Genomic DNA, 72,089 nt, shown 5'->3' with positions numbered 1-72,089 from the left:
TGGGTATATTTCCCTGTATTGTTTGCAAAGGCTGCATATGTCAGAAAATTCCTCTCTGTTAAGCTTTCAAGGATAATGTTGTATGTTACTTCTTGTTTTCTTTTAGTTCATTTAAACATGTTGTTTAATTCATTATATTTAACTTATAAGAAATTTATAAATATGTAGATATTGCAATACAGATTTATGCTTATGAATATATATTGAAAAGCTTCATTTACAATATTATTACCTGCCATTGATATAATTTTTCATACATTTCATTCATTAAGGTTTTTTTGTTGCAGCCTTCCACATTATTATTTGGGAAAAGGTCTCTCAATGAATCTTATTACAGCTAGAAAAGCTGTTCATAAAATCACTATGCCCCATATGTCTGCCCTGTAATACTGTGGTTAAGCATACAACACTGTACACCTGTTTTTTACTTGGGAGCAATAGACTTAACTTAGGCTTTCATGCTTTTGTGGAAGAAATTTTACTCACTGATCCATCTGCCAATCCCAGCTTTACATTTTTAAAAACCACAATGTTTTCATTGATTTTATCCTATATAATCTCTTTGGTAACCCAGAGGAATTAGGCATATTTTTTCCTTAAAAATTTAAATGACATGAAACCAACTGTTGCAACAGTTTCAGGGTATTCCTCAAGAGTCAGAAACCTAGTAAATGTTCCAATCAATCTAAATTTCAGATCTTGAATTCCAAATTAAGAATTTTGTTTTTGTTGTGCTTTGTTTCTCGGTGAGCACAATGAAAACAGTGTGTGTGTGTGTGTGTGTGTGTGTGTGTGTGTGTGTGTGTGTGTGTGTGGTTGAGGGGTAGTCTCTATGAACTGTCACAAGAAGGAAAACAAGAACCTGGTAGCGCATCCTTGAGAGAGGGCTCCTCTACTAAGGCAGTGAACTGATCTTCTTCCAGTGGACCCTAGCTTAGTTACTGGTCCCCATTTTCAGGTTATTCACAACGGTTTGCAGGTCTAGCTAAAAGAGGTGTGATGACCTCTTCTGGCTTCATGGAACACTGCACTCACAGTCACAAACCCACATCCAACTAAAGATTTTTAGGAAAAGATCCTCAAAATTTGCAAAGTGACAGTTCCTGTAAGGTGCTGACAGAAAGCATCCCCCTCATAGTGAGAAATACACAGGACAGAAGAACAGTTTATATCCATAGCCACTTCTCAGCCACTTGTTGTCAGAAAGAATGAATCAAAAAGCACTCAGCTGTATGGAAGAGGAGAGGCAGACTGTGGAAACATTTATTAGCTATGAGTTCTTGCTGGTTTTACTTCCACCCTGACACATAAATTCCTCTTTTGTACTTTCTATAAAGTGAATATATAGAAAAATTTTCTTTATTTGCTTCCTTTGTTACAATCTGAATTTCCTCCTCTTTGTCATTCTCCTTCCTCCTCTTGTTTTCTAAATGATCTCTCATATTTTATCAGTCCAGCTCACTGGGGAGAAAGAGCACTTGTTACAGAGTGGGAAGGGACAGAACATCAGTCACAGTTCTGGTCTTTTTCTCTGTTACTCTCCATACAGTCGAGGCAGTGAACCGTGAACCCTCAGGATTAGTGGCTGAGAATACAATCCAGATACATAAAGTGACCCCAGAAATGTTGCTTTCCTTCATGGATTCTTGGTTGATTGTCCTTCAAATGAAAATATTTGTTTTCCTTAATGGATGGAAATATTAAAAGCCGTTTAGTTGATGAAGGTTAACCAAAATGGCTTTATGAAATAAGTCTAATGGAAAGGAAATTATTATTTGACAATAAATCACCAATCACATAGGCTGATTTTTAGGTTCCAGCTTGCCATCTCCAGCATACGATGGAAGAGGAAGCAAATAGTTACTGTACATTGGTGTATATGAGAAGTGCTTCCCTTTGAAAAAGCCACTGGGATTTTTGCAAAAACACACTGACAGACAATATGCATTCTAGATTTATACTATTTAATAGTATGAGTTTTGGTTTCAACTGTAACATACCTTACTATTAACTTTTTTCTGACTTAATCTGTATAGATTCTTGCCACTAATAAGAAAAAGTTCAAACTAAAACAAAACAAAGAAGTGAGAAATATTAGTAGGAAAAAATTTAATGTTAAGAAGTAGAAAGTCATATATGATATAAAAATCAATACTGATTTAAAAGTTCAAATGCTGTGAACCATGGCTAAATAAAAGGAAATAAAAAATTATGAATTGAAATGATATATTGAAATAATAAAATGTTTTCAGCTATGAATTTTTCAGACTTCTTGTATCTCTTTGAGATATAAGATTAAGGAGCTAAATGGTGGTCTTCAAAAAGAGGTATTCATGTTTATGATGAGGTTGGAATTCAGTGAATATCACATATGCCTACCATGCACAGAAAGGCCTGAGTTTAAACTTCAGCAAAGGCAGAGGTAGATGGAGAAGTGGTAGGAGGGGGGGGAGGGGATAACCATTATCCAGTAAATATGCATTAAATGATACCCTACAAGTAGACATTGTATACTGCAAATGTATAGAATATGTTGAAAGATGTTTAAGAAAATTTAAGGACACGCACCATATCTACAGTGTCTATAATAAAGTGAGTTTGTGGAGAAGCCTAATGGCAAAGAAAGACCAAGTCGAGTTTTGAGATGCCAGAGAAAGTGTCTTGCAAATACCTCACCACCTGAGATTTATCTGATCATTTCCTGATAAATTTGTTGTCTTACTCTTGACCTTTGTTTTCTTAACTTTCCTATGTTGAGATTTTTCCCTCAAGTGTAACAAGTACTAAATGTTCTCTAGGTTTAATTTATGACATAAAACTCACAAACTTGTCTAGCCACAGTTATGGAACCCCAGGGTTTTGAGAAATATTGGGAGTTTTATGGGCAAAGTAAGCCTGGACATGTTTTATTGGTCTTTTTCTTCTTCCTGTACTCAATGCCTCTCTTCCCCTGCACATGACTGGCTCTTTATTGACATTAGGCCTTTTTTTTTTTTTTTTTTTTGCTCTGGTTTATAAACCATAAACTAGCACACATGTTTCATATGGGGCATTTCATTTGGGATGTGTTACAGAATAGAGTTAGCAGACTGTAAGCATCAGGGAGAGACGAACTTTACAAAAATGGGCTTATGTTGTGGCCAAGTTGGGCTCAATATCTCTTATAAAGCTCAATAGAGTGACCCTTCCAATCATCTACTCAAATGAGGAGAACAGGGCGGGTCATCTATCTTAAGAATGTTGTTATTGGCCAATCATTCCTTGTGGGCATGGACTTTTTGTCCTAAGTTAATTCAGATGTGAAAGCTTAAAGTGTACTTCAGTTGTAACTTTAGAGAATCCTTGGGCAGAATGCTTGATATGAAAAATCAGCAAGGAACCATCAGTGAACAGCTCTACAGAGCTTATAGTGACTGACAGACAGGGAGGATGAAGAGTGGGGCTCAAAGGAGGTCCATACAATGCTATTACTTCATTAGCATGGCTTTCTTCACCTTCCCAACAGTGGCACTTTGAATGAGAAATTTTCCCCATAGGCTCATGCATTTGAACATTTGATCGCCAGTTGGTGATACTATTGGCAAGTCCATGGAATATTTAGGGTTATAACTCTGCTGGAGGAGTATCTCAGGGAACATTATGAGATTTCATAGCTATGCCTTACTCTTCTCTCTCATTGCTTCCTGTGTACGGATGAAAATGTGACCATCCAGCTTTTTGTCCCTATTACTTATTGTCATGTCTCCCTGCCATGATGCACTCTGTAATCTGGAACCACAAGCCAACACAAACTCTCTTCCTGAAATTGCTTTGGGCTATGATATTTTATCTCAGAAGCAACAGGCAAACAATACACAAACCCAAAATATCATCATTCACCCAAGTGTTCTTATTGCAAATACTCTCTCTGTAATTCTATTAATTTCTTGTTTGTTTACTTATTTTCTTCCTGTTTTGTATGGAAAGTAGTTCAGTCCTATCATCTCCACAACTTGACCATTTGACAATGTGTAGCCTACAGAGTACAAAGTTATCTATCTACAGAATAAATGTTCATGCCAAGACTGACCCTTCTACGAGTCTGGAAGACATCATCCAGCAATGCCACTTTATATGTAGCCTCTCATAATAAGAGACAATGAATTCAATATTATCTAGGGGCTGATGGCTTCAGGGAAGCATGGGAATCCACTGGGAAATCTATTTTCACTGCCATAGCTAAACAAATCATATCTCTGCCCTACCCAAATTTAGAGCTTATGTTATGTCCTACTATATTATATTCCCATGTATTTCTCCATCCCACAATATTTTGAAACCGTTTTTCCCAATAACTAATTAGCCTCACTCCCTTTGTCACATAAGATATGATTTGAGAGTTATTTCATCTTCACTGCAAGTGTATGTGATGTTGACCTCCAGAGATGTTTAAAGGATTAAATAAGTAGTATAAAAGTGGCCAGCTTGAGACTTTTCTGTTCCACGGGAGAAATTCCAGGCAATCTAGGGCTACACAGTAAGTCAATCCAAAGGGAGGAAGGGAGAGAGAGAAAGAGCAATGGGAGTAGGAGGAATAAGAGGGGGAGAAAGAATACTATATTTTATTTCTATAATTTAACATGAAGTTGCATTTCCATTGTCAAAATGCTTAGGTGTGAAAGTGTGTGGGTAATTTCCAGGAGTTTCTAGAATACTTGCAAATAAAAAAATAGGCATATTAGAACTGAGGTCAAAATTCAAAGGTCAATTTTTGTTTTATACACACCTAACATGTGCACCTAGGCAATCATTTTATATAACATATTCAGTGCATAATAGTGTTCTATCTGTAAATGGTTATAATTCCAGGTGTTGTATTTCTCCACTTCTGGTATTATGTCAATATTCAAAAAGTTCTGGATTGTGGAGCATCATAGATGCCAAGATACTGACAGTAAGAGCCATCATTAGAAGCTTTAAACTGTATTGCACAGTCGGAAACTTGTCACATTATTTAATTTATTTCTGATTAGGGACAGCCAACCTGTGAAATGTATAAGGGAATTAATTAACTCCCTGCTTTTGATCTTGAAAAATATTAGGATGCCTTGTGTTTTATACTTGATTTTCCTTTGTTTCTGTTTTCAAGTGTGTTATAAAACACACACACACGCACACCTACACAGAGATAGAATAGTGGTCAGATGTTAAGGGATTGTGTTTCTCTTATATATGTAAGACTATATATATTCTTAAATACTATGTAATAGTCAAAACAAAATGTTTGCAGTTACCTTAAATCCTCCTTTCTTTGCCTTTCCTTTTACAACCTCCCTGCACCAAGTTATTATCCTGAATTCCATCATCTGAAATTAGGTTTTCTTTTCCTTGTACATCACATAAATGGAATCATAAATTTTTGTTTGTTGATGGCTGCCTTCTTTGTTCAATATTCAGTTTGCTGATTTACCCATGTTCATACCTGTAGCAATCACTTCTTTCTGTTGTTGCTGGCTGTTATTTTGCTTTGTGAATAGATCACAATTTATTCATCTATTCTATCTCTGATGCATTCTTTCCAGTTTGGTTCTATTATAAATAAGGCTTCTTTGGAATTCTTGTCCAAGCTTTGCAGGAGCATATGCATTCATTGCTCTTGGGTGTATATCTAAGAATGCACTTGCTGTGCCAGAGGGCAGATATATATGTTCAGATTTAGCACTTTATGCCACTTCCCACAAGTGAAGCTAACACATTTCATCCCCTTTGGCAATGTTAGAGAATCCCAGGGGCTCCAGTTCTTGAGAGCAAGGGATTTGCATTCTATTTTTGATGTAATTCATCATGCATCCCATATGCTTTCCTTAGCAGGTGCTCACTAAATATTTGTGGAAGAGCTCATAGGTCTCCCCTTTTTGTAAAAAAAAAAAAGTATTTAACTAAGTGGAAAAACCTAGTTTTCACTTCATCCAGAGGAGCCTTGGAGTGCCACTTATGTGAAAGACTTTTAATGACAGACAGTCTAGTTTCAAGTTGTATTCAGAATGTTTCCCTTGTCATAAATTATCATTACTCCAACAATGCATCCTATCCTGAATAATTAAAATGATTAAATCAATAAACACATACATTCCCTGTTCTTTCAGGAATGCACAGTGCCCTGTAGCAGCAGCCATTATTGAAAGATAAATCCTGACTCTTCATTCACAGGTTTACTTTTTTTTTTTACCCAGGAAGACAAAAGCATCCCAGGAAACATGACTCTACACTTCCCAAAGGATTACCACTGTCCACAGTGCCCTGTGAATGATGAGGTGATGTTTGTGCAGGGAAGGATGGAAAAACGACATCCAAGTTTAAAAAAATGCATTGAGGTTTGAATACAGCTTGTGCAATATGTAAACCTTGTGAGGGTTTTAAGACCACAGCCTTACACAGGTAAACTAAGCACAATGTTTACTTATTAGTGGTTTTTGAAAATTATATGAAATTTTGAAACATAAGCAGATGCCAAACCACTAGTGGTGATGACAGCAATAGAACCTGATGACCTAAAAATGCACAGTTGGAGGCCCATCACTTTATGTCAGTTGATTCTTTTGAAAACAAAAGTAGCAGAGTCAGGCCATGTAGTCAACTGAGAGAAAGACACTTTGACTAAAGAGGATGGACATTGTGGTTATTTGTCTTTTACTGAGCATCTTGGTTAATATTCCTAATCTCCTGTTGGAACTCACAAAAGACTTGGATGAAAGCCTTGACTGTTACACAATGGTACCACCTGTGTCTAATATTTATTGCACAGCTGAAATATGGATAAGCAAGCATAGAAGAGTGACTATTATGTACCAAGTAGCTTGATAAAATGGCCCTGCCTTCGAGTGACAAGTAACTACAATGTAAAATAGCTCTTTCTAGAAAAAAAAATGGGCTTTGAGGAATGAGCAGATACATTTTAAGTAGGAACAACCATTTCTTTAAAATGAGATATGCAGAGACTTACCTCATCCTGGTAATTTTATCAAGGAAACAAAGGTGCAGGAATGGATGGAGAGTGCCAGGTTCAGAGGTTCAGAGCAAACAAGGAGCTTGAGGATAACCCAATTAGGCCTCACAGGAAAAGCCTTGCAGTTCTAAGAGTCAAATTCCCATTCACTCATAGGTGGTTTGTTTCGCAGAGAAGGCTGAAATCAGTGCATACCCTGCTTTTTCAGATGGTGAAATACAAATTGAGCATTGCTGTTATTCATCAGATTGTTCAGTGTGGGTCCCACCTGATTTGTGTGGGGACAGGATGGATGCGGTGTTTAGACAGTAAGGCTTTAATTCTCTGCACACAGTTAGCATGGGAGATTGCTCCCTCTGACATTATTATGAGCCATGAAGTTCTCAGATTTTACTGCTTCAAGTGAATCAAGCCATTTTGCAAAATGAATTATGGATCATAAACCCTTGGGGTGGCTATAGTGTTGCATTTTTGTGAAATCCATATTCAGGGTGGACATTTATTGAGCACATAACTATTATGAAGTGTTAGCCACAAAGTAAGCCTGGCTCATGTTTGACTCAGCAGCACAGGAGTTTAACATGTTCCTGCCTGAGAGTTGGCTTTCCATCTACTTTCAAATCTGATCAGCAGGGACTATTATTTTAACCAGCACTCTAGGATGTGATCAAGGCCCAGTTAGTGGTTCTTTGTATAATCCCTGGGCTGAAAGCTTATTTCAGATGCTTCAGATTTAATTACATGGGTTTTAAAATATACTGAAAGAAATATATTTTTACTCTCTCTCTCTCTCTCTCTCTCTCTCTCTCTGTGTGTGTGTGTGTATGTGTATGTGTGTGTATGTGTGTGTGTGTGTGTGTGTGTGTGTGTGTGTGTGTGTGTGTGTGTGTACATACTCTGATGAGGGTTAAAGTGATAATATGAATAGGGACCAAGAGAAAAGGAAGGAAAGAGTTGGAGATAAAAGTGGCTGAGGCTCTTACATATGAATAGACAATGCATGATCTATTCAGCCTAAGACTCCCAGCATATCCTTCCAATTTCCCCAATGCCACTAAAGTTTTCAGCCATGTTGGTTTCCATATCTGCTTTGGTGTCCAATGTCAGTGACTGCATTTGAACTTATAGCCTCCTACCCAGCTCTAACTCAGATAGACTTCCTCTTCAAAGGCAGGTACCTGATTTGTGACATTTATTTGCTCTTTCAGAATACTGACTGGTAATGATTACCAAGTACTGTAGATTACATTAACACACAGAGCAGAGTATATGCAGTCTAGGCTGTTCTGAGAAAAACCTGGATCAGAGAGGACAAAAGCCAACAAGACAGAATGATTTCTGAAAGATACTGCATAGATGAGAACAGTCCTTTGTTACAACATAAAGTATGAATCTTTCTAAGAATGAGTCAGCAATGGCTTCTGCATAGAATAATGTCTTAAAAAATAACAGGAAAACAAAAATGAGAATGTGAGTGGAGAATACCAAAACCAGTAGGATACATGGAAGAAACTCAGCTCCAGAAAGCTCAGGGTATTGAGCTATTCAAAAAAACACTTCTTTTAAAATAATTTTTAAATGGTGTTGTTAGACCCTGAGAAAACTCAGGTATCTGGGGTCCCAGTCCACAACCGTAGTCACCCCAATCACCAGGCAGATTGAGAGCTTGCTGCAAACTTCATGAGGCTTTATTGTAATTTAACGAGCTAACCCCATGTTAGCTCCAGTCTTTTGTCCACCTACCATGGCGGATGGCTACAAAAGACAGTTTGAACCGGCTGCCGAGAGATCTTGTAGGGCAGCGTAAGTGGAGTGTCTAGGGGTATGCACAGGCTCACAATTGGTGTGCCTCCAGGCTTGGAGGGCTTGCCCTGTGTTGATTGGTCAACTGGTTGTTATGGCCCATAGGCCCTCCCAGGGTGGTTGCTATGCTCTGTGTGTCATTGCTGTGTGCTTGTCCATAAAGTACACCCAGGGTCATAAAGCATAGCGCCACCAGCTAACTTCTGATTGGTTCCTTGTCATAAGGCAGGCACCTAACCTCTAGTGACTAAGACAAGGTCATAGCGAGCACGTGCTACTGTCATGGCTGCTGAAATGGGGAGCTGGTCCTTTCAGTGTGTTTCAGTGTGTCTGTGTTTGAGTACCAACATATGCTCTGAGGAATTTACACAGTCTAAAAGAAGACATGTGATACCCTGGATCTGGAGCTACAGGCTTTATGAGTGCCTGGTGTGTGTACTATAAACTAACTGTTGTCCTCTTTGAGAGTGTACTGGTTCTTAACTGCTAAGCCATTTCTCCAAGCCTGCCACTAAATTCATGAGCATCAAATTTAGACAAGGAGAGAGGATCATAAGAGAGAAGCTGATGCTTTAAGCTGCTTGAGAAATAACCAGAGAACAGGGAATAGGAGCAGTCTCTGGATACCGTGAAAGTTCCTCCAAATCAAGCTGTCTCCTACTTACCCATCTTAGACCCTTTCTCTCCAAAAGTGAACACATGAACTATTTTCAAAACTAAGTTAAGGATGTAAAAGTGTATTTATGTGTGTGAATATCCAGGGATGTACATGCATGTGTATATTCATGATTGTGGTATGTGTGTTCAAGTGTGTATCTATGTGCTTATTTGTGTGTGTGTGTGTGTGTGTGTGTGTGCTTGTGTGTTTGTATTGTGTCAGTGTTATATGTAGTGAGTGTGAATTTCTTAAGAAGAAGCAGTAAATTTATACACACTTAACTTCAGCTCTAAGCTACATGCCAGAAAACCCTTCCTGCTCTCATGTGATTTATAGCACACTCTACAAATGTGTTGACCATTGTGACTTTTTCCAAATAAAATATAAACTACAAAATACCAGGGCCCATATTATATTGAAAGACCCTCGGACCGAGGAGTCTCCACAAATCGGACTATCCCCCCCCCCAAAACACTCAATGTCCAGTCCAGCTGATGCAAAAACAAGAGGTAAGTTTATTATGGGACGTTTGCGCAAACGGGCCTCCCAGTCCGACAGACAAAGGAAAAGCCTTGTTCCTCTAAAGCAGGCTTCTTTTATAGGAGAAAAACCATAGGCTTTTAGGGGTTTGGGTACGTGACCAGAGTCACAGATACTTTGGAGATTTCTTATCTTTGGGACTGGATGGTCTCCTGACTCAGTGGGATAGTCTGTTCTTATCTTCATGACCCTAGGGCAGGGTGGCCCTCTAGGAATTCTTGGTATTTAGTTAGGTTGTCTTATGGCCTTGTAAGGGAGTTATTTCTGCCAGCTAAGAAATTCCAGGGGCTCGGGTCATTGTGACCTTGGTTAGGTTTCTAAGTCAGGTCTCCCTGTTCTTAGGGTGAGAGGTTTGTTTTTCTTCTAAGTTATTTCTTTGTTAATTCTAAAGTCCTTCAATATTATTCATATAGATATTTCTAGTGTGTTGTGGCCCAGCATGTCTCAGCCCCATGCCACAGTAGCCATCAGGTTCAGCCTGAGTGGGAGAGTGTGGACTTGGAAACTTCTAGCAACCCAATGGTGATAAAGACCAAACACAGGCATCTTGTCATCTTTACAGAGCCTTCGGTTCCATGTTGCAAAACTGGAGTCTCTTCTTTATTTAGCATCTTCCTGGCTGTTTACTAAACATTCTTCCCTGACGCTGAGGCCATTTTCCTCTCCTGCTGTGGACTCCTCTGCCAGCTAGCTCCTAACTCTTTTTGTCCTCACTTGTCCTGTACACCTAGCCCTCCACCCTGTGCAGGCCTATTCAAATGCTTAGTTTTGTAGAGATGCAAACTAGGAGGCATTCTCCACTAAGGCTATGCCATTCAATAGCAGATTAGCTAGCATCTGCAATAGAATGCAGGCCAGAGATCCCAGTTACTGGAAATGGAGGTTTAGTCCTCCAGAAATTCCCTAATGGAATTTTCCTGGCTCCTGACAATTCCTCTCTCTTAAATTAATAAAAAGAAACCCGTGCTTCTGCAATGGGACAGATGAGGGTGCCTGGCTTAGGTGGCTCACTTCAACCTACCAGGGGGACCCATCATGGAACCAAACATTCTGTCATGTGTTCTGTGTTAGCATTCCCTGAAGGCAAGGAAAACCATACCCATCTCTGGCTGGAATCAGTCTCTGTAAAACAAATAAGGTTAATGGGGAATGGGCATGGTCCAGCTCCAAGAGTTCCTGAATCAGAAAAAAAAAATCCACTGGGATGTAGCACCTGAGCTCTTGCAGCCTCAGACATTCTCCTGTGGGATGGAGACCTTATAAAGGTTAGAATGGGCTTTCACAATCTGCATGGGAATGCCTCCAGTACCTCTTATACAGACACTACTTAAGTTTGCTTTCTTAAACATACTTCTATCCTAAGGCTTGTAAATTACACATTACATTCCTGTTAGAATGAACTCTGACTTCTAGTTTCCAATAACATTTGCATAACACATATAGCAAGGTTACAGAATTAACAATTTCATCATGAACATACATTAGGGTGGGTTACAATACAATCAAAAGACAATAAGATATTCTTACGATCTGTGGGGTATGAACAATTTCACAATTCTAAACTGTTTTCCTTTATTCCCTGTCCAGAGCTCAATGCCCTTCAAAACGTCCAATTTCTTGCTTAAAGTCCAAAGTTCTGAAATCTATAAAGTTCTGAAATCAGGTCTGTAATATCATACATAGTCTTTGAATATTAACTGAAAAGTCTTTTGTCTATGTCTCGATTAAGCATTGTGAAGGGGCTTCTGCAACTCATTCTGGTTTATGCCAGTATCCAACTGTCATAAATGGGTCCTTTTCCCAATGGAAAAACTGGCAAAACAGTTTTGTGTATCTAGATGTGGCAAGAAGGCAAGCTGTTTGTTGTCCACTTCTTAGTCTGCTCCGGAATGAGCACTCACAGATTCAGAGAGGTGGATGTAGTACGTCTGTAGGGAAGCTGGGGCTCTGGAAAGCATCATGAAACTGGAACTGAGTGTCTCCTATCCTCCTTTGACTGTAGGTCAGATGTCCTCAAGTTTCAAGAACATGGGTTCAGTGTTTCAATCCAGCTGGTTCAGACAGTCTCCCAAGGCCTCATGTCCAATTCCTCTCTGCTCCATGAATCTCACCAACTGCTCTAGCAGCCAGCACGCCTCATTCTCCACCTTCAAGAAAACACAGACATAGTGCCTGTGCATGTAAGTGATTTAAATATTGAAAAAAATAAGATAAATCAAAAGTACCTGGTAGATATACAGGTTGGAACATTTGACAGTATGTGAGGGGGTGGGGCACTTCATAACCAAATCATAACATGTCCAAGGGCAATAAAGTTAATCTCTGACATTTTTACTGAGGCATTTTTCAGAATAGCCACAACATATGGACTACATGTAAGATTAGTGCAAGCACCCAGACATAGAGAGGTCACCCCCCCTCAACCCACCCCATGCCATCTGGAATTAGAATGTGGGACTTAGCTTGAAGGCTTCAAAGCCTATGTTCTTTTCTGTGTGCAACACTTATACAATGAAGGTCATATAGGCAGGGCAGCCACATAAAATAGCACAGTGAGCCATTAAAATACATTAGTAATCAAGCAATGTGAGAAGGTTTATTGGATGAATGAGAGATATTTGGAGTATGACTTACAGATGTAAATGATCATAAACCTAAATTTGGGACAATTGTTAATAAGCTATCAAATCCCTAGTTTAATTAGCTAAAACTACAAGAGGAATATCATGAAATGTGCTCAATTCCCCCATGCATTGAAAGCATGCCTTTAGGATTGAAATGGTTTAATATATGGACCACTGATTTTGACAAGACAGCAATAATTCAAAACTCCATCGTCTCAGGGTAGGGGGGGATAAGATTTTGAAAATTCTGTCTTTCCAGCAGTGGCATTCTAGAGGTGGGCCTTTCCTTTCAAATGCTAAGAGGAACATGGAATATAAATGGCTGAGTACAGATAGTACATCACTGAACTCTAGAGAAATGTTTTGGGGATGGAGTGGATATAGGACATGTCTTTAGTTGGGGAAGTCCATCTCGATATAGGAAAAATGACTGAATGAGTGAGTGAACTAACACTGGATAGTCCTCAGTCCCTGAGCATGAGCCTCATGTCTTACACAGGAGTGCTTTGCGAATGTGACAGACAGGAGAGCTGGAGCAACTTTGATTCTATCTTCTGTTCAGCACAGCATCTTGACTTTGGATTTAACTGTACCACCTGGGGCGAGGAAAAAGCTTTCTCCCGGTTAATTGCCACATGTTAACTCTGAAGCAGGAACCTTTGAAGGGCCCTCCTTCCACTGCTCAGTGCAGTCATTACTCCCAATATCACCATCATCATAGCCTCCCTCCCTGCCCTTCTGCCGCTAAGCTTGGATTTAGGGTCTCAATTGCTTTGGATAAAATTTAATGTGGCACAGAATGCCACAGGAGAAAAATGACACTATAAAATGCATTTTAGGTCATGAGTCATTTTAGTTCTGGGCAGTATTTCCTTGGAGACAGCTCATTAACAGCTTCCTTCACCTGGGCTCTTGTTCTGCAGATAGTAGCTCAGTAGGGAAATGTTGGCATGGAATGTAAAGATCATCAGGATATGCCAAGAAGTAGTTGCCTTAGACCTATGTATTTACTAATCATCCACTGAGTATACAATATATCTGGAGTGAATTCTCAAGCAAATTCATCTATAAATGGGAAGTGATTACATTGCACGTTTTAGCTTTGCAGGTGGACTGAGGATTTTAATGATGAAAGCAATAGTGATGACAAAACAAATAGCAGCATGTTGTTCATTGAATGCTCACTCTGTGCTAGACACTGTGCTGAGAGTTTCACAACCAAATGTTAGTGTGTCACCTTAGCTCTACAGTGTTGTGGGTTTGTAATCTTACTTTTCCCTCCCAGTTCCTGGAGTTGAACATGGGACTTTATAAATGCTTGGCAAATATTCTACCACTGAGATATTGTAAGCCCTACAAAACTAGGGTCCAAGTTAGGTTTCTATTGTAAGATAAAGACCATGGCCAAAAGCAATCTGTGGAAGGAAATGCTTATTTCAGCTTACACATGTAGTTCACCATGATGGGAAATTGGAGCAAGAACTCAAAGGAAGAACTTGGGGGCAAGAATTGATCCAGAGGCCATGGAGTACTGTTACTTACTTTAAATTGCTTCCTATGACTTGTTCACTTTGCTTTCTTATATCACCCAGAACCATGTACCCAGGAATGCTGCTATCCACAATGGGTTGGGATCTTCCACTGCAATCCTCAATTGAGAAAAACATTCTATAGTTTTGCCTAAAGGCCAATCGATAGAGGCATTGTCTCTCCCCAGATGTCCCTAGCTTGTTTCAAAAACAAACAAACAAACAAACAAAGAAAACTGAGAAAAACAACAACAAGAAGAAAACAACACAATTGATTCATTTCTTATAGGGGATCAACTTTGCCTTCCTCATGGACTGAACTGGGACAGTAAGATGAATCTAGAGTGTCATTAAAGTTATGATAGTGGTTAATGGCATGGGCTAGAAGAACATATGAATGTGATTCTTTTGCTAAAAGAGATACCATTCAACTTTGTCTTAAAGTCTCAATGCAAAGAAGCTATCACACTTATTCTGACACAGTCTTGGCTGTGCTCCTTATGCCTTCCATGGTTTCATCACAATCTGGGCTCTCTTCAGCTTCATTTCTCAGCATAGCCTTATTTGTATTCTTAGATTTCTGTCCCAAGTTGCATTTTCTAACAGAGACTTGGGTGGTTTAATAGAATGACAGATGTTTCTTTACTTAACCAACAATACTTAGACAGTGTAGAAAAAGACTTTGTGAATTTCTCAATTACATGCCCTACATGTTAATTCACACTAAAATATATTTTTTAATTTGATCTATATAACTTTTTCCTTTATATTTTTGCATATTCTTTCTTTTGTATTGGTCAGCACATCTATGTAAGATACTGGAACTAAAGTCAGTTTAATAAAACAACCACTTTATTATCTTCATGGATTCTGAGGGCCAGAAATTGAAATGCAGATTGAAGTGCAATCTGCTCTTTTCTTCATGGTGACTATGATCTCATTTAGAGAAGTTCATTGTCAATGTGTGCTTGGGGAAAGAGAAGGTGGTAAAATAGCAGGTAGGGCTAGAATCTTTTGGAGGTGTTTTCAATTATATCTACTGACAGTTGATTCCAGTTGCATTTTTAAGCTCCAGCTGATCTGTCAACTAGAAGATCTTTGCATGGATTCTGTATAGGATCTCTTTAAGTAGAGAAACTGGACTTCCCCTGTCTTATAGCATTTGAATAACAAGAGTTACCATACAAGGAGGCCCAAGTGACAACCCTGTTACTTATATAGTCATGCCCATCTTACCCAGCACATATTCCAGTTCAAAATAAAAGTACCCATAGCACATCTTTTCAGGGGAAGCAATTCCTATTGTTATCAGAAGATCATCACACCACATTAGAGATATCCATGGCATTGTATTCAGGAAATACAGCTTATTCATCTTAACCTCTCCTTTCTATAACTATCTCCACTTCAGTTGCGTAAAGCAACACAAGTAAGCAAATATCTAAGAGGTTAAAACACCTTCCAGGAAAGTATGAAGACCAGGAGTTCAGAGTGCCAGAACCCTTGTAAACTCAGGTAGAGGTAATAGCCCATCTGTTACTCAAACATCCAAAAGGCAGAAACAGAAGATAGATTCTAAGAGCAAGCTGGCTAATAGACAACTCAAGTAGGTGAGTTCAGCATTCAGTTTAAAACCATTACCTTAATGATTAAGCTAAGGAGTAATCCAGGAAGATACACAGTATCAACCTTTGACCTCTTCATATACATGGAAATACATGTCTGTAGGCTGCATGCAAATGCTTTTCTACACACACACACACACACACACACACACACACACACACACAGTGTAAGGGAGAAGAACAAAGTATGCTATCTCATTCTTGAGGCCTTTGAAACTTTGAAGTATGTCATTCAGAAATAAAATCAAGGTGTCACATAAATACTCTTATTCTGAGAACAAGGGAAAAGCATGCATTCATTTCCCAATCATAGGAATGTCCACATTCCTGGGAATATGGCACTGTATCAATGTGGGCTCTGCTTCTGTTGTCAAGTCTCCTATGAATCTGATACCACTGCTTTGATTTTATGCAGACCTTTGTAAGTTCTGTATCTTCTTACCTGAAATAACCCTAGATAAATTCCTTGTAAAGGTTCTTAGTTGCTTAAATAAAGCCCTATTTTCAGTTTAAGCATTTTCTTTTCATGAATTCTAGGGATTCGATATGGGTATATATTAGAAACCATTATTCTGCTCAATTAAGTGTCAAGACTTATAAATCTCATCTGCTGGGTGCCATTTTTTTTTGTTTTGGCCAGCAAACATCACAATGACTCATTAATTCACTCATTCATTCATCTATTCAATAGCTAGTAACTCATGCTTTGGAGTTGGACAGTACTCTTGGTTTTGGTCTGTCTGTGCTGCTCCCAATCTAACACTGAAATTACAAGTGTGTTCCTTGTATCTAGATTTGTGTGTGAGTGCTTGTGATCTGAACACAGACCTTCAATTTTGCTGGGTAACCTCTTTACTAACTGAGACATCTCCCACAGCATTCTGATTAATTTTCCTTTGAGTATATGGTCAGAGAGTCTCAGTTCCTTGGTGAAATCAAGGCAGATCACATAAATTTTCTTCTCATGTAGACCTAGAAAGCAACCAATTTATCCCTTAATTGTAAATATTTCCACAGAGTTCCTTCATTATTATGTTGTCTCATCTGCATACATTGGATGTATGAAAACATGAGTAGACATTGATTTCTGTCTGTGCAGTTTACTAATGAATGCAAATGTACACATAGCAGCCATTTAATAAAAACACATTATAACAGTTTTCAAATATTTGGGGAAAGCCTACTGGAATAAACTAGACTAAGTTAAGAGTGCAAGATGACTTTTACTAAGTGAATCTGAATTCTGTTTTAAGGTTTGTATAATTTCCCCAAACCCTGGCATCAATATTGTTATTCTCAATAGAAATATGACATACAGAAAATTAAAGCAAATCAAAAGTTATTGCTTTACTTGCATGCATGTATGGAGGTTAGAAATAGTCACCTTATCAAGAAAAATATGAAAAGAGTTTTTAATTCATTAGCAATCAATTTTAGCTTACCAGAATGCACTGACAATTCAACAGTAAATAAAACAGGTGAAAAAACAAGAAACAAAGAAATGAAAATAAGTTTTAGGTAAGATCATTGTGGACTATATTCTCTTTGAGTTATAGATGTAAACTTCAACAAATTAATTTAAAGAGAATATAGCTCACAACTTTGAATCATCTAAATTCAAATTTCAGATGCATGCTTAATAAAAACGTCATGAAAGAACATTTAAAAAATCTCTAATACCTATAGGGAGGAAGTGTGATTGCCTAAGATGGGACAGAGAGATCTTTAGGGTAGATAGGGCATGTCTGACATAAAATATTATTTCCTTATATAACATAGGCATTGAACACATAGATAATAGAGGTTGACTAAAGATCCCATGTCCTGCTCAAAATCAAGTCAGTCAATCCAAATCTGAGCAAAGTCAAAAAGACAGTCCCACATAGTACCAAACCTAGCTGAGACTCTATAGACAATTGATGGTTTCTGAGAGAGTCAGTTTTCTTCATGGATGTGGTTTATGAGTGGCTATCCATGCTCAAATAGATGGTCTCACACCTGTACACATATGAGAGAAAGAGAGAGAGAGAGAGAGCAGTTGACATGAAAGTAAAGAGGGTGGTAGGATAGGCACTGGAATGAGGAGACCAGGGTGAATTATACTAAAATGCATATGCATTATAAAATTATCAACTATAATTTTATCTTAAATATATTTATTCAATAGTTATTAAATACCCAGTATTAGCAAATGTTCATCCTAGAGAGTATTTAAGTTCCTGGAGAAATGAGAAATCCAATTTGTGTAATCTTATACTAACTGAAGGTATCCATATGTGGTAGGATATATGAGTGCAAAATTATAACTGGACACAGAGGACTGTGTTGGAATAGGAAGGGAAAGCCCATTTCTGGGGTCAATGGACGTACATTTTCAGGTTTCTTGTTTACCCCTTTTATCCTTTGACCTAACCAAGTCAGCATCAACAGCTTCCTAGTCTACTGAGACTCACAAAACATATAATATGTCACATAGTAGTTTACCATTCAAGAGTAGGGCACTTTGACACATAGGATAGGCCTCCACAATTGAATTACACTAGTGTTACGATGAATCTTTCTGCCGAAAGCCACCGGAGCCCTACCACCACATGGGCAGTCTCTGCCAGCCACCTGAGTTTTGCCCACCACATGGATGGACAAAATAATACAGAGACTCATATTAGGTACAAATGCTGCTTGGCCAATGACTAGGATTTCTCATCTGTTAGCTCAGTCTTAATTATCATAAATCCATATATTTTATAAGATTTATCTTATTGGACACTTTCCATTGGTGTCCCTCCAATGGATCACATCATGCCTCTGCAGGAAGAGCAGAGGGGAAAAATGGCCACTTCCTGTTTGTCCTTTCTTAAATATGAGTCCCCCTGCTATGTCACTTCCTGCCTGGATCACCATTTCTCTACTACATTTCCCAGAATCCTCTTTGACTCCTAGTCCCGTCTAACTTGCTGCCTCATTAGCCAAACAGTACTTTATTCAACAATCACTAAGATGAACATACACAGAAGTACATTCTCCATCATACCAGAATACTGCATAAGCAATGGCTAGTGAGAGGAAATTAGGGACAGAGTGTGACTTTGAAAACAAAACAAAACAAAAACATATCTTTGCATAACAGAGAAGACAGGAAAATGAATATCCAGGCTTGGAGCAGGATGGGGAAGGGAACAGGGGGATTGACATATCAGTGCTGATATGATAGGTCTCAAAGCAAGGAGAATAGAACCATTAGCTGATTACCTTTAAATACCCAACTCAACTCACTGGGATAAGATATACATTATTGAGACTTTTCAGGTTTTAAAAGACTTAGAGTATAAACAGACATTCAATTCACCAGAGTTCCAAAACTGCCCCAAAGTTAGTGTGTCCTCCATTTCTTCTTATAAACATAAAACACTGCTTTGATGATTACTGATGACTTCATTATCTCTAAACTTTCAAAACAGCATCAGTGAATGATGGATAGGAAGTTTAAAGTCACAGAGAAGATATATTTGAATTTTGGTTTCAAAAATAGATCAAAGTTGTCAAGGAAGAGAGTAACCCTAAGATGAACAACTAGGTATTGGGTAAACAATGCACTTGGATTTTTTTTTCACTCTGTTATGATAAAACACGTGGGGAATCTTGGTGGATTCCATGGCAGGCAAGGGTGACCTTGGTGGAGGACAAATATGCCAGGCAGACAGATCTTAGGGAGAAGTTTTATTAGATAGGGGAGGGAGAAGGAAAGAGAAAAGATATAAAAAGATACAGTGACAGAGAGAAGAGGAAGACAGGAAAAGTCCTGTCTTCCCTACAGGAACAGCAGGAAAGAGAGTATAAGTGGGTGGGTGGGGGTCATTTGCACTTGTGTGAAGACTAGTAGCCATGGAACTCAGGGTTGACCAGAGTACTGCCTGAATGAATTCTTCAAGCTGATGGGCAGGCCAGAATAATGCCTAAATCCTTACACACTCTATTAACAATACCATGCTTTGAGCCTACTTTGATCAAGAGAGAATAGAGTTGGAAGAAAATTTGATACAAATTTCTATTGAAATTTGTAAGCCTATCTAAATACAAACTAAAACAAATTATTATTACTATTAATTGGCTTTCTTTTGCTATTTAGCTACTTAAGATCAAATCATTGTAATTTAATATAATTAACACTCAAGAAGTTTATTGAAGTAGAATCTTATAACTTGTGTAATTTCAGTAGTGATATTAATAAATATAGTAACTAATTATTTTTATCCTGCTTTGGTTTGTGGGAGTCACATTAATAATGTATTAGGACCCTTGGTTATGGTTCTACACATGTTGTTCTGGGTACATGTTTTCCTTCTATTTCTTGTCTGCAATCAGTTCAAAGAGTTTACCATGGTTGGGTACTTCCATGCACTTCTACATAAACTCTTCTCCTTCCAAAATCCCATCCCACATACTACCTGCTTTGCTTGTAGTGCCTTAGACAATCACACTCAGTTCAGAAGCCATCTCTCTGAACTTTCTATTTCCCCCAACATTCTGTTTATTGGCATGCTCCTAGGAGAACTTGAGCCTGATTTTTAAGGATATGTGAGAAATACAAGCCCCATTACAACAAGTATGGACAGACCTTTGACTCATAATGAAGCTTCTTTCATGGCAATAATGGTTGATGCATATTCTCAGACTAAGATGACCAGGAATATCTTTTGAGCTTTTCAAATTGGAGCTTAATAAATTCATCCATTTTACCTCTTATAAGATGGTAATAGAGAAGTTGGAGAAAGGTAAAATAATCCTGAAAAGAAATGGGCCTAATTTGGGCTGGAGAGAAATGTCTGGACATGATGACTCTGCATCAAGTTGCATCTGAAGACACACTCATCTCTGCTCTTTAGTATGAACTATGCATACAACAAACTGACAAGCAAAGCACTCCATGTCAATCATTTGTCTCTCTCACCATCTGGAAGGCAGAGTAGTTGGAGACAATGCCTATTTATATCTGCATCTCAACAATTGACACAACATCATTGTAGAAGTTCAATAAATATTTGTCAAACAAGAGAATAGAGACCAATTTTCTTTCTCAGGAAGATAGCTGTAGAGAGTACTCTATGGTGTCTATTGTAATAGTTCCAGGTGACTGACAGTTTGTAAACATAGCAGGAGATTGATTCTTTCACTTTTAAAATAATTTCTCTGGTTGTCCTCCACTGTTCTGTCTAGACCTTCTACACACACACACACACACACACACACACACACACACACACACACACACTTCTACTCACAATGTTTCCTCTATCAGATGCTCCCTCCTTGGTCCCTTGGGGAAGGTTTATGTTAAGCTCTGTTCAAATATAGCAGTGGGATCAAGACCTGTCCTTAATGCATGAGCTGACTCTTTGGAATCTATTCCCTGTGGTGGGATGCCTTTCCCAGCCTTGATGAAAGGGTGGGGGAGCTTGATGCTGCCTCAACTTGATATGCCATGCTTCATTGACTCCCATGGGAGGCCTTACATTTTCTGAATGGAGACAGAGAAGGAGTGGACAGGATGATGGGTGGAGAGTAGAAGAAAGGCAGGGGGAGGGAATGGAATGGGTGGAGGAATTAGAAAATGTGGTAGGTATGTAAAATAAATAAATAATACTAGGAAAAAATGTTATCCTTGTAAATTCAGGAAAAAAAAACTACAAACTAAATGTGAAATGAGAGTGAAAAAATCATAAACATTTGCCAACTACTTCAGGATGCAACTCAATTTAGACCTTGAAAGATATCCCTTTATCTCAACTATAAGAGTAGATTATACTTTGTTTATTTCATTATGTAGGGATTATTTATTTTCAAATCCATCTGTGGCATACCCAGAGTTTTTCTATTAAAGGGATACCTACTTCATTTAGTTACATGTTCTCAGCTTCTGAAATACCCATGGGCATACCATTAATACTCAACATGCACTTGAAAAGAAATCATTCTAGAAATAGTTTTTACCCAAGTCAAAATTTAATACAGTGCACAATACAATACGTATTATTCTATTGCTTTTATAGGTGAAATGTGGTATTATTTTTATTTGTGAGAAAATAATTTTCATAACTAGAGTAGTGTATCCTTAAACCTTAGCACATTTCTTGGGAAAAAAAACATAAAAGCTTCTACATAAACACAGATCAATAAGTCATACTGATTTCAATTTATTATGTTGTGATGTCTCATCTCATGAAGCAATCCCAACACTTCACACACTGGCCATATTTAAACTTGGAATCTTCATAAGAATAGAAGACAGTGTCTTTTGAACTCTGCATTCTACACGTTTCAGGTGAATATTTTCAATGAGTGAGTAATTGTGTTAGGGACTTTGGTAATTTGTACTGTAAACCTCAACACCATTATATGAAATGTACTCTAGAACCATGGGTGTATCTCACGGATAGAACACTTGCCTAGAATACACAAGTGTGTGGGTTGGATTCCAGGACATGTTAAATAAACAAACAAACAATGTTTGGACACAAAAGAACACATTGTAAAATGTAGTCCCTAACTTCTAAATTTTTAAACTGAGTGAAATTCAATTTAAAAATTTGTGACTATATAGACAGTCTCAACCTGCAGTAGAAAAAATTTCAGAGCAATAAAAATGGATAAGGGTTAAACAAGGTCTGTGTTCAAATAAGCAAAGCTTTTGAGAGAGTCAGGCAAAGTAATGACCTTCCTTAATTGGCTCTGCCAATTCCTGTCAATACTCTACAGCAAGGACTTAAAGGAGCTACTTAAATACCAATTATTCAGAAATAGAAAACAAACAAGAGGAACAAGGCAAATGTCCAGCTTAACTTACCATAGCACCAGAGAAGCATCTGTCAATGGGAGACAGAGATTGGAACTGCCTCTTTGGGCCAAACATGGCTGCCAAGCTAACCAGTTGAATGTACACACTTGACACTGCTGTATTGATTTCAGTTTTTTTGATATGAATATTCTATTTGGCTCTTCCTTTCATTTCATTTCTTATAAGTCTGAGATTTCACTGCATTGAATGTATTTAATTATTTCTGAATTTGCATCTCCTCTTTACTCTTCCAGTGGAGTTTGTTCTTTCTTATGATCTCATGATTCTGTTGATTATTTTTCTTGATGTGAGACCCTTAAAGCATCATGTATAATAAAATAAAAATAAAAAACAAACAGGTAAACCAAGAGAAAATATAGTAACTGATAGGAATCCAAGGAGAATGCAGAACCAAATAAAAACTAAAATAAACGCAAATATTAAAATTGAAAGATGAACTGAGGGTGGTATAGAAATCTCCAACTCCTCCTATCTTTTTTGCTTGGAGCCCAAGTAAACACACTTGATTACAGACTGTGTGGCTTGTGCTAGACTGACTGTGACTTTTAAAGTTGCAACAAGCCGAGTATAGGGGTAGTCTTGAATTCTGCTGCCTATTGTTCATATTCCCCTCACCAGTAGAGCTACAGAAGTTACAAACAGATACAGGTTGAGCAATTTGTTTCTCACCAAATGATTTGAGGTAGAATTATGGGGAAGCTTGTGTTTTCATCCTTTCTTTCTTTCTTTCTTTCTTTCTTTCTTTCTTTCTTGTTTTTCAAGACAGGGTTACTCTGTGTAGCTTTGGAGCCTGAAACTTGTATTTTCTCTGCAGATTTTTTTACTCTGAACTTAAGGAGTTTAGCAAATGCTAGCAGTCCTGTGTGTTCTTCAGTTGTGTAGACACTCCATGCCTTTTTCATTCTGTGTGGTTTCCAGTCTGTGTGCCCAGGTTTAAAGAGGATGGCAAAGACATGGAGATGGGTGGATGATCTGGAGCATGGGATAGAAGTCAGTTACCACATACTCTGGCAGAATAGGGCATAAAGGAACTCAGAATTCCACTTCCCTTCCTCCTGATACCTTCAGAGTCTACGAAATAAAATGTGACTGGTGTTACTCAAAGCCATAGAGACCTTATTTGATGAACTGCTGAAACTGAGGGCTATGCCCTCTATTCAACCTACTGTTTCTAATTATCCGGAATTCTCTATGAGTTTGAATCATACACATTTCCAGGGGTTAAAATTGTCTTCTGTGACTAGTCAAAGTTTCAGGGCATATGCATCGACTCTGTGATATACTTATGCTGAGTATCTGAATCCTAGGTCATCAGGATCTCAGACAATATGACACTTCTCACATTCTCTTCAGACTGTAGCATTCATAGTTTTTTCACAGAGATACCATTAACTATATTGGGATAACTTGTTATCCCTACTCCATGTTAATGTTTTCAAGTCAGTGGGTAGCAGCCTTCTGTCATTGCTGGGACTCTCTCAAGTTTCATCTTTTGAAGAATGATTCCTGTTCCCTAGGACAAGATGCCAAATACCAACTTTTGGAATATTCCATTTCTTACTTGCTTTATAATTCACCCAAATCTCTGCATTTTATGAGGTTTATTTTCCAGTGTTTATACACACCTACCTCCATACACACTAAGTATACATTGCTTTTTTATATATACACTTCATGGAAGAGCAGACTGATGCTATGTGACTATTCTACAATTTTCTCATCTCTTGGAATTGTCTTTAAGCTTATTTTTTCCAAGTGGATCTCATGGAAAATATGCACCCCAAGAACAGGATTAAACCTTATCCTGCTACCCAGTTCAAGGCTGTTCTTATGAAGTGCTGGTGAGCTAGAATCCATGTCATAAAGGCCATAGAGGCTTTCAATACAGAACCAATCTAAGGCAAGTGTGTCCTCACTGAAGTTAACTGAGGGCAGCAACACTAAAATTCACATCATGCATTCAAACAAATTTTTAAGAAATTCTCAGTAATTCCCATTATGACCTTTCCCCACATGTCATTCCCTGTGTCTGACTACCACTCATACCGGATGATGATGTATCTAAAAGGAAACAACAATCTAATCGATTTCCCCCTTGTTTTCTTTTTCCTGTTCTGAAGCTTGAGATACAGTGTTGAATGTATACATAGGAAATCTAATAAAATTACTGGAGTTTACTTCATGCTCATAGTCTGATCTGGTAAGATCAGAAAAAGACATACTTTCATTAGTGATCAAATATAAATTGCATGGTTTTGATGATTCCACATACAAGTTAAATGTTCTGATTTTCACATAAAATTCTAATTTCACAGTATAAATGTGAACACTGTCATCTATGCTATTAATTAATTTTTTCTTTACTTAAAATTATGCTAAGTCTCAAATAAAAACTACCATAACAAGAGATATATAGAAGGGACTGAAAGAAGAATTTTATTTTTCTGACTCTAAGAGTTCTCTGTGTTCTTTTTTTACTGTGTGGCACAACTGTGGAGCCAGGGTTGTTAGATGGCAAACTGCATAGGCCTTGTTTTCTAAGCTGTGAATGGTCCCATTGAGTGATAAATGCATCGAGGCATCATTCTAGCTCAGCATGGTAAGCTCAGCTGAGTCTGCTTTTAGAGAAAATGATTCAGACACTAATTTCAACCAGAGACTCAGGAAAACTTTAGGAAGCAGATAGTATAGTTTCAGCCTTCTACTGTGGGTGGGATTTTAAGATGCAAGACCAAAAAAATGGTGATAATTGGATATGGGGAAGAGAGAGTGAAAAGAAAAAATAAAGAAAAAAAGCATGTAAATATATTTATTACAGTATCCAGGGCATGATGAGGAGGAAAGACATTTGTAGTAAATAGCACAACAAATTCACTTTTATTCTAAACAGGACATCTGTTATTTCTAGAGTAAAGGAAGTCCTCTGGTGTTGTGAGTTGTGTCAGAGCCTCTCATCCTTGGCAGTTGGCCTTATTTCTGACTCCAACTGAACTAGGTAATAGTTGCTTATAGGAGGGGCCATAGGAAGCACCTCACTGCTCATTACCCGTTTGGCCTTTCAACCATCCTAAAGGTCTTTCCTTTTTACCAGGGAGTCTTCCACTACTCTGGAGTCAATGGGAAGGCAGCAACTCCATTCCAATTGACCTGGGAAACAGATTGCAAATCTCATCATCAGGAGCATCAGAAGAGCATCTTGCATAATATCTCCTTTGCTGTGTCCTTTCATGGACTCCCTGATTCCTGCCTGCCGGCACATAACAGAACATTCATGGTAAGAGCTCCAAGTTCAATTTCTTTGAGAACTGTCATAGCCATCTGTCGTAGCCCCATGTTTCGGGGGCCAATTTGTTGTGGCCTGTCGTTGAAGGGCTTCATTTGGATATAGCTGACTTGCCTGGTTGATACCTGCAAGGGGGAGTATGGATTGAGAAATGGTAGATAAGGATGCTAAGAAAAAGACAGAGACACAGGATAGAGTTGGGAGGGCAACCCAGTGAATATTGAATGCTCCAAGTTTATTCTTGACAATTCTTAAGTAGCCCAATCAAAAGGAAGACATGGCAAAATACTTTTTTTATCATGTATAAGGAACAAACAGACTTGCTTTCCTCAATCTTCCAAACATTTGGTAATGTTAGACTCAATTTCCCCATTATCCAGCCTTGAGGGTCAAGAGTAATTACATCTCAGACCAAGTCTGTTGTTAATTTAGATAAGACATCCTATACCAATATCCATACATCCTACAGTAGCCATACCTTAGACCTTTAGGACTTATGATATACTAAGGACAATTTTGAACTCTCTGACCTCGAGCCAAGGTGAAGCAGAGCCATCTTTATGGGTCCTGACAGAGAACACATGAAGTGTCTATTCATCAATAAAATTTGGCTGGTGCTTTGATCTTCTAGTATGGATCCAAGTCTTAGTATGGTGTCTATTGTCTATAATCTTGCTTTGCAAGGGATAGCTTTGCTTTTTTCCTCCATTTTTATAAGCCAAACCTCTCTTATATCTCTCTTCCTCTTTCTCCTCTGTATTATGCATTATTTTATTTTTGAGTTTTGAAGATAACTTTAGAATTCTTCCAGCTTTCTACACCAAAAAATTGCGTAATTTTGACACCACTTCTTTTGTTCTAAACACCTGAAAACCATTGTTCATTATTGTTTTGGTAGTTGCCCTTAAAAATCTCTCATAAGACCAGACTCATTCACTTGTAACATGGTAGAAACTTCTGCTTTGTAGTTCAGGAGACACTCTGGAGCCATTGGGTGTCTATAGTCTTTGTGCTGACCCAATTTCCACAGCCCCATTTTGCATAAAATTTTATTGGTGGTAACCAGATTCAAGAAAATTCCAAGAACAATTGTATCAAGCAGACTTCTTCTCTGTATACAGGATTCTCATCATGAAGGCCTTACTGTATTATATGCCCATTCATAAATTCTCCCACATAGGCACTGCTATATTTCAGAGACTTGGATTTTAGGCCCCACTGCTTGAAGTTGCTTATAGTCAGTCAAAGAATGGCAGAAGAGTTATTACTTTTATAATCCTTTTTCATTTATCTTGTGAAAGTATTTAAGCAGGAAATTAGGATAAAAGTCCATCTATTCATTACACATTTCAGAGATGTATGAATTATACCTCTGTTTGGTGAAAGTTCCAAACATGTATAACTAATTGTCATGTTCCCTTTCTCTTTAGCTACCTCACATGATACAAATTAATGGGTTTCACTTATATTCCTTTGTGAAAGTTCAGGTAATTTGAATGGGACTTACAAGTAGCTTAAACCTGAATATGTTTTGTTCATTAAAATGTGAGGTTTCCCTGAGACAATTATTCATTAGGCTCCAGCTAGGAGTCACTACAAAGGATATGAAGGATTTAATCGCCCACTCTCAGACTAGTTTTCTCTGGGAGTAGTGTATAGATATGTACACATTCACGTTTTACTTAAGTTCCAGGCAGCTCAGGTTCGAAGTAATGATTCCAAATCTTACTGCTTCTTCTTTCAGCTTGCTTTTGCCAGCAGCATTGCTATCTGGGTCTGCTCTCTCGTGGCATCCCCATCTGCATGACACACCTGTGACTGAAAAGGCAGTTGAGCATCTGACATGATACTTTTCATTATTTATTTTGTGCTCTGATTCTCCCCTGACTGACACACTTCAAAAGCATTAGCAATTCTGAAATTTGCAAGATGAAATATTTTTCTCTATTTTCATGTCAGACTAGCCTTATCCTCCCCCCCTTTGGTTTCCCTATAAATCCCACAAATATAAATCAACTCCAAGTGATGGGATCCACAAAAGAAGAAAACAAAACTGCCACATTACTCCCAACTAATTCTCAGTTAGCAAACTTAAAGCATAGAAACAAGCTCTCCTCAGGATGCAAGGGGAACTGTGTTCCATGAGAGTCACTGTTCTGGAATTTATTCAGGGGGCTAAAAGTGAGAAAGTGGTGAATATTTTAGGGTCTAATAACTGAATGAAGCATCTAAAAATACCCAGTCAGTTAAGCACTTCTCCTTTTATTTCATCTTTGCTTCATTCTGTTTCAGTATGTAAAATATAACACAGTTAGACATTAGCCTCACTGAAAAAACATGGTATAATATCTGTTCACCTGATTCCATGGTTAATAATTGTTAAGGTCATAATAGCCTGTAGACTGGAAAACTGCCTGTAAAAGGCCCAGAAGCAGTTTTTATTTCTTTTACTTTTATATTTTAGAAGAATAACAAGTCATGTAGTGAGAAACAGCTGGACACTCTCTGGAACACCAATTATTCTATTTACTACATGTTATCATCATCATAAAGATATGCAGAAAAGAAAAAGGATTCCATGTTTGTAATTTAAGTTTCCAATTGTTAAGTAACTTGTGAGAAAAAAACCTTAAAATGAAATTTCAAATTCTTTTTTATTTGTTTTACATACTGACCTCAGTTTCCCCTCCCTACTCTTCATCTGTTTTCTGACCCTCCCCCCAATCCACTCCTGCTCCAAATCCATTCAGTAAGGGGCAGGACTCCCATGGGAGTCAACAAATCATGGCACATCAAGTTGAGGCAGGAACAATCTTCCCCTGTATCAAGGTTGGGTGAAGCAACCCAGCAGTGGTAATGGGTTGTCAAGAGCCAGCTCAATCACTCTGGACAAGCCCCAATCCCACTGCTAGGATGTCCACAAACAGACTAAGCTACACAACTTTCACACACATGCAGAGGGCCAAGTTTGGTCCCATGCATGCTCCCTAGCTGACAGTCCAACATCTGTGTGCTCCTCTGAGCCCATGTTAGTTCTCTGTAGGTTTCCTTGAAATGACCTTGACCCCTGGATTGTACAATCCTTCCATCTCTTCAGCAGGAATCCTGGAGTCTGGCCCAGTAGTTGGCTGTGGATCTCTGAATCTGTTTCCATAAGTCACTGGGTGAATGAAAGCTTTCTGATGAAAGTTAGAGTAGTCATCAATCTGATAAAAGGAGATGGCCTGTTCAGGCTCCCTATCCATCATTGCTAGGAGTCTTAGCTGGGTTTGTACTTGTAGATTCATAAGAATTTCCCTTGCACCAGGTTTCTACTTGACCCTTCAATCCACCCCTATCAATACCCATAAAACCCCCCAGTCACTTCATTTTACAATAATGTAAGCCATAAACTTAATACCAGTGATTGCATAACTAAATTTAAGAATTTATTTTTGAAATCATCTAACAATCAGATAAATGGCTGTGACTAAGTGTTCCAACCCTTCAATATCCTGCCTCACTTTTCCTCTTCTCCTATATTACTTTCCCATCCCATTACTTCTTTTGCTGCTCAGAACTCTATGTGGGCCTGTTCTGCAGTTCCCAACTTTACTCCTTACTCTCACACTCAGCTTCTAGCCATAATTATTCCTAATAGACCTTGTGGAGCTCCAACATTGAAGATATCCATTTCTCATTAATAGATTAAGCAAAAGTTGCTAAATAATGATGATGGCAATAATTATATAAAGAGTCTAAATACAAAATAAATTTTGAATCAGATTAGAATGCAGAGGAAAATTCAATTTTCCAATTTCCACTGCCAAGAAGAGAAACTACTGCCGGGTGGAATTCGATACAGGTCTGCTTGTAACTGAGCAGTGAGCCCAGTGTGCTATAACTAAAAATGAAACCAGCACAGAACACTAACAAGTACCCAAGTGATTCATTTTCCAACCACGTCTTAGCATTTGTGCTTCTTGTCTTTGTAGCATAAGTGAATTATCTTCCTCTTATTATTGCACAAACATATTAAATAGGCTTTTGCACAATTCTGAATTATTCTAACCCTGTAGTCTCTTACTTTAAAACATTCCTTATTGACTTTGAATTTATTACATGATAAAGAACCTCCTCCCTATTATGACATAATGGGTTCAGTTATCATTTTCATTTCCACGCCCTGGTGTATTCTGTAGGACATTCACATTGGCCACCTTCCTCATAAGTCAGCTTTTCTATGGGTGGCTTGAGGGATACAAACAGATATAACTTAGATTCATTTTTCTCCATGCCCAAGGTATTTTTAATCTATAGAATTGCACACAAAGAACACATGGGGAAATACTAACTCAGTAGATAAACTGCAGACTGGTAATCCTCCAACCCCACTCCATAGCTACATTCTTTGGTCATGCTTTCACCATTATTCCTTCTTGTAAATACCACAAAGATCAGATACTAACTTGTGCTTGGAATGCATGTGTATCCTTTTAAAATGAAACTAAACCTACCATGTTCTTACTCTTCACAGAACCCCCATAAGAATTGGCCTCAATACTTTTAACCCTCACATTCTCTCTGGAAGAGAGGCAATGCTCCAAGCTCTTAATGATGAGAAAGAGTTGGTACATCGCCTCAAGTCTTAAGATGTAGAACCAGAGGCCCCCAGTGTTTTTATTATACAATCAAATATGTCTCTTAAAGACAGGTGGCTTCTTCTACCACCAGGATTTGTGTTGTTTCATGTGATGTATGAAAAAAAAAAACAATGATTTACATACTGAGAAAATAAACCCTTTCTGAGCCATCACTTTTATAAATAAGATACTTAATTTTTAATTCACAAAACTCATAAAGTAAATAAAATAGGATTCAGTTGCCATAATATCTTGTCTCAAACTTTATACCAAATATCTCTGTGACCTTAATCTATTCTGATACATCTCCGGGTATCAGCCTTGATGCCAGGCAAAGTGTTGATGTTCAGATTCCCGCATTCATATCAGGCAGCTCACAACCACTTATAACTCCAGGTCTAGGAAATCTAATGCCTCTGGGCTCAGCAGACACCTTCAGCTCACATCCACATTCCCAGACACAGGCACACATATGCAAACTTCATTAACAAATAATTAAAACACATCTTAAAAACTATATGCATAAATATGCAACATGGAATAAGAAGTGTGACTGCTATCTATCCTCCTCATTTTTTAAGTTTTATAATGTATCTTAATATAAGCATAGAGAGGAAGAGATGAGAGAGATATTTCTCTGATCAAAATGACTAATGTGCAAACGAAAGTCCAAAGTTAAACAGTTGGGAAGGGGATGGAGATACGGCTCAGCGGTTATGAGCACTGGGCTCTCTTCTGGAAAACACGGGGTTGATTCTCACCACTCATAAGGCAGTTCACAACACTCTGTAACTCCAGCCACAGGGAGTCTGTTGCCAACTTCTGTCCTCCGTATGTCCTGCGTTCATGTGATGGTCATCCATACATGCAGGCAAAACACCCCATACACATCCCTACGGTACCAGTCCATGTATGTTATGTACCACCATGAAAATGTATCAGAATAATTTACCACAGATTCAGAATATTAGAAACATATAACTTTTCTCTCAAGAGAAATCTTTCACTGAAGTTCAGTGTCCACTTGAGCAACAAATTTGCCCAGTAAAGATGAAGTTATGACTTTCCTTTTGGCCAGACAATGTGTCTATATGTTCACAGGAGTTCGGATTTAAGGTGCTGTTTTATTGGGACTTTAACCACTGTGAAAATACACCAGTGAACAACTTAGATGGGGAAGAGTTGACAGCCATATCTGGAAATACCTTTCTAAGACACATTGCACCCCAGTGGCATGCTTCCTTCACATGTCCCACTTCCCACATCTCTACCATCCCCTAACTCAGATTTTGACTCTACCCATTAACTAAATAGAGATTAGCTCAGGGCCCTAGCCCTAATGATCTTGTTAATGAATATTTCAATTTCAGACACATCCCTATATGTAATTTATTAATCTTCTGGGTGTCTCTCAACTAATCATGTTGAAACTAGCTTAACTACAGATAAGATTAACAGTCAAATCTGTATGCTTTCTTTGTTTCATTTTTAATTAATTAGTATTGTTACTAATACTCTGCAGCTATGACAGGACTCATGTATGGAACTCACCATGTAGACCAGGCTGGCCTTGAATTTGCAGAAATTCCTGGGAGTCTGCATTCTTAAGTGCTGAGATTATAGATTCAGAGGCTTTGAGCAAAACAGATCACACTCCATCATGCAGGTCCTTTGACTTTGTCAGCTTCAAGAATTAAGAGAGAAACAGAACCTTCTTGCTCCTTTATGACTAACAGTGGAAGGAAAATTCTGCTGGCAGCTGAAACTGGAACATGGATATTTGCACGGTTAGACATGCAGCAGCCCCACTGCAGTTGCTGCAGCTGCAGAGCCCACAGTGAACCAATTCCATTTTATTAAATCACTCCTTTAGATCTTTTGGGTCACTCTTTCCTGCTGTCTCTTCCATCTCCTTGTTTCTTTCTGCTATGTCTCAGAAAATCTCACAGCAAAGAAACTGTCTTTTTACAAAGACCTAACTGAGGATTTGTTTCTCTGGAGAAACGTAACACAGAGGGCAGACATATTAAATTTCATATAGTTATAATGATATGTACTGTAAAATTTTGACATTTTTCTCCTGGCTTTGAACATAGAATTAGATAGGGGCTATGGCAACTGATGCTTAAGGGCATATAGAAGATTATAGGCATACAACATCATTTTCAGTTTTAGCCTCTGTACCATAATTACCCAAAAAAAGATAACTGTGTCAGGATCCAGTGGAGGTGATGCACAACAGTTGCCCTAGCTACTTGGAAGTTCCAACTGACATATATGTGTAGATAAACATATAATCACTCTTATAATTTACATATATGTCTCTGAAAATATAGGCATATATATGTATGCATAGTATATTTAGCTTTAAATACATATGCATATCTATTAACTATTAAATATTAGGATGTATCAATGTATTTATATGAAAATACATGTAAAAATAAATAATGCTTAAATACACTGTATCTATTTATACACATAAGCACATACAAGAGAATTAGAGCAAGCATTTCTGTCCAAATCTAGTATGTACCCATTTTCTGTTCTTCATTTTTCTTGTGGCCTAAAATTGAACACCTTTAGGCATGAAGCATATATTCAATAAATGTCTGACTGATTTTTAAATGATGCTGGTTTTTGAAACCAGGCAAACAGGATTCTACATATTTCTCTTTGTAAATGTACTATAACAAGAAGTGTTGTCATTTCACCCTTCAATAGACATTCATCACCAGTGAACTTAGTGGTTCATATCAATGAAACCTCCTAGAATTGTTTTCTAACATATTCATTCAAGATGAGAAGAGGTGCATTTATGCTGCTCCTAAGAATGTGTATTGATTGTAATTTCACTAGTCAAAAATTATTATAGCAAATGGAGGTGTGATAAAGGTACCTTAACCATTGTCACACATTCATTCATGCACCTAACATTTCTGGAGCATCTATTTTAAGTCACACCAACTTAAAACAGTGAAAGCTTTAAGTAACTGAAGGCTGCTAGCAGATTTTGAAGTCATTGCACTACGGCCATGATTTAAGAACAAGACTGACAAGAGATTAAGATTGAAGAAGAGTAGTAAAAATGAAAATCCAACCATGAATATGTTGGTCACCCCCAAGATGTTGCTTGCATTGTATGTAGATGGAAATATTTACTTGACTGCTGCTATGTGGGTTACCATAACTGCTGGTAAAGTTCCTTCTGGGTCTAAGGTAGAGAACTCTGACTTTGACTTTTCAACTATACATCAACTCTTTCATTTCATAGATGTTAACTTCCCATGAAATTAAGACGTTGAGTTATCATGACAATTGTTTGCAAAAATCTGAAAGTTATTGAGCATCAAACACTGTTATTCTGTGAAATATTAGCTTAAGATGTGTTCCATTCATTTATAGTGTGGAATATTTGTTTTAATGATGAAAAGATGTGTTGCACCCTTTTATGATGCATTAGTTTAACTCTGTAAAGCTGTGTTATTTTGCCTATCTAAAACACTAGATTGGTCTAATGAAAGAGCTGAACAGCCAGTAGCTAGGCAGGAAAGAGAAATAGGTGGGGCTGCCTGACAGGTAAAATATATAGGAGAAGAGAAAAGAGAGAGGATAGAGAAAAGGAGGAGACGATGATGCCAGGGCTCAGCCACCCAGCCACTCTGCCAGCCACAGAGTAAGAAAGAAAGAGTGGTATGTTCAATAGAGAAAAGTAAAAGCCTAGAGGCAAAAGGTAGATGGGATAATTTTTTAAAAAGCTGGCTATAAACAAACAAAGCTAAGGCCAGGTGTTCATGAGCAAGAATAAATCTCTATGTATTTATTTGGAGCATAGTGGTGGGCCCCCTGTAGAGGAACCTGTAGTCACACCTGCTTAGGGGCTGGCTACAGGTCTGCCTGACCATGCCTGCAAGGGCATGGTCAGGGTATGGTAGAGTAAGAGTTTGAGTTGGCTGGGTTTCATTTTCAGTTTTCACCCCTTTGGGCTTGTGTACAGACCAACGCCATGCCTGCTGGCTAGGTCGCTCTGTAAGTAAGGCTTTTCCCTATTAAATACCCTTATATTTCTACTTGGCTCCATATTGGTAATTTCCCACTATAAAAAAAAAAAACACTACAACATCCAGTTATATAAATCCATTAATCCTATGAACTGGCCCTCCCTTTTTCTTGGTCTCCATTGCTTCCTCCTTTCTATCTCTCTCTTTCCTTCCTTCCTCTTCTCTTCTCTCCCTCCTTGCCTCCCTTTCTTCCTTTCTTCTTTCCTTCCTCCCTCCTCCCCTTCCTTTCTTGCCAATTTTAAGTAGTTTTATCATAACATTTTAAACTGAAGCAACAAAATTTATTAAAACAAATATTTCAAGGAAAATAATAAAACACATTGTGGAGATTAATTAGTAAAGTAAAAATTGTTTCATAATTATTGTAAAGTTAATATAATAATTATATCTCAAATAATAAAAGTGATAAATTAATTTAAAACAGATAAAGCAGACATTAAAACATATTTGCAAAGAATAGGGCATAGAAAGTATCCATAATAGAAAAGTAATTGACAGATACAGGATATCAAAATACATACACAGGTTAAAATAATTATAAATAGATACAAACATGAAAGTTCTAAATGTAAGAGTAAAGAGCAGAATAATATTTTATTGCAACCATGGTTTGTCATAAATTTTCACTTTTAATTATTTTATTTTTATTATTTACATATATTATATCCCAACCACATTTTCCTCGACCTCTACTCCTCTCAGTCCCCCTCATTTCTTCTCCCCACTAGATCCACTCCTCCATTTTCCTTCAAAAACAAACAAAAAAAGAACATGTCTCCCAGGGATATCAACTGAGCATGGCATAACAAAGTACCATAAGAAAAAGCCTTTATATCAAGGCAACATGAGGTGAGTCAGTAAAGAGGAAAAGGTACCAAGCTTAGGCAAAGGAGTCAATGATAACTCCCATTCCTGCTGTTAGGGGTCCCACAAGAACACCAAGCTACAGAACCATAATATATAGTGAAAGGACCATAAAAGGTCTGCGACTGCCATTTCTGTTTCTGTGGGCCTCTATATGCCCTTCTTAGTTGGTTCTGTGGCTCATGTTCTCTTGGTGTCCTCTAACCCTCTTGTCCCTACAATCCTTTCTCTCTCTTATTTTGGTTCCCCTGGCTGTGCCTAGTGTTTGGCTGTGGGTCTCTGCATCTACTTCCGTCAGTTGCTGGATGGTACCTCTTTTATGACAATTGGGCTAGGTACCAAACAGTGAGTATAAAAGAATATTACTGGGAATTGTTTCATTGACTTCTTTTTTGCCAGTTGTATTTGGTTCTATACTGGGTCCCTGGGCTGCCTAGGTTCTGGTTCCTGGCCCTTCATGCAGTATCAGGCATGGACTCCCTCTCATGGCTTGGGTCTAAATTTACATCTGTTAATGAATACCCACTCCCACAACTTCTGCACTACCATGCCCCAGCACATCTTACTTGGTTGATGTCCCCCTCTCACTGATGGGAGCCTTGCCTGGTTAGAGAAGATGGCTAGCTCTGGTTCTGTGTCCACCGTTACTAGGAGAATCTGTGAGGGTTACTTTCATAGATTCCACGGAGTTTTAGGTGCACTAGGTTTCTGCATTGTCTCTCAAATGTTCCCCATTTCCAGTTATCTCACCTTGCATCCTTTCCCTTCATCACTCCTTGCCTCCTGCCTGGACTCTTCTGTTCCCATCAGCACCAAACCATTCCACCCACTATTCTTTCTCACCTTCCCATGGAGATTTACGCCCCCCTCCCTTTGTGCCCTCTTTGTTTCTTAGCCTCTCTGGATCTGTGGATTGTATCATGATTCTCCTTTATTTAACAGCTAATGTCCTCATCATTTAACTATTATAAGAAAAATTGATCATGTATCCTGAGACTTTAAATGTAACTAAGACTTCAATCATGTAACCACAAAACTTTAAGTGTTATTTTTAATTGCATTAACTTATTCATTTGTGTATACTTGGGACTGTCTTGCCATGATGCTCATGTGGAAGTCAGATGACAATTTGCAGGAGTTTAGTTATTTCCTTCTACTTGGTGGGTTCAAGGCCTTTAACTCAGGTTGTCAGACTCTAGTGTCGGGTTCCTATACCAACTACATTATCTCAAAGCCCAATTACAAGACATTTTTAGGTAAAATAAATAACATGAATCAATGATATTCTCTCAGAAAGTGAGTTACTAAAGATGACACATTGAGTCAGGGATCAAGCTGTCATAGACATATACATTTTACTTCCTATTAAAGAGATCAAGATTTTAACCAACAAAACCAAATTATGTTCTACATAACATACTTGGCAATCTGCACATTAAGACTATGTGATACTCTTCATATCTCTGTTGCCTAATGCAGAGGACAATGAGTGTATAATTTCTGTACATAGTCCAGGATGGAGTTCATATTTCCTTTGAATCTTTGCTTAAACACTTTGTTTGCTTTCCATATTCAAATAGAAGTAGTCAGAACTTACTTGCTGAATTACTCTGAGAGAAATCCTACTTTCCTATAAATGCAGAAAGAAATGGCACTCACTGGTGATATTTATTCAGAAAATTAAAATCAGCATCAAAGGTAGGCACGCTGTGAGAAAGCTCACATCTTTGTTGGGTGTAGGATAAACTGCTAACTTTCTATAATCAGGCAATACCTCAAGGACAATTTTCCCCCCCCCCGTAAGATTTTGAGATTGTATAAGCAATTCAACATAAATACCAAGCCTATCTATCAACCTACTGATTCCTCTGTTTGTGTGTCTATCTGGCTGTATCTATTCATATGCACTTCCTCAACTAAGAATGTTGCTTTTAAGTTTTATTCAGAATAAGGTAGTGGATGAAATCATGAGTTCACTAAGAAGAAATGCTGTAAGTCAATAAAGAGAAGTAAATGGGCTCTCTGCTCTCTTCAACACAAAGCCTCATGGATAAGAAGAAACCTTATCTAGAAGTAGAGTCCTGTGAGTGTAGGGTAGGATGAAATCACAGTTGAGAGTGAATGACACAGACTAAGAGAAGAGATCCATCCAGGTCTTACATATTTGAATAGCGTTCAAAACTGCAACAGAGAATTCATCAACACTGAATAACAATGGGAGTTACTTGAAGATATTAACTGTCCAGTGATGATCAGTTTTGATTATGTCATTTAAAAACTGCATCATTGGCAAGTAATTGAAGATGAAGCAGAGTGGGGGAAATGATCCCAATAAGAACGGGTTAGAACACAGCTAATATCTTTCTCCACTTGAAATCATAATACTGGCAGAGAGACCTCTAATAATAGAGGAAGAATCCAGAAACATAGAAGTGAGCTGATCATCAGATAGACTATGGTGGCACAGGAGATGAGATTCAGAGAGCATGTGTTGATTAACTTCAGATGAATTTCAGATGGCCTGTGTTGTCTTGAGAGGTAGGCTTCAGATATAGTGCTGTAAATGGACTGTAGCTCAAAACCAAGAGACACACTGACACAATCACTGGTACCCACCCCTTATCTCACTTTCTTATACATCAGGGAGGGCTCTGGCTACCTTGACCTATAGAATTGGGTACAAAATTTAGGGACACCAACTCTATAGTGGTTCTGACAGAGAGACCAATTGGAATGCATCATGTAAGTTCAGATTTTGAACTGATAAGCTCTGTACAGAGGTAAGACTAGTAAAAAGGTATATAGGATAACACTGCTGTTCAGCCTTCAAGTCATTGTAACTTCTATGTGCCTTATTTTCCTTATTTGTACAAAAGGAAAACAATGTTTTTCTACTGTTTTTTTTTTTGAGGAACAAAGTAGTATGAAATGTGCAAAAAAGTTTTGTGTAGGGTTATGTAATGCTTCTTTTAAAGATGTGTTTTTGCCAGGTGGTGGTTGCATAAGCCTTTAAACCCAGCACTTAGGAGACAGAGGCAAGCAGATCTTTGTGAGATAGAGGCCAGCCTGGTCTACAGCACAAGCTCCAGGACAACCAGGTTTACACAGAGAAACCCTGTCTCAAAAAACAAAACAAAACAATAATAATAAGTATTGTAATTTTAAGAATACATGTAACAAACTAAATCCTCTATATAACAATTAATTCTTACATGCCACAAACATTTAATACCATGTAAGACAAGGAAACATTGATAGCCATTGAGGATTTAAAGGGATATTAAAGTACATGCCATTGAGGCCAAACTGCAGCCCATAGTGAGAATCTATTCTGGGAAATCATGTTCAAAAAAGAAATTAATGAAATTCCTGGTGGAATTTGAATATGCACCATCTTTAAAATTTCAGCATGATTTCTAGCCTTATTTTCTGATTTTTGACAGCTGCTCTGTATCCATATAAATGTGTTCATCAAGCATATATCCCTATAAATGTTCCTTGAGAAATAATTTTTGTGCCCCGCCAAAATTATCAAATATCAGTTTCTTCAGACACTGATGAAAACCATCTTAGTTCAGATGAGGACATTTCCTTGCCAGGGAAAATCATATACAGTAACTGAAAACAGTGTGTATGTAGCTGCTGACCATTCAGCCTAGTTCATGGAACTTTGATGAGAGATCTTCATGTTAGAACTGTCTACAGACTCACTTCTTCCTCTGTCTCATCCTGCCTCCTCCCTCTGCCCTTCATCATTGGTGATGATTAATAGGAATTTTAGATAGCAAAATATGTCTCAAGTGTTTGGCTTTAGAAAACCACATTTGCAAATGCAAGATCTGAAGAATGGAGAAATACAGTGAATTTTTGGAGTTTATGTATTTCACATTACTTATAGGACCACATTGCTGATGAAAGGCTCAAATTTCCTGGCAGTTTAATACAGAGAATCCCACTAATGAGGGCATTCAACACATATGGGAAAATTAAATCCATAGAACAGTGGAGTTGGATAACCATTGCTTAATTGTTTGGATGACCTACAGAAAACTGGAAACAAGTGATAAAGAAAAAGTCAAATGTGAATTTCAGCAGTTTTTTGTGGTATATTAGGAATTATCACCAATTTCCCACTAACATAAAAAGAAAATACTAGAAATTATTAAGTAGCCCCTTTAGAGGTCAAAAATGGTTAATCATCCATCAAAACATTAGTTGAAGAGTAAAGAGCAAATACCTTGATGAGGCAAGCCTAAAACCTTCTCTCATTGGACCAAATCACCTGGATTAACTTCTATGAAGATTTCTGAGCCAACAGACTCATCATTTGAGTCTATAGCTGTGTTTGACTCCTTCCCATTGAGCTAGTATCACCTACACACTGGAAGTTAGTATAGGAAGGAGCTGCCTCTTCGGAACACGCTTCCTACTCCTTCTTTTGGATTTAGCCTACACAAGGAACTCAACTGTCTGTGACCCACCAAGGGATGCCCTTATCCTGATCAGAGGGAAAATGCACTTCATTTCCAAGTAGCTTCAAGATCCACTCAATACAAATTCACAGGACCTAGGATAGTGTATGTGTAAATCTGCAATATGAAGGTGCCTGAAAAAGGCACAAAGATGAAACATTCAATTGGGAAGATTTTTATTGACTTGCAAGGGCTCTCATTGGATATGATATGCAATTCTCTGTAAAAGACTCTTCAAATATGATGTATGGCTAGTGAACCAGCTCAGTGGGGAAAACACTTTCCATACAGCCTGATGACTTGCATTTACTTCTGGGAACCACATGGTAGAAGGAGAGAAAGACTCCTGCAAGTTGTCTTTTGACCTCAACATATGTGTGCATGAGCACATGTATGTGCTGACACACATATTAAATAAATATACAAGAATTTAAGTAAAAAGAAGAATTATGTAGAATTACTAAAAGATGTCTCCTACAAAGTGATCTCCCTTGATAAAAATGCAAGAACTGCTTGGGTAGATAGGAAAGGCTATTGTTGAGATCTGCTAATAGTGATAATGTTAGCATAAACACAACACATTCCCAGGAGACTGTCTAGGAAACAGATTTTTTTGGAGTAGTCCTAAAGGCATATAATTAACAAAAGCTACAAAGAATGAAAAATATTCAGTGCTGGTTTCCCTTCGCAGGCCAAAATTGATATTAGGCGTATGTGCTAAAATCATGGCCTACACATAGCAACATGAATGTTAGCACATAGAAAAACAATGATCTATTGATTTTTAAAGACATGGAAATGCAAGTATTATAAAAATCAGAAAGTTTAGGGTGTTAGCTAAAGGGGCATGTACCACATACACTTATAGAGAAAATTGATAAAATAGAATATGAGTTCTCACATAATACAGCATTTCCATTTTGTAGTCAACTAATTTTACACAATCAACACCATCTTGAACCCACTGTTACATTAGACCTTTGAGATAATCTACTGAAAGTGTTAATCTGGAAGCATCAGTTGGGAGTGAATAACTAAATTAATTCCCCAATACAAGGCTTTAATATCCACATATCCCCAACATGAAAATACTGAAAGATGAAAACACGTACACACAATTTTCTATCACATTCAATCCATCCTGAAAAAAAGGATGTTCCTGGCCATATCCCCCGAGGAGTCACAATATGAGTCCTACTAAAAGACAAGCTACTCTCTGTGAGCTTTCATTTCCTTGTGTCTAAAATGTATATGTTGAAGGGTTAGGAGGAAATGAGGGAGCAGAAAGGTTGAGTCGGGGGAAGAGTAGAAGAAAACAAGAAAGGAGATACCATAATAGAGGGAGACATTTTAGGTTTAAAGAGAAATCAGGCACTAGGGAAATGTCTGGGGATCTACAAAGATGACACCAACTAACAATCTAAGCAACAGAGGAGAGGCTACCTTAAATGCCCTCCCCTGATAGATTGATGACTGACTTATATGCCACCCAGTAGCCTTCATCCAGCAGATGTTGGAAGTAGAAGCAGACACCCACAACTAATCACTGAACTGAACTGGAATCCAGTTGCAGAGAAGGAAGAGTGATGAGCAAAGGGGTCCAGACCAGGCTGGTGAAACCCATAGAAACTGCTGACCTGAACAACAGGGATTTCTTGGTCCTCAGACTCATAGCTGAGAAACCCACATGGGACTAATCTAGACCCCTGGAATGTGGGTTTCAGTGAGGAGACCTCAGAAATCTATAGGGCTCCCTGTAGTAGATCAGTACTTATCCCTAGCATAGGTGTGGACTTTGGGAGGCCACATAGAGGGATAGTCCCTGAGCCAAGACACATGGGGGTGGGCCTGATGACCCCCTATGGAAGGCTTCATTCTCCCTGGGGATCAGAAAGGATATGTGATAGGTAGGGTTTTAGTTGGGGAGGTCGGAGGGGAGGAGGGGAGGGAGAGGGAACTGGTATTGACATGTAAAACAATCTTGTTTCTAACTCAAATAAAATAAAATCTGCAAAAAAAAAAAAAAAACCAAAACAACAAAAAAGAAAGGTTAGACAACTGGTTAAGTTACTGATCTAATTACTAGGTAGTGAATTTAAAGAAAGTGAGAATATCTATAGAATGAAATTTGGCTTACTGATAACAGAGAATTGTATCATGGGCTCTATAGGTTTTTCCTAGTGCCCCATGGTGTTTTCAGGGAGACAGATATAGAAGAGATCTTGGGGACGAGGTGTTCAGGTCTTTGAGGATAGTAATTTTGGGTATGCCTATGCAATACAATGAGGTCAGGAGATTTAGACAAAAGAGAATAAATATTGACCATGGAAAGGGAAAGCGCAAGTACCCATTGCTTCCCGAGAGTCAACAGAGTATTTGCATTACTTCGAGTATTCTCTCTCTATGTTCCTGGTTGGGCAGAAAAGCTTAATTGAACCCCCAAATATCAGTTATCCAAATGTTTGTAGATTATGAATGTGAACAGTATACTGTCGAGTACAGTATACAGGAATTTGTGTTTACCAAATACCTGTTGGGGAGAATGGTTTGCACAGCTGTTTGGGGTGCTCACATGTAATTTGAGAAGAGTATCCTAATAGAATTTGGCCACATCATTATTTCTTGGCATCCTGTGCCCAGACACTGAGTGTCATAGTGACCCAAAGTCTTGCCATGTCAGCTGGGCAAGGAGATTTTATACTTCTTACTCCTTCTTCCATGATGAAAAGTAAAGAGAGAAAGAATGAGAACACTAAGCTGGTGGTTAGGATAAGAGTGTCAGCCTCTCAGAAGTGAGAAATAAAGGAAGAGTGACTTCATTTGGACCTGGACATTAGTTGTAAGTTTAGATGATATGCTGACATAGTTGGCCACACAACCAATTATGCTAGCTACATGAATATATTTGGCCAACAATCCAAAGATGCTTTAACATCATGGTCTCTGATCCTTCTTCATATATTTTTTAGACAAAGAGATATTAGACCAAGAAGGATCTATATGCTCTGTTCCTTTCTCCAAAGTATCATTCTTCTAACACATACAGCCTCCAAAAGCTTAAGATTTACTGCATGCCCAGTCAGTTAGAGCATTGTTAGATCATTTAGAGCATCCCAAAAAAAAAATCAAAGGAAAGAGGAGGTGCCTACATACATACATACATACATACATACATACATACATACATACACACACACACACACACAACACACACACACACACACACACACACACATATATATATATATATATATATATATATATATATATATATATATATATCCACACACAGCTGAAGGCATTCACAGTTTCCTGAGCCTCACAAAGCAAAACTATATATACCCAGCCTCAGATTTTTCGCGTGACCTCTGGAATGACCATTTGCAAGCAGAGTTCAGGAAAAGTTAGAGTTGCTTTTGCCGTTTTGAAAGCCACATGAACAGCATTGAATCCAATATAGGATCTAAAGTTTCTCCATCCATCTGTTGCTAATTAAAAAGAATGCCAAGGAACATATGGCCCTGGAACTCTCAGGAAAGAAAACAATGAATGAACAGGAGTGAACTAAGGACAGACCTAAATCTTACTGTTCTCAGTAAGTAGCTGTCAGATCCTCCAACGGGAAAAATAACCTGAACAAGCACCACCCAGAGCACACACAACACATGGTATACTTTTCAGTGTTTTCATGTTAGCTTTGACACCCAATACAAACATTATTCTTCAGGGTCTGCAGTAATAGGGTATTATTAGGCTTTCTTTGAATAAAATAGCAGGTATAGATAGTGCATATTGCTTCTATTGTCTCATTTTCTTCTTTCTTTCTTTCTGCTGGGAGTAGGGATATTAAATAGCCTTGAATTATTTTGTAAAAGTATATATCATCACCTTGCATAGACATTGCCTTGATAAGCAAACCAATGAGACTATGGCCTAACTCCTAAACTGGTTATTTATTAGACTCTTGATTTACTGAAAGTGCTACCTATGCTAATGATATAATAGTACTACATACAACTACAGAGACAGGGATGTTCTTGAAAATTAGCATTTCTCACCAAAACTCCAAAACCATCTCAACAACTCAGACATGAGTGTCTGTGTTTTATTCATCTTTTAAAATTTATTTATTTTTATTTTATTTTATTTAAATAACATTTTTACTTTATTTTACATACTGACAACAGTCTCTCCACACCCTGCTTCCCATCTACCTCTCTCCCTATCCACTCCTTTGTCCCAGTCTCCATTCAGAATGGACCAAGCCTCCCATGGGCTTGAACAAAGCATGGCATATCAAATCAAGGGGTATGGTTCATGATGGGGAAACCTACACTGACCTGAGCTCTTGGGAGCTAATGAACTCTGGACCAACAGTTAGGGAGACTGCCTGGGACCAACCAACCTAGTGCCTCTGCATGTGCATGACAACTGTGTAGCTTTGTTTTTTTAAAGGCTCTTGGCAGTGAGATTAAGACTTGTGCCAGGTGCTTAGCTGGATTTTGGGACCCTGTGCCCCATGCTGGATTACATTGCCCAGCCTTGACATAAGGGGAGGCACTTAGTCCTGCCTCAACTTGATGTACCATGCTTTGATTTTTTAAAAATCTTACTTAGCCCAGTTCTTTCCAGTGAAAACTCTACTTAAGACAGTCTACTCAGGATTCTGAGCCTTCCTGTGTGGTTCTGGGTGATCTATTCTGCTTTGTGTTTCTAGGTAACCGTTACTATAACAATAAAAGAAACCTCTTCCTTCACAGCAATCCATTTTGTGTCTATGCTTTTCACTATACTTGTCTCAAATGTCTTATATGTTTTTTAGAATAGAAAGCTTTCTAAAAGAATGTATTAGTAGGCCCTAACATGTCTAATTTAGGAACAGAGAGTTTATTGCTAAATAAACATTACATAGAAGACTGTGAAATATTTTTTCTCTTTTGTATATTTATTTTATTTAAGATGTATTAATTCAACAGCAGTGTTTCAACTGTATAATTAATGGAGGGCATGTAGAAATTGACACTGTATTTAGGGAGAAGGCAGTGAGCCACACAAGTCTGGACCAATAAAGAAATGGTTGCATTTGTAGACTTAAAGTACAGAACACAAATATGGATAATAATTTATGAGAATGCTCTGAGTAAAACTACCAAACACAGAAAGGTTTTACTAGCACTTTTAACCATAATATATTTCCATCTTTATCTCATATGTCAAAACTTCATAAGCACTCCTCTTTGCAGACTTTATGAACCTTTTATCCACCACTAAACACACTAATATGCAGGCCTTATAGTAACTTTTAATCACACAAAGTTCTTGTAGGTCTAGGAAATATTATGGTAACATAAATATTTCATATTAATATAGGTAAGGTTGATAGTTCTGCTAATTCCAGCCCAATAGTCTCCTGTGAATTGCAAAATCCTTGTCATCGTAAATTTCCCTCTTGGCTTAGTGGGAGAAATAATATGTCTTTTAATATGTTCTTTTCTTATTGCAGTATATGGAAATTAACAGAGACCCACAACTAGACAATGTGCAGACAGTGAGAGAATTCAGAGCAATAAGTCCTAAATGGGTTGTTTTCACCTAACTCCTCCCCTCAAGGCTCAGAAATCTAGGGAGAAGAGAAGGCAGAGTGATGGCAAGAGCTAGAGATGGTGGGTGGTTCTAAGAAAACTATATCTTCCAGACTCAATAAGATTGGTACACATATGAACTCACAGAGATTTTTGACTTGCACATGTTTAAGCCAGGCAAATTCCCAGCACTTAAAATGGAAATTGGACCCAAGTCCCAACTGATCAAAATGCTCTTCACAATTAATATTATCTGAGAAAGAGAAAAATCAGTTTTTTTCTGAAATGGAGTTCCACTGATTATATCAACCACACTCCAGGACAGATCCCCATGCCCAGCAGTAGTTAGCTAATCCAAAGGGACTTCAAGTGATTTTTGTGTGTGTGCTTTTATTTTATGGATGTTTTGGTGAGGTTTTGTCTTTATTTTTGAATTGTGGATTCTTTTTGTTTTGAAAGAGCAGGAAAGAAAGGGAATTTGTGTGGGTGGGGAGATGGAGAAAAGAAAGATATTTTCAAAATATATTTTATGAGAAATTCAAAAGTTTTATTTTTAATTGTACCACAGAAGAGTAATAAAAATGAAACAAAACAGAAAAGGGTAAATAAGAAAGCACATGTGAAATGCACGAGAAGCAGAGGGTGCTCATTAAGCCTTCTGTTTCTTGTTTCACCTAATCGTCTCTGTTACTCATGAGTTGAACTGTTTGTTATTACAGATATTCAATAAAACTTTGGGTTCTGGGTGTGATAGAGGGGGCATGAAGAGAAACAAATAGTGCACATAAATCTATTAACTTATAATCAGAAAAGGCTAATATTAAGTTAACCATTTTATAAGACTCCTCTGCAATTGCTAAACTATCTAGAAAAGGAGCTGATAATATATAAATGGACAAATTGAAAGAACATGCACAGCAATATGGCAAAGCACAGGACGTGAGATCTTATGGTGTGTGTTGCAGTGCCTAGCATGATGCTGGAATCATACTGACATTTCTTCATTGTCAAATGTGTGTCATCTTTCTTTCTTCCTACATGAAAACCCTGAAGACAGAATAGTTAATTAATTTTATCAAGACCATGTAGATGACAATTATGGATATTTAAATTAAGTTGCCATGGATGCAGAATCCAAGATTGAAATTGCTCTATAAATCTAGTATTTCAATTTTCTTATTTTTGAAAACATGTTTCTATGTTTCATTTTGTTTTTCTTTGTTCCTTTTGTGTCTGTTTGAGTAGTTTTTAGTAAAATCTTATCTAGTCCATGAAGATGAAGTGAGTATATCTCACAATGTTTTTTTATACTTTTTGCAGTAATAGTCAAGGAATCTATATGACCAACCATTTCTCACAATACTTCATGTTCACCTTATCTAAAACCATCTGGCTATAGACTTGTGAAGCTAATTCCAATGTCTTAATTTTATTTCATTTGGAAATACTAATAGTTTTATCATTTTATCAACTATATTATATAAAAGTTGTTGCTTTAGAACAGATAATACTGATGTGACTCTTTCAACCATTTTATTTCCAAAATTATTTTTCTTTTCTTTGATTTCTGCCTAAAATTTATAAGATTTTTTTTCACTTTCTGTATATACTCAGAAACTCACTCTATCATATATGTTGAGATATTGATTTGGTTTTATTGCATGAATAGAAAGATGTCAGGAAATTGACAGTCTTATAATGTTGATTGTTTCACTCAGCAAATTCATAGAAGACAATGGGATGGACAAAAAATTGATGTAAGATTCACAGAAATGCCTTATCCTGGATATATTTTATTCTGTTTGTATGTCTGCATGTAAGTAGTTTCACTAGTTTATTGCACTGACCCACAGCAACTTGGGAATTGATTTCATCCTGTTATTTTAATATTATAGTTTCTATTACACGCACATTTTGGTATTATTGATTTTGTGTTTTGAATCCTTATAAGTGAACATTATTTTCTTTTATACTTTGAAAATTGCACATGTTTCTTGTCATATCCACCCCTGTTCTCTCTTTCCAAATTATCTGTCCAGATTTTCAAACACATTTTCCTCCCAAAAGTGCATTTCCTTTAAAAAGTTTGTTAAACCATTGAGCTCAATAGGTGCTGTACCTATGTACATTATTTTAAGTCATACACTGTGGTGTGATCCATCTATCAATGGCAACTACCTCAAACACAGATAAAAGTGACTCTTACTCCCTCAGGATCCATCAGCTGCCAATAGCTCTCAGCTGGTGATGCGGCATTGGTAACTTTAACTGGCTTGATCTTGTGCAGATCTTGTACATCAATCACAGATGCTCCGAATTCATGTGTGCACCAGTCACCTCATAAACAAAGTTTGGCATTTCACAGCAGTCCTACCCAAAGACATCCTTCAGCACCTGATGATACTGGGCCGTCATTAGGATCTTGTATGGAGAATCATTCAGTGTGCATCCCCTTTCATAGAACAGTTTGAATGGAGATGTCCTTCACAGAAGAATAATGGAGAAGACCTGGGAAGGAATCCTTGAACTAAATTAGAAATATATAATGACAACTATCACTTGCTGTGTGTTCCAATCTCCTGATAGCCAGAAAGAAATATGCATGTGATTTTAATAGCTGATCCCAAACCACATTCCATTTTGAACTACCTCTAAACTCCAGATGAAGTAAATGGATGGCCATTTTTATGACAGAATTGTACTTTGTTAATGGATTTTTCCAGAGTGGAAACACCTCAAAGGCATGGGATACTCTCTTGCTGACTTGTAATCCACAGAGTCCAGGAGAATACTCAGAGAAAAGAAGCTTGGCAAATATTTACCTTCATAGAGTCTTCATTCACTCTACCACCCCTACAAGAATTTGCTCCTTTCTCCCACCACTGTGATCATTTTCTCTTTTCTGCAAGCCATATTAACATAATGTATTTTCCCATGATTCTACCCTAAGAAGTTGCAGATTGTATGATCTATTGTAGTGAAATGATTAATATGTGTCCATCTTGTTGATCATTCTGAGGAAATGGCCTGACTATTTACTTTCAACTTCTATATTCCTGAGATCAGTCATCTTGTTTCTTAAAATTCTGATGAATTTCAGATAAACAAAGGAAAAGCAATACTCACAATTTGTGATTCACTACCACATATACACTATATATTTGGACTAATATGAATCAGCCTGGCCTCTCAATAAGTAGGTCAAGAAAATCCTTGAAGGGTTCCATAGTATTTTTTTAGGCAAACAATCAACATAGGATTAGTAACAGAGCTGAAAATAACATCTCTACTAAATTACAACTGTCAATATAGTTGGATCATACTAAAGTTTTGTTAACCCTCTAGGTGTCTTCGTGAATTCAGAATTCATTGCCTTTCTGCTAGTGCAGATTTGTTGGCACCTTTGATACCTAGGTTATAGAAACAGTTAAAACAAATAAAACAAACAAACAAACAACTACTCTGTCTTGGTGATCATATAAACCATTATTCTCGAGAGAGATTGAAGGTCTGCAACTCTGATTCTTCTCCCACAGGCAATGATCTTGGTAGTGTAGTGATGACCAAAATCACACAAGTCAAGCCATTGCTCTCTTCTCATAGTAATGTGAGACACTGACACTGTGATCAAGATTGTTCCCAAACTATTCTGTTGACTGACTCTTCAAATCTACCCTTTAATGTCAGAAGTTGATGTTTTGACTATTGGAAATGGATTTTAGGATAGTAAAACTGAAGACTGAAACTTTGAAATATTGTGTAGAAGGGTCAGATCAAGAGCAACTACTGGGACTCATTCACCCTGACTGCAGAAAGTTCTTGACAGACAGCAAAACTACATCAGCATGAATGAACAAATCTGTAAACTCAGTCTCCTATAACTCAAATGAACCAGCCATTAAAACCAACCTCTTAAAGGTCTTAAAATTATGAACTTCTATTAGTTTGCTACTATATCAAAGCCTCTGCTTCCTTTAAGAAATGTACTTAGGGAACTGTTTTACATTTAGAATCTTTGCAAGGAGTAAACATTACCTAATATTACAGCAAACATAACCTGCTTCCTCATAGGAAACCTGCATAGGTTAGCCACTACTAGCATCACTTCTCTCCCTTTCCACATTGACATGGCACACAATCAGTCCTGCTTCCTAGTCTTTGACTCTAGGTCTCACTGCAGAAACTTTGACTGTGCATCTGAATTCATATCCCTTCCTCAGTTCCCAGTACAAAATATCAAGTAAATGTATATGTGAATACACAAGAATTTTCAAGGTGAAGTGGCACCACGTAAGACATGAATGACTGAGTCTATAGTTAATTTACCTTCAGGTGACACTATCTATAATACAAGAGTGTTAGGTGGGTCATAATATAATGCAAAAGAAAAATTTACCTAGTCCAAAATTCTCATGTCATTAAGGCAAATGGAAACACAATCACTCAATCACTGCTTCGAAAATAGAAAATACTTCTCAAGAAGTACAGTTTCTTCTTCAAATAATTTGATGATTAGGCTATCTGTTCAGTATTTTACCTTGCTTCAAGCTTCTTAAAGACTCATCAAACTTTATCCTTTTTTAAAATGAAATCTTAAAACGATTTCAAGAAACTTCTAGTTGGAAATGGATTTCACTTTTCTACTGCCCAAATAGAGTCCCTACTCCATCCTTCCTGAGTTTTGTGTACTTTAGCTGGGTGTCTCCAAGGTAAAAGAAAGCTTTCAGATTAGTGTTGGGTTATCCATCTCCAGAACTGACCAAACAATTTCTTGCAGGTTGGTAGCACAAAAATTATGATGGTTAATCTTGACTGTGAACTTGATTGCAGCTGGATAAATTAAGAGATACATCTCTGGCTGGGTCAATGAGCATACTTCCAGGATAGATTGAGAGAAGCAGTCACTCCCCTAGAGTGAACAGCACCTTATAGAGGGAAATAAAGTGTTATTTGCTATTCCGCCTTCATGCTTGCTGGTGAGTCTGTATATTCAATTGTTGCGGTTCCCATCAGAACTCAGCTTCTCCAGTTTTCAAATGTGAACTAAATAACCATGGCTAATCCAGGAATACTCATATGCTATTGAATCTCCTAATCAGATTGGGGATGCTGAATCATCCAGCCTCTTGGACTCAAGAGCCAAAAAGTCACAGCATCCTCAACATTTTGACAAACACTGTTGGACTATGTAGCCCCTATCTTATAAGCCAATCTAATAAATTCTTAAGTAAAGCCAATATTATAAATGTAATAAATGTAATGTGCATTTTCTATTATAAATCATGTTCATGTAAAGATTCTTGGCTAATAAAGTAAGTTTGTTTTTCCATATATTGAAAAATAAAACTTACAAACCACTTAATGTGGCTTTATCTTCTTTTGACATGTATCAGGCGCATGCTATGTCTAAAATACACACCACCCTATAGGTGGTTACTTTTACTGTTGCTGTGACAAAATTTCAAAGAAAACAACTTAAGGAGAGCTGAGTTTATCTGACTTATGGCCTGAAAGTTCAGCCTATCATGCTGGCAAAGACATAAATCCATCTTACCGCAAGGTATCAGCAGTCAGGAAAAAGAGAGAGATGGAATCTGATGCTCAATTTTATAAATTTTTTAACAACCCCAGACCATGATATCTTATCACCCTCATTCAAGAATGGGTCTTTCAACCTCAGTTAAATGCCTCTATAAATGCTCCTACTGATAAATAGAGGTTTGCTCCTTAGTTACCCTATATCCCACCTAGATGATAATCAAGATAAACAGTGATGCGGATAATTGTTTTCTTTATTTTTGTATTTGAAAAAATTAAGGTAAAAAGTGGAAGAGGGGCATAACGTATTTCAACCTTATACAGTGAAATTTGAGCTAAAGTTTACAAGTTCAGTAGTGTTGATGCCCTTTGTTACGTTGATACCAGCTCTCATATAATTATTTGCAAATCTTTTTTTGAGATTTAAATCTGTAGGTTGGCTGGATGGCATGCTAATATTTTAAATAATATCTTAGGCTGAACATATTTTACTGGAACAAGAAACAATTGTTTCTTATCATGTTCACTCATCATTTATATTGTCTAATTCAATAACCACATCTCACATTTGTTGCTTACAGCTTTGCATATTATTTTATGTCATAATTATCACTTAATCATAATTCAGGCTTATTAAAAACTGACAAGTCAGAGCTGTTGATGTGGTTAGTTTCCCCCTTAGTTATAAAGCCTTTCTCTCCTTTTACAACAGATTTTAATCTTCCTCCTTAGGGAGAAATGATAATCTATGAATATGTGGACAAAGTATGCAAATGAGAAAGTCACTGAATGTGGCAATTCTTCTGTGAGTTATAAGGAACAATTCTTTGACCATGGCTTAGAGACAGTGCATGTATTTAATGGATCACATTTTGTGAACATACCTTCTATGGGAAAAAGAAGGATGGCTGTGAATCTTTATAAATAGACTTCACAGTTACTCAAATGCAACATTTTAGAGTACATTGAGTTCTACTTCCTCTGGGACACTGAAGTAGAAAGTCACATTTCTTGTGACTTTTCATCTTTCCAGTTACTTTATGGATGTGAAGGTACAGTCACAAGCAGATAAATTGTGAAGAAGGATGATAAGAATTTGAACTGGATCAGCTTTTCAAACTATTGGTTTATGATCTTGGACTAGTAAAGCTATCATTAAACTTCAGGGGCCTCTCACAGAAATCAGAAGTTCTAGAAGAACTGAAAATATTAACGTGTCCATGGGTTTTTATTAGTGGGGATTAAAACAAAACAAAATATACCACCAATTTATTGAGTTAACCTATTTTTGTCTCTTCAATAACACTTGTTTAAACCTTAGTCCTAAGATTCACCCTCTAGACACACTACATAATAAAGAAATCTCTGTAACTCAAATCTAAGTTCAGAATGCTCTTTGATGTTAGCAATTGGCTGGTGGACATTCTGAGAATTTGTTGCTTTTTTCTCATCTTCCTATATTTGAGCCACAATTCCGAACAAATATAATTGGAGATAACAAAGGCAATGGTATATGGTCAAAGTATGAGTATAACCAAAGTTTGGTGGTAGTTGTGATGACATTAGAAGTCTGTACATACATCTGTTTGTGCGATCTCTGCTCACAACCTCCATGCCAATAGTCAGCTTTCCAGTGCTGGACTTCTGTCCCTTTGTCAAAATATTTGAGGTTGACTTCTGATTATGGCTAACAACAGGGAGCCACAAAGGTTTCAGGATTAAGACAAATTAAGGAAACAGTCATCTAAAAATTATTTTGTACTTCCTAAGTGTTTCATGTAGTCTCATCCATGTGAAGGTACAAACATAATAGTCAACAACAAATTCTCTTTCTTCAAATATACATGAGAACTTGAGAATTATTGTTCAACTTTAAAATACCCATTATCAGTATCTTTTAAACCATTCAGGATTTTCCTAAAGGAAATACCAAAAATATAGGTCTTTTACTATGTAGTACCAGGATTAGTTTGAGTCATAAAAACAGCATTGGATTATGAAAGTAAATTTACATTCATTTGAAGAAAATTACTCTTTTAAAGTTTATAAGAGACTGGCCATGATTTCACACTGTTAAGAGCACAACCAGAGTTTGTTGGGAGCCAAAGATCTCAGGGCTTGGCATGAGATCCTAGGCCATTCTTGGCTGACCACATAGTTGCATATTAACCTTTAGGTTGCAGCTCCTTAGAACCTCAGCTCAAGAAAAGAAACAACTTGACCCAGTCCTCCACCCACAGGCTCATTCACCTAGGCAACCCTTCCTGCACCTCATGAAGTCTTTACCCTGCCAAACATCCTCTTTGTGGCTTCCTGCCTACACTAATACCTGGTGCACAAACAACCTATTCTATCCCTCCCCATATCCTGCTCTGCTAACTATATAAGCTAGCCTGAGAAAAATAAAGTTTGCCACTTGATCAGAATCCTGTCTTGTGGTCATTCTTTCTGCATCTCTTGTCCCCATTCCCTATCCCTGACTCCCTTGACCAACGTTGACATCCTGAAGGTCAGGACAAGAATTAATTTGGGTCCCTGGGCTGCCTAGTCTCAGGTACTTGTTTATTAGTGTCAGGTACATGTTCCATCTCATAGGGTGGACATTGAGTTAAATAATGTATTGGTTGGTTACTCCCATAAGCCACCATTGTCTTAGCATACACTGGCTTCGTGTTTACATTTCTTGTTATAGAGACTATAGAGTACCTTCCTGTACCAAAGAAATTGGAACATAGGAATGAAGGCTGTATGTAGGCTTCAGCTTGAAATCTTCACCTTTAATGAGTTATGTTGGTGTTGTCTTCAGCAATGGGCCTTGCTGTCAGTTCGTAGAGAGCAACCTGTAGTCTTCACAACAGCCTGGGTTGTTTGATGATTCTCCTGGGGCCCTTTTGCCAAGAACTCAATTAGATGTTGTTATTCTTGGTAAATGACAATATTTTGTATATTCTACACTAAGATTCACATCAATTGATGACTGAACCTGTGGCATATAAGAGTTGTCTTCATGCAACCTGCAGTAACTGAGAGAGCTGCATAAATTTGATTACAATTTCAATACTTATTCTAGTAGAACTGATTCCATCACTCTACTTACATTAACTTATCACAAAATAATAGCCAAAATCAATCCTTTGAAAATCTTACTTTTTATTTTGAGAATTCAAAATAACTTTCTTCACTGGGATTTAATGTCCCAACTGATCAATGAGTAAGACAACAGTTTTTAAATCACAAGATTTTATGGAAATTTGAAGAGGTTACTTCTGTGGAACATTTCCCAGTATAGTTTTATTTTATTATTGTCAATTATTACCACATAGGCTAATATTATTTTCAAACGATATTTAATTTCAAAAATCATGAATATAGAAAAATTAATTTGTGGTGAAAATACTTGTGCATAAACTTCTGTTATCTCTAAAATAACATGAATCAAGAAGCATTTTTAATCTCAGGGGAGAATATGACAACTTCCTACATTGTTTTCTGGTCAGTTCTTGGGAAATGAGGGTTAGCAACTTTCACAGCAAAAAGCTTCATACATTTTTTTATTTCTTAAAAATATAAATGTCAATATTTTTATTTTTATTGGAATGGAATTTGTTGTAGAATAAAAGTCATTAGATCTCAGTATAATGAATGCTTAAAGATCTATGAATTTGTCCTTTGAAATATGGTTTAATTCTTTTATTAAAATATAACTATTTTTAAATAAAACAAAAATGTGGTATTTTTAAATACATAAGACCATATACCCATATATTCTCCTTTTATCTAACTGCAGTAATTGCAATAAAAGTATAATGCCTCTTATACCTTCGTGAAACACGAATAATATAAACCCAGAGATAGATGTTGGGGTTCAAACTGAAGATCAGAGAAACAAAGCATACAAGCCACGAGAGAGCTCTCACCTCTACCAATGCTGGGACCAAAGGGTCGATCCACTGAACCTCAGATTGCATCTCCAAGACTGCACTACTCCTCACTCAGACTACTCCTGAAGCTGTACTGAGATCCTGATATTCTCTTTTGTGCTGGAATTAAAGACCTGAGCTCTGTTTCTCTTTTAGACTGATTCACTCTCATGTAGCCCATGGTGTGCTTGAACTGACAGAGATCTATCTCCCTTCGTATCCTGAGTCCTGTGATTTAAGGTGGGTGCCACCATTGCTCAGCTTCAATAATTGTGGCTAGCTTCGCATTCTGATCTCCAGGCATGCTTCATTAGATCATAAGCAATATATCAACACACCTTCCCTCTGTGATTATTTTTAAAACTTAAGGCAGCATTTGGTTTCTTTCAGCTCCAGTGAAGGTGAATGAGGTTACATCACTCATTACTGTCTTTTTCTGGGTATGAAGGCATCCTCTGTATTTTCAATTTGCACACTTATCCATGTTGGAAGTCACATGGAAATTCTGTATTCTAATATCAAAGAGACTTGGGAAAGGAAAGCAAGATGTGTGACATGGGCCTTATGAGTGATGGCTGAACCTCTTACATCTGGTAGTTGATTCCTTTTGTTAGGCTTGGAAATATCTAGATACTTTATCACCAAGTATGGATTCACTCTTTCCTTCTGTAGGGCCTATGAACAATGTTATATGTGTCTGGCATGGCTCTACTAGTGAATGATGTGACTTTTTTCTCCTTTCCTTTTGTCTCTAATATACATTTTTCCTTAAACTCTCTTAAAAACAATTGATCCTAATTTCTGATGTGCCTAGAGTCCCAATAAATCCTTCCAACAATGTCTTAATTTTTATGCTATATGAATTCAGATATAAACTATTTGCTTTTAATATATGTTTTCAATGAGATCTGCAACTTTTTACCCATCTTTCTCATCTTCTTTAATCTTTTTTAAAACTCATCACTGTTGTTTACAAGTTCTTTTCCTAGGCTTCTATAGGGTTAGCTTTATTGTTTTGTCATCTCATTAACAGTCACGTACTCTTAGCATATTGGGTATCTAATAAGAGTTTATTATGTGCCAAACTAGTGTGACATAGAACCGCAAATGGCATAGACAATTTGTCCTTCCATGTATATTTTCCTTTTTTCTACCAGGTGAACAGGGTAAAGGGATGTATCCACAATGAAGTTATGACTTGAGGGGGTGGGAGTTTGGGTAGCCTTGTTTTTCAATCTGATGTTCAATCTCTTCTTCATACATATGCATATATGTATATATGATTTTTATGTATCACCAAACTTTGAATCAAATCCAAAGTGACTTTGCATCTCCATAGTCAATAGCTCCTGGAAATTTTATGCCAATCTCCTCAGCCAACATTTCCTAAATTCTCATTTATTATTGTAGTGTGTGTGTGTGTGTGTGTGTGTGTGTGTGTGTGTGTGTGTGTGTGTTGTACATGTAAGTTCAATACTGACTGAGGTAAAAAAAAGAAGGGGGGAGTATTTGATCCACTAGAGACATTGTTACATGTGGTTGGAAGCCATGGGTACTGGGAACTGAACTCAAGTCCTCAGAGAGAACAGCAGCTTTAAACGTTGAGCTATATCTCTAGTCCTTACTGTAGTATGTTGAACAGACTTACTAGTTTTCCTTCTTTAATGTCTCTCCCTCTCCTAAAGCAGTGGTTCTCAACCTGTGGGTCATGACGCCACTTAGCAAACCTCTATCTCTGAAGATACTTTCACTATTGTGGTCGTTTAGATGTGATTGGCCCACATATGGTCATTGGGAGTGGCTTTATTAGAAGGTGTAGCTTTATTGCAGTTGGTATGGCTTTGTTGGAGGAAGTGTGTCACTGTAGGGATGGGCTTTGAGATCTCACATATACTCAAGCCATGCCCAGTGTCTCAGACTATTTTCTGTTGCTTGTGGATCAATATTTAGGACTCAGCTCCTTCTTCAGAACCATGTCTGCCTGAATGCAACCATGTCACACCATGGTGATAATGAACTAAATTTCTGAAAATATAAGCAACCCCAAATAAACATTTTTCTTTATGAGAGTTGCCTTGGTGAGGGTGTCTCTTCATAGCAATGGAAACTATAACTAAGACAATTTGATTCATAACAGTAGCAAAATTAAACTTATGAAGTGGCAACAAAAATAATTTTATGGTTGGGGTCACCCCAACATGAAGAACTGTATTAAAGGTGGCATTAGGCAGGTTGAGAATCACTGCTCTAAAATCTTAAATCCATCTTTCTGACACACTGTCCAGGTTTCTATGTCTCTTAGTAACTAGAAAAGATCTTCCTGGAAAAATCTAGAACCATATTAATAACTTCCATGATAACAATTATTTTAAGTTACCTTTAAGGATGCCAAAAGCCTTGAAGAATTGTTTTCTTCCTCTACAGCAGATGGAGTTTCTTTCCTAACTGGCCCCATAGCTAATTAGCCCCAAAATAAATACATAGACACTTATATTAATTATATACTCTTTTGCTGATGGCTCACGCTCCTTACTGGCTACCTGTATCTTAATTTATTAACACATAACTATTAATCTATGTATATCTGCATGGCCTTATCTTACCAGAAAACACCTGGCATGTCCTATCTTCCCTGTAGCTACATGGTGTCTCTCTCACAGCCTCTCACTCCTCCTCTCCCCAGAATTCTCCTTTTCTAGTAGCCCCAACTATACTTCCTTGCTGTCTACTGGCCAATCATTGTTTTATTCATCAACCAATAAAAGATATATATATATATATATATATATATATATATATATATATATATATCAATTTATAGGATCACCCAGCAAAGGCTGATTCTCAGGCTGAACCTAGCATCCCCTCAGGGAAAAGAATCCCAGGAGAAAATTATCTTCCCAGAAAATCTGCCTCACTGTCTTGTACTTCCTTTTTATTGTGAGATACTTCTGGGCTTATTATTACAAATACAGTACAGATAGTTACCATATATGCATGCAGTTACAATGAAAATTAAATGACCATAGTAAAATATAGAAAGACATGCTTTCACTGAATCTTTTTTCTAACATTAACCTTTTGGCGACCCAGAATCCTGTCAAGACTGACCGATAGCACACATTTATACCATGAACCTTATCTGCACCAATCTCTGATGACCTCTTAGCTTTTCTTTGTGTTTTGTGATTGAAAATTTAAAAGGGTATTGTTCAGGCATTTTGTAGGTAAGTATAAATTTACATTTGTTTCTGAGTTTCACATGATTTGTCTAGGGTTGTGATTTGAAAGAGATGAGGGAGGTATATCAATAAGATTTATTCTGTATGTGTTCTATATGATGCCTTTTAAGATGGGAGAAAAATGGGAACTATAGTGGCACATAGTATGTGTAAAATATGAGAGAAAGAGAAACTTAAACTATACAAAGGACAGAATCATGTAGCTGATAATATAATTCAATTACACTGTTTATATACTTATATCTACTGGAATATTTATTAGAATTAACCCAATAGGTTCATTTCATCCCCATACAGGGAGGAAGAATTGAAGAGTAGATACAGTGAAGCAGGGGTGATTATTACCATGTTAACAGCTGTTACACTGTACACAAACAAATGTGAAAGTTAATTTTATTATAAGTAAAATAAAAATCAGCTGAAGTAATTCTGGAAAGATAGCATAAAGCTGGGACAAATGAATTCATCCATCTCACCAATGGATGCTGTTTACCTACTAAAGGAGTAGCCAAAGAAACTGACTTCAATAACATGAGAAAATATTTATTTTCACAGTAAAGTTTAAGATAAAGACTAAAATTTCTTTTCATGAACATGGCCTCATGGTTAGAAAATCTTTCTCCCAGGAGAACAAACTAGCATACAAGAGGTCAAAAAATAGTTTGACCATAAAAATATAGAATCAAATTTTATCATTGCTTAAGTGGTTAGTTTAAAATAACTATGTGAAGATATATCAACCTCTGTGGTGTAAAATCAGAGTGAGAGACATCTGTTTAATACACATTAAACACCATAAACTTGTGTTTAATATGATGGAGAAATAATAAGACAGCAGACAGTATGTAAGCAGATATGTGACTAGATGATAGATGATAAACATATAGATATATACATATATGTGTGATCAATGTGCGTATAGGTTCTGGATAGATAGAGGATAGTTGGTTAAGGGATGATGGACACATAGATGAGGAAATGTGATGTTGAGTGTTTGAACACTTATCCCAAGTTAATGTTATTGTTTTGAGAGGTTGTGGGGCCTTAGAAAGTGTGGCCTTGCTGATAAATTTACTTTGTGTGGAACTTATCTGGTAGGTTGTCCCATTTTTCAGCCAGATTCCTCTCTGCTTCTTAACAGCCAACACTCTGACACCAAATCTGCCATTTCCAGTGCCACAGTTGTAAACAGTTCCTGCTGCCAAACATCTCTGGCCCTCAGGATTTGCATCTAGATTTAAATCATGCAAAGCAATTTTCTCACAGCACAAATACAGTAACTAAGGTTGAGGTTGAATTCCTTTTTAAAATTTCTATGCCAAAGGACCTGGAAAACATTAACAGTGTAGAAGTACATGCCAGAAAACTGAAGAGCTGTACCATAATATCAACTCATTCACACAGACTTGTCTGGACCAAGCACAACCAGGAAACTATCTCAGTCTGAATTAATCCACCATTCTGTCTCCTCATATAATAATTGCTTCCAGTTACATTGCCTTTGGAAAGTCCCAAGTAAAGAATTCTCTGTAGTATAAAACGACATGATGGAGAGATTCTCTTTTTCCTTTTATTGAAAGTATATTCATTTCTTATACAATATATCTTGATTATAGTTTCCCCTCCCCCACTCTTCCCAGATCCTCTCCACCTCCCCTCCTTTCCACATCTACTCCCTTCCTGTCTCTCAATAGAAAGGAACTGATTTCTAAGAGACAACAACCAAATATGACAAAAGTAAAATATAATAAGATGAAACAAAAACTATCATATCACAGTAAGACATAGCAACTCAACAGAAGGAAAAGAGCCCCCCCAAACACCCACAGGAGTAAAAGACCCACTCATTTCCACAGTCAGAAGTCCCATAAGAATAATAAGCTAATATCCATAATATATAGGATCCGATGCAGGACCATGTAGGCCCTGTGCTTGCTGGTCCAGTCTCTCTGAGCTAATTTGAGATAGCTTAGTTGATTCAGAGAGCCTTGTTCCCCTGGTATTCTTTATACCTTCTGATTCTTACAGTCTTTTCAGAATTCCTTGAACTCTGAGGGGGAGGTTTTGATGGGGACCTCACATTTAGACTCTATCTCTGCTTGATGTCTGGCTGTGGGTCTGTGTATCTATTCCCATCTCCTGTTGAAGGAATCTTCACTGATAATGGCATAAGGCAGTAATCTATGAGTATAGTAGAAGATCATTTGGAGTAATTTTATTAATACTTTATTTTTTGTTACCAGTAGGTTTTGTTTTTATCCTATAATCCTCTGGGTTATATATTCTCTAGTTCTTGATTACCCAAGCAATGTTGAATATGGGTTCCTTCTTGTGGAGTAAGCCTTAAGATAAATCAGACATTGACTGGCTATTCCTACAAGTTCTGTGTCACCATTGCACTGGCATATCTTTGTAGGCAGGAGTAATTGTAGGTCAAAGATTTCATGGCTGAGTTGGTTTCCATGTTTCTCATTCAGTAGCCTGCAATTTCCTTCCCTCATTAAATTGTCTCCTTATATGAAGGCTCCACAGAAGCACCATCTCAACTTCTCTATGTTCAATGAGTTGTGTAGTTATTGTCCTCCACAGAGGATCACCCACTTTCAGTTTGCAACAAGCAACCCTTTGATTAGCAACAGCCTGCGGTGTTTGGCGGATTTCAATGAGACCGCATTGGCCAACAGCTCAATTGAATGCAACTCAATCCTGCCACTGGAAGCCTTGCCTTGTAACAAGAGATACCTTTTGGCACTACATATCCCTCATAGCTAGTAGTCCTCATTAGGATGGCATTCATATATATATATATATTAGGAAGTTTTCATGGCAGTAGGTTTTAACTCCAAGACCCCCCAATTCTAGCCATCTCTCCTATACTCTTTCCCTCCTCCCCATTCCTCCCACCACCTGACACCCCCCACTTCTGTCTCCACCCACATCCATTCTGCTTGTAATATCTATTCTATTTCCCCCTCCCAGGGAAATCCACACATGTCCCTTGAAGCCACGCTCCTTACCTAACCTCTCTTTATCTATGGATTGTAGCTTGATTGTAACCTTCTTAATAGCTGATATCCACTTATAAGTGAGTACATACCAAATTTATCTTTCTGGGTTTGAGTTACATCACTCCAGATGATGTCTTTCTAGTTATGTCTAGTTATCTGCAAATTTTATTATGCCATTGTTTTTTTAATAGCTGAGTAATACTCCACATTTTCTTTATCCATTCTTCTGTCAAGGGATATCTAGTTGCATTCAAGTTTCTGGCTATTATGAATAAAACTGTAATGGATATGAGTAATCAAGAGTACTTGAGGTATGATGGAGCATCCTTTGGGTATATGCCTAACAGTGACATAGTTGGATCCTGAGGGAGATCATTTCTTAACATTCTGAAGAACTGCAGGATTGATTCCCACAGTGACTGCACAACCTTGCACTCACATCAGCAATGGAAGATAGTTCTCCTTGCTCCATGTCCTCACAAACACGAGCTTGTTATGTATAATAAGTCAGGTGTAGAAAGGAAAACTACCACATCATTTCACTTTCTTGTAGACTACAAAAGAGTAGAACACAAACATAAATAACATGGTGATTGTACACAAGCATGGCAGAGAGGAGTTGGGGAGAAAAGGAGCAAAGTCTAGGAAAGATGAATCAGTTTGATATATGATATTTAATGTAACTATGTTTCATATAATTGCATTTGGGCTTTTACAGTGCTGAGAGAAAAGATATTTCTAATATAAAAAGGACAAGTTTCTAAGATAATGGATACAATAATTAGAGTAATTTAGACACTAGTTTATGGCTAAATCAAAAGATCATGTTGTATGTTATGAGTACATTCAATTATTTGTCAACTCAAAAATAAATGTGAAATGAAAAGAATGGGAAAGTAATAATGTCAGAAAAGAGGAATATAAATATTATACATAAACTTTCAGATAAGTAAATTAAGTTTTTAAGACAAGTGGATCAGGAAATAAGATGAGTCCTTCATTTCTCATGTGTAATTTTTGATAGTTCTTGAGCCAGGCCTCACAAAAGCAATTATCATATAATTTGTTGATTTCAATCCCAAGTGAATGTTTGCCAAACACTCCCCATCACAGATCTCATGTGCATTAAATATTTATACCCAAGCTGTTACATCGGAATCTTGAGTCTATACTTTGCTTTTTGAATTAATTTATTTCTAATTTTTAATGCAATGTAATTAGCTGAATTGCTCTTAGAATATAATCACTTGTTATATATTTGAATAGTTAATCATGGCTTTGTGGAAATGTGACTGGCTTATAATTATCTACATATCTGTCATGTTCTTTTTGGCTAGAACAGTGTGATTGATTTTAGTGTCCAGTTTAAAGGAAGCACACGAGTGATAACTCATCTATTTTATCAGAATAGGTCTTATCCCTATGTTGACTTAAATCAAGAAAGAAAATGTCGGGTTTTAGAAGTGTCCTTTATTACCAGCTACATCGATGTAACTGGTTAATTAACACATCAGAGGCAAGACAAATTTTAACATATGTCCTTGACTCAGGTTAGCAAGATTGCTCAGCTTTGAATTGAGGCTGCAGAGAATTGCCACATTAGATAACCTATTGTCTAGGAAACTAACTCCCTTACACTTTCCATATACTTTTTGTATTTTTAAAATGTTAGACTACGTGTTGTACTAGACTCAATCATATTAGTGACTTTTATCTTCTCATTTGCATGAATATTTCTGATTTGCAAATCACACAATTTTTTTCTTCCTAAATTTTCACAAGGCATGGTGATAGCATGTCTATTTTATATCTTATGGAATGAAGTTCAAACAAGGTTATTTCTTGGCTGAAAGCTAACAATTTCAGACCTTTATAGTCAGAGCTGCCATTCAGTATCTATCTCCTTTCATGTCTGACCTTATTTCTAAAATGACCCTTTTGTTTCTGACCCTTTGCAAACTATAATTTTTCTGCACTCAACCAAGTGGTCTGTGATTCTTTCCCCCTTCACTTGGGCTTCAGAGAGCACTTTCATACATTCAAGTTCAATCAGAAGTTTGACCATGTTCAGGAACTGGTCTTCAATGGCTCTGCCATCTTTATATTTAAGAAATATAGGAGGGGTTGCTGAATGACAGGGGAGCTTTGTGGCTCAGGCTGCCTTTGCCCTGGAGTCAGTCTCACATTCTGTTTGTGTTTAATACCTTGGTTATGCTAACAAGAAAAAAAAAACTCAAAGATGAGCATGTCTGGATGTCAGAAATGACACAATTGTCGGCATATCCACATAATGAGGGGAATAACAAAGGGATTTTTGATATGATGACAATGTTGTCATTGATGTAGGATTATAGTTTAGGAAATGGCTTACCCAACTACCAAGTAATAACCACTTCTGATGACAGAGATAGTGAGAGCAGTTCCTATTCCTTTTCCACATTTTTCTCTATGTAATTTTGTAGCCACAAATCCATTTAAATCTTCAAACTTCTTTATCAATAAAGATATCATTTATTAATTTTAAGGATAGAGAGACAAAGATCAAAATAAAACTGAATTCAGGCACAAGTCTCTGTCAGGGTTGACAACATCATTTTTGAGAGATTTGAAAAGAATGTTATATCTGCAGCCAAGTTTTTTTTGACACGGAAAGACTTCTCCTTATGTAAAATGGCTTCACCAGTGTCCATTCTAATTTGTTGTTAGATGGTAAAGTAACATGCCTGTACATTAATCAAGCTATGGTAAAGATATAATGGCTTCAATGTTGTAAACAAAAATTATGTGATTGAACAAGAAATTACAAACCCAGTAACACTACTGGGTCAATATGTCTTGGGAGAAAGGGCAATGACCAACATTTTTTTTTTAATTTTTCTGATTTATAAAGGAGGGTAATAACATCTCTTTCTCAATGTCATTGGAAAATTAAATAAGAGGTCTTAAGTGTTGGAAATACTGTCCTTGGCCCCTAAATTCTTAGAAGTGGTTTCTTTTCTATAACTATAAATTGCCATGCAGACCAGTTTTCACTAAAATGAGATAGCTGCTGTCATACCAGCTCTTGTTCCTCTGGGCACAAAAGACTCTGTGAATATAAAATGCTTTTGCAGCACACACCACACAAACTTAAGATGTGACTGCAAATATATAGGGACTAGAGGATCCCTTTTCATAGACAAGTCTCTACTCTTACTCCCTGAACAATGACTTGTTTGGGAGCAAGTTTGTTCATGGAGTTTGTTAGAAACAGGATCTTTGCATGCTCTCAAACCATTAGTGTGCTTCTGATTATATCTTAAATATCCAAATATCATCGCTGCCAAACATACCAACAGTGAGCTTGATGGATATTTACTTAGTAAGCTTGAAATCATTTGTCTATCTACATTTTCTCATATGCTCCAGCTCCAATTAATCTTCCTTTGCCAACCCAGGATTATGCTTGGCTTAGTTATGGTTTCTATTGTCACAAAGCACCATGACACAAAGCAACTTAGGGAGGAAAGGGTTTATTTCAACTTTCAGTTCCATAGCACAGTCCATTATGTAGGAAAGTCAGAGCAAGAACTCACCCAGGGCAGGAACATGAATGCAGGTTCTGATTCAGAGGCCTTGGAATAGTGCTGTTTACAGGCTTCCTCCTCATGGTTTACTTGATTTCTTATAGCACCCAGGATCACCAGCCCAGAGGCAAGCGACCTGAAGTGAGCTGTGTCTTCATCAATCACCAATCAAGAAAATGCATCACAATTTTGCCCAGAGGCCATTCTGGTGGAGATATTTTGTCAGTTGATGTTATCTCTTTCCTAATGACACTTACCTTGTGTCAAATTGATATGAAACCAGCCAGCACAGTAGTGGATGCAGAAATGCTGATTTTTTTCTTCTTTCTGCAAAATGATAGACATGTATGCTGAAGAAGTCTGCTGACTTGAAACAATGACCCAGTAGGTTTAATTTCAGAATTCTTTGTCTAAATTCCAATGACTCAAAAGGAAGTAAAGAAATGTACTAGCACTGTTACTCTACTCCTTTGACAGAGGAATGAAGCCTTCGGGAAAATACAATTTCCATTCAAGGATATGTTGGGCACAGCTGAATGGTTCTACCATGCCTTTTACTGTTCTCACATACAGATTACCTTTAGGTTCCTTGAAAGCTAATGGATAATTTTTGAAACTACATTGTCTAATATTGGTTGCTCATAAGTTTTTCACAGCCCTACTGGTGATTCTTGAGACAAGTGTGAAAACAAACTCCCACCCCCTCCAACTATGACCTCAGAGCTTACTACTTAGAGAACCTAAATAGAGATAATAAACTTACATTTTTGAAGTTTCCATATTCTCCACTCATTACAGGCTAATTAATTTCCCCAGTTTCTTCTTCTTGCTCTTTTCTTACTTTCAGTATGATCATTTCTGACCTTGCCTCTTAAGGCAGGAAGACAAATACTCTGCTTACTTGGTTTGTCTCTGTCAAATCCCCACCCAGTAATTAATGCCTGTGACAAGTACATTTGGGAAAATGTTGTCTGAGGCAATATTTGCTTATTTGTCTACTCTGTAGACTTTTAAGACCATGTCTTTTCTCAAAGAGCCTTGGGGCACATGTACAATGAAGAATTCTGCTAATTAAGATGCAGCTGCCACATCAATAAAACATCAGATGGAGAGAGCAGAAGATATAGGAGAGGGGGTGAAGGTCCCACTGTTTTGTTAAATAAGGATTTTAACAGTTTTTAACTTTCTTTCCTTAAGAGGCTTGTGATATCCCCTGAGATGTCTAATCAGCGTTAGGATCATAAGTACTCACTCCCTCAGTGCAAGCAGTGCTGGCTCCACAGAGGCCAGGATAGAGAAGTCACAGCTCATGTTTGCTACTATCAGGACGAAGCTAAATATTGGAAACTGGAAGCCCAAGGGCAAAGAAGGAGGATCCTATTGGCTTCTTCATGGTGCTGTTACTCCAAGGAAACCTGGATTTCTCCAAAGAAGCAGACCTGAGCTCTCAGTTCCAGATTTGACCCTAGTCAAATTAAAAGTACCCTTTCTGTGATTCAAATTCTGTAATGCCCAGGGCCATCCATCTCTGGTTTCTTCATATGACCTTGGGTGGGAATTAGTTATAATATGCAGTATTTTATGGTGTTCTATGGCATTTTGTTTTGTTTTTCAAGTTTCTTAGCTCAGGTTGGCCTCAAGTTCCGCTTGTAGCCAAGGATGATCTTGAAATTCTTCTTATTTTAAAACTATAATGATTTATTTATGAATAACTATTACAGTATCTGTACTTGGAGAATTCAATCCTTATCCAATTGAAAACCATTCCTTTAGAATCATTTATTTTTTCAGATGATTCTTTAAGACCATGATGCAATCTTGAATTCTGTCAAAATATTTTCTGCATCTATTGAGCATATTTATGATTGTATTTTCATCTATTAATGAATGTTAAGTAAAAAATTATTTACTTACCTGTGCTGATCACCCTTATATCCTGGGAGGATATCTATTTGAACATGATATTTAGCTCTTTTGAATATTCTATTGAACCTGTTGCATTTGTGTCCATGACATTTGGACTGTATTTTTTTCTTTCTGAAATTAACTTATATGGTGTTAATTGTTTAAAATTCTTGCTTAATAAAATGATTTTTGGAGTAATGCATACTTAATTTTTAGAAGTTTGAGAAGGATACAGACATCTCATATTAGGAAATTCACAGTGAAGCCATTTGACTGCTCTGTTTTGAAAGTTCTGATCTCTTTGCATGTGGTATGTGTTATACATGTTTATCCATTTCATTTAGAGTGTAAAATTTTGTCTTCTAATTCTTTACAGTGGCCTTTAATAATCATTTCTGTTTCCCTGGTCATAGTTCTCTTGCTTTGTTTTTCATTTCTTATTATATTTACATTAGTCTCATCTAGTTAAAGGTTTACAAATACTCTTTAATAAAAATCCCTTAGTTTAAAAATGTTTCATTTCTATTTTTCTATGGGTTCTGTTATATCAATTTCTTCTTTGCTCTGTTAGGGTTCTTTCTTTCCATTAATTGCACTTAATTGGTTTTTTTCCCACTTACTTAATATATAAAACAAATTGTTTGGCTGAATACATTTTCTTAGACTGGTCATAGCATGTTGGTTTCTTGCCATAATCCTCCCGCTCCCCTTTTTCCCTCCTTGTCTATATTAGTGCAAGTAAGGTTTTGAAAAATTTATAGTTATTTTTGACATTACAAAGCAATTATTTCTCTTGCTTCTGTTTCCTCCCAGAAAAGCATTCCATAAACCCCTCCTTGCTTTCTTTTAAACTCATGGTTTCTTATTTAATTGTTATTACATGAATACATATTGTATGTCTATACATACATATTCCTTCATACAACCTTCTCAGTCTCTACGATGCTTGTATACATGTACCATTTGATGTGGGAAAGCCAATTGGAGTATTCTTTCTTGGGGAAGAATATTTCTCCTGCTCTCGGCATTCCTTAGCTGCTTATCGTTCTTTGTGTCAGGCTGAGGCCTTATGGGTTTTTCTTTGTCTACTTTGGCATGTCTATTGTTATCCTTGTGGTTCAGCTCATGTTTAAGCAGCCATGTGTGTAAGCCTTTATGGGTGTAGCTTCTGACATTGTTATGTTTCTCTTGCTTATTTCCATATATAATTCTAATTTCATTTGTGTCAAATTTTATCTTTTGTCTTTGGCTACTTCTGTGACTCATTGATGGCTCAGGAGTATATTGTGGATTTTGAATTTTTCTTTCAATTGTTTGTTTCTATTTTAATATTGTTTTTATCACAAAGGATTTGTTTTATTATTTCAATCTCTTGAAATATATTAAAATGTATTAAGACTTGTTTTTTGACTGGACATTAGCATATACTGTTTTGTTTTCTTTAAGAAAGGTATTTATCTGCTTTTGTTAAATGGGATGTTTTCTTTTTATCAGTTAAGTCGAGTTGTCCTGCATGACAAGCTTCAGTTTCCTGACTGATTTTCTGTCTAAATTATCTACACATAGGAAAAGTGGAAATAGAAGTCTACTAATACATTTCTAATATATTTCTACCAATATCTTCATACCTTCTATTAACATGTGTTTTATATATTAAAGTGCTGGCTTATGTCTTAGGCTTTCATATGTTTGTAACTCTTATAGCCAATTGACAACCTGATTACTTTGTAATTTTCTGGTGAACTCACCTGGTTTTCCCTAATATGGGAAAGGTGAGGCTTTAACTATTTAAATAGACTTGTTCCCTATTTGAAACTATTTTCTGGTTGTGAGGAGCCCATAATTTACATATTAGATATTATAGCAGATCTTCATTTTTAATCGAATATTGGAGACAATAAATTATAGTTTTGGAGTTTTGCTCCATGACAGATGTTATCCACTGCACTAGGGTTTGTGAGTAGGTGTCAACATGGTTAGAAATATATGGTGGGGCATACCATATACCACAAGGGAACAAAATAAATTTGAACCTTTAATCTCCTAAAAAGATATGTTCTGCTGACCTAATCTCTTCAAGTAGAGCCTACCTTCAACAGCTCTACCACTTATCATAAAACCTAAGGGATGGCCCAATCCTTTAACTCATGGAGATTATGGTCATTTAATATACATTCTAAAAGAAAAAGAATAATTAATGAGAATCTTAATCACATTTTACTGTCAAATGTGCATATATATATATATATATATATATATATATATATATATATATATATATATATATTCCTTCTGTTCCCGGAGACATGAAAATCTAGACTCAATTTTTCCTTATATAGAATTATCCATGGCCATGAAGCCAGTTTTTAGTATCACAATTTTCCCTGTCTTTAATCCAGTATAAATCATAAACCATGGTTCACTGGATGTGCCCAAATATTATGCCATGTCCTTGGAATTTCTGAATTTGCTTTTTACACATTGATCCTTTTCTCATCATTCTGATTTCTAGGGGTCTGTTGACCAACAAGGTTCTTCTGGACTCTGCTAGTTTTTCTCTCCATGCCAGTTATGTCTGCCCAGGTGCTAGACCCTGTCTAGACTCAGAGTAGCTCCCACTCCATACCAAAAGCCCCAACGTCCCTTCACATTAGCTGTATATTCAACCAAAGAGAATTCTTCTAAGTCTCCAATCTCTTCCATGTCCACTGTTGAGAGAGTCTGATCAGTCACTAACTTTATGTCCACAGGAAATATTACAGTGGGATATCATTTATGGACAAGAAGTTTGTACTACACAGAAATATTTTTGAGAAAAAGGGAATATTACACTATAAATCTGTCACATAAAAGTGATTTCTGATTTCTGTCTTCACTCGGATGCATCTGAACAAGAAATATTACCTTTCTTCTACATATAGTGTTCTCTAACTGTCCTGTTTGTATGTTTAATGACTATATTTAATGGCAAAGCTAGGGAAGGGATGACAAATGAGAATGCAATGGGCTAAAGATACTGATAGATGTGGAAGGTAGGAAATCACAGCACATACATACATACAAACCAGAACAATGCTAAACCTCAGGTTCGTCTCTTACAATTAAAATGAATAACTTGCTTCATCACATTACAACCCTTTACCTGGTTCTGACCAGGGGTCCCTGCCTCTTACAGTGTAATAGGACTGTCACTCACCTACTCACAGGAAACCTTAAATCAAGAAAGTGACTGATATGTGGATATAACATGTCAGAATATTGAAACATAGGGAAAACAATTTTAAAAGCACAAAAAGGAGAAGATTCACTGAAAAACCTGAAGATGCATAAGAATTCCTAAATCCTACATATGGGACATAGTACTGACAAATAAAGCTAAAATAGTTATAGTTGATAAGAAAACTAGGATTTTCTTTTGCACTTATTTTATTTTCACATTTTAAAATAGTTTACACCAGCAAAATATTATGATATGAAAGCTAGATACTATCCCATATAAATTTATTTCTCTTCATATATTGCCTGCCTTGTCCCACTATTTAGGTCCTCTGGCTGTGCTATGCTGGGAAACTTTACGTCTTTGCAGGTAACCCAGTCCATTATAGACAGTGTGTTAATATCCCTCGCTGTACTTATCAGCCTATTACTCTTTTTAACTCTAAGACTTTTCATTTTATAAAAAAAAAAAAACTTTTGTTGGTGTTTTGGAGTTTTGGGATTTGTCTGTCGGAAGTCCACTCCATATATGAATCTGTTTATTTCATCAAATTCAGAATTATTTTTCTATCACCATATTTTCTTTTTTGTATTTTTTATTTTAATTAGAAAGAAGATATTTTACATGGTAATTCCAGGTCCCTCTCCCTCCTCTCTTCCTCTGTCATCTTTGTAGCTCTCCAGACATTTCCCTAGTGCCTAATTTCTCTTTAAACCTATAATGTCTCCCTCTATTATATTATCTCTTATCTTGCTCTCTTCTGTTCTTCCCCCATTTCAACCTCCCTGACCCATCATGTCTTCCTCACCCCTCCTCTTCTCCCCTTCTCATTCTCCTAGTTCCCTCTCCCCTCCCCCCATGGTTCCAATTTGCTGAGGAGATCTTGTCCCTATACCCTTCTCCAAGGGACCATGTATGTCTCTCTTAGGGTCCTCCTTGTTTACTAGCTTCTTTGGCAGTGTAGATTGTAGGCTGGTAATCCTTTACTCTATGTCTAAAATCCACATATGAGTGAGTATATACCATGTTTGTCTTTTTGTGATTGGATTACCTTGATCAGAATGGTTTCTTCTAGTTCCATCCATTTTCCTGTGGATTTCAATATTCTGTTGCCCCCCCACACTGAGTAGTACTCCATTGTGTAAATGTACCACATTTTCTCTATCCATTCTTCAGTTGAGGGGCATGTAGGTTGTTTCCAGGTTCTGGCTATTACAAACAGTGCTGATATGAACATCATTGAACAGATGTCCTTGTTGTATGAATGTGCTTCTTTAGGGTATATGCCTAAGAGTGGAATCCTGGATCTTGTTGTAGACTGATTCCCATTTTTCTGAAGAATTGCCATACTGATTTCCAAAGTGGCTGTACCAGTTGGTGTTCCACCAGCAGTGGAGGAGTACGCCCCTTTCTCTACATCCTTTCCAGCAGAGACTGTCATTGGTGTTTTTGATTTTAGCCATTCTGACAGGTGTAAGATGGTATCTCAGCATTGTTTTGATTTGCATTTTCCTGATGGATAAGGATGTTGAACACTTTCTTATGTGTCTTTCAGCCATTTATATTCCTCTATTGAGAATTGTCTATTTAGTTCTGTACCCCAATTTTAATTGGATTATTTGGTATGTTGGAGACTAGCTTCTTGAGTTCTTTGTAAATTTTGGAAATCCACCCTCTGTCAGATATGGGGTTAGTGAATATCTTTTCCCAATCCTTGGGCTGTCATTTTTGTCTTGATGACTGTGTCTTTTGCCTTACAGAAGCTTCTCAGTTTCAGGAGGTCTCATTGATTAATTGTTGATCTCAGCATCTGCACTATTGGTGTTTTCTTCAGGAAGCAGCCTCCTCTACTAATTCATTCAAGGGTATTTCCTATCTCCTCTTCTAATAAGTTTAGTGTGGCTGGATTTATGTTGAGGACTTTGATCCATTTGGACTTAAGTTTTGTGCATGGTGATAGACATGGATCTATCTGCACTCTTCTACATTCCAGCATCCAGTTATACCAGCACCATTTGTTGCAGATGCTTTCTTTATTCCATTGTATAGCTTTAGCTTCTTTGTCAAAAATCAAGTGTTCTTAGGTGTGTGGGTTAATATCAGGGTTTTCAACTCGATTCTATGGGTCTACCAGTCTATTTTTGTGACAATACCAAGTTGTCTTCAGGACTATAGCTCTATAATGGAGCTTG

The sequence above is a fragment of the Cricetulus griseus genome, chromosome 10 (assembly GCF_003668045.3).
Source record: "Cricetulus griseus strain 17A/GY chromosome 10, alternate assembly CriGri-PICRH-1.0, whole genome shotgun sequence".
Classification (NCBI taxonomy): domain Eukaryota; kingdom Metazoa; phylum Chordata; class Mammalia; order Rodentia; family Cricetidae; genus Cricetulus; species Cricetulus griseus.
This window is presented reverse-complemented; position numbering follows the sequence as displayed.